This window comes from Ruditapes philippinarum, unplaced genomic scaffold, assembly GCF_026571515.1.
Source record: "Ruditapes philippinarum isolate M1 unplaced genomic scaffold, ASM2657151v2 ctg969_1_1_1_1, whole genome shotgun sequence".
In the NCBI taxonomy this organism is placed as follows: Eukaryota; Metazoa; Mollusca; class Bivalvia; order Venerida; family Veneridae; genus Ruditapes; species Ruditapes philippinarum.
Genome location: NW_026856978.1, coordinates 87,560 through 159,648, shown reverse-complemented (window position 1 = coordinate 159,648; position 72,089 = coordinate 87,560). Strand labels below are relative to the sequence as shown.

At 32.4% G+C, this 72,089-nt stretch overlaps 4 protein-coding genes across 4 annotated transcripts; 2 read left to right on the top strand and 2 right to left on the bottom strand.

Moving 5' to 3' along the window:
* The first annotated feature begins 12,575 nt into the window (after nt 1-12,575).
* LOC132748333 (complement C1q-like protein 3) lies at nt 12,576-17,590 on the top strand. Its single transcript, XM_060737916.1, has 4 exons — nt 12,576-12,758; nt 14,589-14,702; nt 15,385-15,587; nt 16,995-17,590. Exons 1-4 carry the CDS (start codon nt 12,680-12,682, stop codon nt 17,202-17,204), a joined length of 606 nt encoding a protein of 201 aa, XP_060593899.1. The 5' UTR covers nt 12,576-12,679; the 3' UTR covers nt 17,205-17,590.
* A 150-nt stretch (nt 17,591-17,740) lies between these two features.
* On the bottom strand, nt 17,741-19,688 carry LOC132748334 (uncharacterized). The gene is made up of 3 exons (XM_060737917.1): nt 19,549-19,688; nt 18,526-18,756; nt 17,741-18,166 (listed from the first exon to the last, which is right to left on the bottom strand). The coding sequence occupies exons 1-3, from the start codon at nt 19,628-19,630 to the stop codon at nt 17,919-17,921; spliced, it is 561 nt and encodes a 186-aa protein (XP_060593900.1). The 5' UTR covers nt 19,631-19,688; the 3' UTR covers nt 17,741-17,918.
* A 9,901-nt stretch (nt 19,689-29,589) lies between these two features.
* Nucleotides 29,590-42,591, bottom strand: LOC132748329 (tyramine beta-hydroxylase-like). Its single transcript, XM_060737911.1, has 11 exons — nt 42,530-42,591; nt 41,830-42,028; nt 40,740-40,872; nt 39,878-39,976; nt 38,741-38,923; nt 38,101-38,264; nt 36,297-36,540; nt 32,891-32,987; nt 32,469-32,614; nt 30,315-30,545; nt 29,590-29,837 (listed from the first exon to the last, which is right to left on the bottom strand). Exons 1-11 carry the CDS (start codon nt 42,589-42,591, stop codon nt 29,590-29,592), a joined length of 1,806 nt encoding a protein of 601 aa, XP_060593894.1.
* An 8,143-nt stretch (nt 42,592-50,734) lies between these two features.
* LOC132748328 (calcium channel flower-like) lies at nt 50,735-58,326 on the top strand. The gene is made up of 4 exons (XM_060737909.1): nt 50,735-50,923; nt 54,529-54,601; nt 56,938-57,045; nt 58,142-58,326. The coding sequence occupies exons 1-4, from the start codon at nt 50,827-50,829 to the stop codon at nt 58,260-58,262; spliced, it is 399 nt and encodes a 132-aa protein (XP_060593892.1). The 5' UTR covers nt 50,735-50,826; the 3' UTR covers nt 58,263-58,326.
* The last annotated feature ends 13,763 nt before the right edge of the window (nt 58,327-72,089 follow it).

Sequence of the window (72,089 nt, the reverse complement as noted above, 5' to 3'; positions counted from 1 at the left end):
GGACCCATGTGAAATTTAAAAGGACTGCATTAAAAAATGAAACAACATTATACAATAATTATACCCATTCTCCATACCTATCCGGTGGATGTATCACACGTCTAGGGCGTGGGATAGGGCGTGAAGATAAAACGGGCGTATGTACTGGAATGACTGGAATAGTCACTGGAGTACTTGGTCTACTCACTGGATTAACTGGTACATTTACTGGAGTAACTGGAACACTTACTGGAGTAACTGGAACACTTACCGGAGTAACTGGGATAGTTACTGGAGTAACTGGAACACTTACTGGAGTAACTGGAACACTTACTGGAGTAACTGGTACACTCACTGGAGTAACTGGGACATTGTCTGGGGAATACGTCGCAGGATTGGGGTGAATCCTGGGAACAAATGAAGGGATAGAAATAGAAGGAGCATCAGAAGAATGTCCATAATCAACACGAGTATTGCGACTGCGAGTAACTGGAAATCTCCTCTGTGGTATGATGTATACACCAGATGATGATTCAGAAGAGCTAGAATCAGCATCATATTCTTTCTGTATAGGAACACGTCTAGGTTTTGGTTTAGGCTTAGTTTCAACAGGTAAATCTGTATCTTCTTCAGGGATAGAAATAAATGGAAGAAGCATATTTCTGTGAAGGGTTCTGACAGGACCTTTTCGAGACTCAAGTTGTACTTTATATACAGGTTGGTCAGGAAATGGTATGTCAATGATAACAAAAGGGTCCTTCTCCCACTTATCTGCCAGCTTCTGTCGCCCTTGAAGATTGACTTTTCGGACCAAAACAATATCGCCTACAACCAATTTGTTCTCGCGAACTCTACGGTCATATTGCTTCTTGTTTTTGATCAGCCCGCTTCTTGGCAACATCACCAGCTAACCGATAAGCATATTGAAGGCGTTCCTTCAAACGAGAAACATAAGTAGTAGGAGAAAGATGTTCAGAGTTAGAAGGAAAAGTACCAAAGATAGGCATCAACAGAAAGACGGGGATGCCATCCAAACATAAGAAAGTGAGGAGAAAAACCTGTAGAAGAGTTCTTGGTGGCGTTATAAGCCTGAACAAGAGAAGGAACAAAATCTGCCCACTTAGATTTGTGATCTTCTGCCAGAGTACCTAACAGTCTGAGAAGGGTCCGATTAAATCGTTCAGCTGATGGATTTCCCATAGGGTGGAAAGGAGTGGTTCTTGTCTTTCGAACATTTGCAATCTTGCAAAGTTCCTTGATGACTCGACTTTCAAAATTCCGCCCCTGGTCAGAATGCAGCTGCTCTGGAAAAGAATAGTGGACAATAAAATGTTCATATAAGGCACGAGCAGTGGTAGTCGCCTTTTGATTACGGCAAGGAATAGCCTTGGCGTATCTGGTAAAATGGTCGGTAATGACCAAGACGTCCTCATACCCTCCTTTGGACTTCTCCAGCTTCAAGAAATCCATACACACAAGTTGCATGGGTCTTGAAGTCTGGATTGGAACCAATTCTGCAGCAGGTACTACCGGTGTCTTTCTGCAAATACAACTTTTGCAACCTGAAATGCGACTATTAAAATCTGCCTCCATGCCGGGCCAATAAAAACGTTGACGAGCTAACCATAGAGATTTATCACGTCCGGGATGGCTTACATTGTCATGAACACCATTAAAAGCTATATTCCTATGAGAATAAGGAATAACAAGTTGTTGTACTTCTTCTCCATCCAGAGTGGCGGTACGATAAAGAACACCATCTTTGATAGAAAGACGAGAGAAGTCACGAAGAAGAGATTTGACGTCTTTCGACATCTCCTCCCCCCTCGGACGAGAACCAGAACGTAGGATGGAAAGAACAGAAGATATATCAGTGTCTTTAGACTGTTCTACCGCCCAATCCACTGGTCTGACTGCAGCTTCAGAAGGAAAAGATTCCTCATTGGCCATATGAGGGACCTCATCTCCTGAGCAACATTCAGCAGAAGAAAGAGAAACAGAAGCAGCAAAGCACACTGCCTTGACAGCATCGCTGAAAAGTTGTGGTCGGCGAGATAGCCCATCACAATCTTGATTCTGTTTACCTGACTTATATATGATTTCAAAATCATAGGCAGACAAAGCAGCAATCCAACGATGACCTGTCGCGTCCAACTTAGCAGAGGACAGGACATAAGTTAAAGGGTTGTTGTCAGTAGAAACAAGAAATTGGTTGCCATAAAGATAGTCGTGAAACTTATCACAGACAGCCCATTTCAAAGCTAAAAATTCAAGTTTATGAGCAGGGTAATTACGTTCACTACGTCTTAAACCTCTGCTGGCATAAGCTATGACAAGAGCAGATAAATCTGGCTCTGACATGCTCTTGAAGTAACACGGCCCCTAATCCAGACCCACTCGCGTCGATATGGACTTTAAAGGGTTTACTGAAGTCAGCAAAAGCAAGAACAGGAGGAGAAGTAAGTTTTTCCTTAAGAATATCAAAAGAAGATTGCTGGGTATCACCCCATACCCATGTAGCAGTCTTTCTAGAACGTTTGGACTTAGATTTGGGAGAATTACCATGACCCTCAAGTAAGTCATTAAGGGGTTTGGGCCAACTTGGAATAATCCTTAATAAAATCTCCTGTAAAAAACCTGCAGTTCCAAAAAATGTCCTTAATTCAGCAATGTTCTTAGGGACTGGCCAAGAAAGAAATAGCAGAAGTTTTTCTCAGGATCAGTAGAAATACCATTCTCAGAGATAACATGCCCTAGATAAGAAACGGACGTTTTGAAAAAATTCACACTTAGAGCCTTTAAGTTTAAGACCATGAGAAGATAAACGTTGAAAAACATTTTCAAGCCTAACAATATGCTCCTCAAAAGTTTCAGAAAAGACCAAAATGTCATCAACAAAAACAAGACATTCACGCAAAAGAAGGTCACCCATGGGCACGTTCCATGACTCTCTGAAAAGTAGCACCTGAATTAACTAATCCAAAGGCAAGCCTATTGAATTCATAAAATCCAAGATTACCAACAGAAAAAGCAGTATAGGGCTTTGAATCTTCCTCCATCTGCAACTTGCCAGTATCCACTGCGTAAGTCAAGTTTAGAGAAAAATTTAGAACCCACTAAAAGGTCTACAGTGTCGTCAAAACGAGGAAGCATATAGGCATCTTTCTTGTTCTAGAGAGTTAAGCATTCTAAAATCAATACAGAACCTTAGTGAACCATCCTTTTTCCGAACAAGAACAACATTAGAAGAGAAAGGAGAGTCACTAGGCCTGATGGCACCGCAATCAAGCATATCCTTAAGGTGCTGCCTCACCTCTTCATACATTCCAGGGGGAATTTTCCTGTAAGGCTGCTTGAAAGGGGTGTCATCATTTAAAACAATCCTATGGCGTGTGAGATCAGTACAACCAATATCAGTTGATCCCTTGGAAAATACATGATTCCAATTGCCTAAAACTTGGCGAACACGCAGAAGTTGCTGAGGGGACAGATTCTCAGTATCAATATTCAAACCAAGAGCAGATAAATCTGGCTGTGAAGTGGTAGAGTTCACACCATTAGAAACAGAATGAGAAGAAGCAAGGTTGTCTAGCACTGTAACTTCATTAACCACACAAATGTTAGATTTCGGCTTAATAGTCAATGTCCTCGCAGTCAGATTACAGATGCGTACAGGCACCTTTGCATAACCGCTTTCATTGGACACTGAAACTATTTGGGCCGAACAAATATAAAACATCTGCATCAGGGTTTCAGTCACAAGTTTAGTATCACTAGAGACACCTCTAACAAGACCATTAACAGAAATAGACTCATACGGTGCAACTGTGATAGGATGGTCATTGGTAGATTTGACTGTGTGAGGTTTACAAACTAAACTGTCAAAATGCTGATGCCAAACTTGAGACAAATTTGAATCAGTAGATGAAAGTTTACAGAGCCGGATAACATTGGGGTACCCAATATCACAGGACAAGATATTGTGTTATGTGTATCAGGGAACAACTAATACAGGCACAGGCAACTGAAGGTTTAAATTCCGGTATAGCAATCGAACTTCAATGTACCCTAAAATATCTAAAGATTGCCCATTTGCAAACTGAAATGTCTAAATTGATATTGAAATCTGTCAAATTCAACAGTGGCGGTCTATTTGACAATAACAAATAAAATGAGTTTGATACTGTTGAAACCAATGAGCCAGTATCAACTAGAGCTATGGCTGAAACACCATTAAATACAATATTGGCCTTATTGGAACATCCAATAATCCTACTAGCAAGTGATTGCTTCTCAATAACCGCCTCTGATTGGCCAACAACAGAGGCGGACCCTAGTTTGGGTGAACCGCAGAAGATCCCTGTTGCGCAGCAACATGGCCCTGCTGATTCATACCCTTACCACGGCCACGCCAACTGCGATTGGTATTGTTAGATATGTGATGAGATGCTTGAGGTGGTGTTTGATGTTTGAATGTATCAACTGGTGGTGGTGGTGGTGGGGGTGGTGTATAAAAACACTGAGAAAGAGGATCTGGTTGTGGAGAAAATGATAGGGAATCCACCTTTTGTAAAATGATATTCAATCTCCTATCGATACCAGACTGTAAACCTCGTAGCTGTTCAGAGAAACGCTGTTCAATACCCTTAAGTGAACTTTGAACATAAGAGATAGATGCTATCTTCTTAAGAGAAATGTCATATTTAGGGGATAAAAAGGCTATCATTTCTTCTTCTGAAAATAAGTACTTCTCACTGGACTCCATGGTTGAAAAAAAATATTAAAAAATGAATGGAGAGAAAAATATAGACCCTGGGATTGAGTGGACAGATGACAATAAAGTCAAAAAATAAAATAAACAGAAAATAAAAAAATAAAATAAATAAGTGTTCAAAGAATAGGACACTGAAGCGGAAATATGGGGTAAAATAGACCAGGGAAATACACCTAACTTATGGCGAAAAACCAATAAGTTTATTTTAAATGACACTCAATAATCAAATTTATTGATGCATTCACAAACAATATGAAAAGCAAGTATAAATGCTTTTGTTTACCTGATAACTCTTACCAGAATTGTTTTTACATCAATACACCTTTAAAAAAATGATAAAAGGTAACTATGTATTTTACCCAGTACTAACTGTACTATACCTATGAGATGAAAGAATGACGATCTCTTCTACTGCTGGGCTGACAGCCGCGGATAGGGAAGTATCCAGCTGCTTGGCCTGGTCTGTTCTGCCACGGTAAGCGCTGCTCTCCCCCTCTGCCAGAAACAGCTCGCCTGGTTTGCTTCCTGTTCCCCGTCGGGGAGCCAATTTGTAGTGGGGGGTTTCTTCAATAATAAACACTTTGATGATGTTTATATATTTATTCAGGTGTAGAAGAAACCAGGCTTTAAATAGATGAGATCTTCAAAATAATAATTGTATGAATAATGATAAACTTATCAATATTTCTATAAAGAAATAGTAGATCTTTAGAATGTCAGAGATGTTATTGCCTTGAATGCAATGAAAGGAGTGGTCAGTTACCAAGAAATATTAGCTATCCCAGAACCAAATCATCTAAAAATAACTTGCATACCAAAACCAATCATCCATCACTAAACTTGCAAAACCAGTTCAATCACTCATAACAAAAGGTACAAAGACAAACATGAACACATAACACCACAATAGATTTGGTTTGGCCTTTAAGGGAAATAACTACCGTATTTATTATAAAAAGTGAACTTGGCTTAATTTAACCTTATCTACATGTGCTTTCAATTCTAATTCGACCCGTAATTCGGGCGTCAGTGCCCGAGTGGTTAAGGTCGTTGACTTCAAACCACTTGCCCCTCACCGCTGTGGTTTCGAATCCCGACAGGGACTTTGGATTCTTACATGTGAGGAAGCTATCCAACTGGCTTACGGAACGTCGGTGGTTCTACTCATGTGCCCGTTCGTGCCTGAAATAATGCACAGAAGGGCACCTGAGTTCTTCCTCCACCAGTAAAGCTGGAACGTCGCGATATGACCTATACTGTGTCGATGAGACGTAAAACCCAAAACAAAAACAACAAAAAAATAATTCTCAAGAAGCGTTATAAATAAGTCTATTACTTATTCATTAAGAAAGAGAAAAGACCAGAAAGTACCTCGGAAATAAGTATTAATATTTAGTGTATGGTGTTGAATAAATCTGGAAAAAGGCGATTACTCGGAAGCATTAAAATCAGCAAAGTTAAATGAAAATTGGAGACTATGTTTAATTGAGTCTGTATGGCTGAGATCTATAATCGTTCGATATGCAAGAGCGTTTAATTACAAAACATTTGAACAATAAACCGTGCATTATTTGAATTTATAAAATAATACAGGAAAAAATTAATTTTCATTCCCATTCCAACATGCAAATAGGGAATTTATTGAAATATGATGAACTATATATTTTATGTAGAAGTAATTTTCCTTTTGATGTAATATGACATATAACCACCATTCGCTTTTATGCTGTGCATATATAGTGCTAATTATGCACTTGATCGCCAGAACAGTTTTATAGGGACATAGTGTGTGAAACATGTTAGAATTTAATTACATGAATATACCAAGTGATCTTGAACAATTTGCATATACAAAAAGAAATTTATTGTGAAAGAAATCAAAATATGTTATACATTTACAAGCAGCCGCATTTTTTAATATCACTGAAAAATTTCCAGTGCACATAGTTTTCATATCAAATCATATAAATGCTTGATTTTACTTGTGATCTATAATCACTGGTATCAAAAGACGTAGATGAAATCTAAGTGTCATCAATTTCATCAAAGACTGATCTCTGCGCCTTTTTCTTTTGCAATAATTATTTCCAAAAAAAAACATATTTGACCACTGTGGACAAAATGATGTCACATTTTGTCTTTGATCTGTTGATATATATATATATATATATATATATATATATATATAGTATATATATATATATATATATTATATATATATATATATAAAGTCTATAATCAGTATAAATAAGATCACAACCAGGTAAACGACTACTAGGTACCTATTTCTAAAAAAATGTACTTATATTAAAAAGAGCGTAATGAATTTGTACTTAATTAGTAAACAACACTTTTTAGTGGCTCTATTATTGCCATTCACATTCATTTAAAATACGTTTGTAATGAAATTAAGTGATAATTTACGTGGGATGAAAATATGGATACTGTTTATTAGTTTACTACTGGTGCTGAAATTATGTCGGTAGTCAAGGGCAAGGGTCGTACACACCTTTCAGGTTTTCGTTGTTAAATAGTGATTAAAGGGTCCAACTTTATACTTTTAAACTATACTAGTATATTAATAACCATCAGTGAATTCTTTAATAACTGTATGCAAAAAGATTACTATCATCTTCGCGATATAGCGGTTTTGTATATGCGTTTACACGTACAGTCTCCTGGGGTGTACAAATAAGTTTGAAAGAAAAAAACGTCATAATTTCACTTTTACATTTAAGCGAAAGTGTAACAGACACTTTAATTTAGTAGTTTTCTTTCTATTTATAATATTTTAAGGACTATTCATTGTTTATAACAACAAATGATCATGTAAGTGAAAATATCCATAGTATTGAGACTACGTTGTTTTCTTGCGATAATCAAAATGGCGAAGAAACTATAATGACCCAAATTAAATGTTTAGTCGCTGCGTAGATATTGATATATTTTTTTTTTCAAAAATAAAAAAAATATATATCAATATCTCGCAAAACAGTTCATGACTTTATTTACATTCATGTCTTTTATTTTAAATTTCCCGATAAAGTAGTTTAGTATTAGGGTTAATATATATCCGAACTATTTATCGCCGATATAATTATGACCAAATACTGGGAATTTGGGTACCCCATATTAGATTTCTTAAATAACGATTATCTTGTAATTTATCAAGTTAAACTGATTTTTATTTGCATGTTTTTATAAACACGCATCATTCCAGATACAGAGAAGATCTTATGAATTATAGAGAAAAAACTATGAATAAACATTGACCTCTCCCAAGGTGGGCTGTACTGTAACTGAAGTACTACTGCAAGTTATGCCCACATCATCTCTCAATATGATATGACTGGATTCTTTAACGAGCTGATGACTACTTTATGCAGTTGGCCTATAATAATATAGTTGATATTTTATTGCACATTAAAATACATTTCAGTGGTGTGTCCAACATGCAGAGCATGTCTAGCAGGCTATTAACAAGGGAGTCAAAACATTATAATTTTAAATTAAAATATTGTGTTCTGTCAAATTTGTTCCGGAATGTTATTTTTAAAATTTCCAGGGCTGGGAATCAAAACTGCGTCGTATCCTACAAAATGTAAACAAACGCCGCCATCTTGGAGTGAAAAATGTATGTTTTTGTTTATAACTCTTTTTGTTGGAAATGACTGAAAACAAGATATATGTATTAACACGCTACACTATTTTCCGCTTCGTTCGGTATATGTTGCTTGCACAACTATTTTGTAAAACAAAAGTTATAGCGAACTTGCAACTCGAAGCGGGGCAGAATTTTTATGAAAATGTGTGGATACGACGCAGTTCATATTGCTTTATCTATCGTTTTTTCCTTCAAATCAATTATATACCCGTTTTTAGAGTTCAACATAAACTTCAAAACATAATTTTGCATCATTTACTAAAATTTCATTTAAAAGAGATGTTTATTTTCCAAGAAAATAATGATTTTTACGAAATGATACGACGCAGTTGAAAATAAAATATGATACGACGCAGTTGTATTTTCATTGCAGGCTGAATATTGGTTAAACTATCTAAATTATGTGCTAGGTATTGTAATAACGTCCAACAACATTTCTTGTTTACAACTTAAGTCAAAAGCAGAGGTCACTCATTGGTTTCATTAAAATGGAAATGTAATACAATTCTATTAAGGCTGCATTTTTCGGTCGCATTTTAGTACTAATCATAAGCATCTACAGATTCTGAAAAGCTGTATCAAATGCAATATACATTGAAACACGTGATCGCACAACCATATAACAACGTGTTCTAGTGTTGCCTTAGCATGCTTATAAACTTGTTCCCTGAGTTCGAAATTGAAGTGATTACTATTTTTGATACAAAATTCAATATTCCAGTGTAACCTCTCCTGGACCCTGTATTAATCAGGAATGGCCTTTTTTTAAAAAAAAAAGAGAAAGAATTACAAATTTTGAAAAGGTCCCTCGCTATGGGGAATGCGCAAATTGCATGCCTACCTTTGTTACTTGAAATTAGCAATAATTTCCGTCAATTCCTTTATTACTTAATATGTCTTTTACGTGCCGATTTTATTGTATTCGTTTTCTTAATAATCGATGAGAACAGATGAGCTTTATTATTTGAAACTGAACATTAAATTTTTAAAATTATATTATAAATGGTTAAGCTACAATATATTTTTGCAAGTAGGTTATGCGTTCCGTTTAGTCATTTTATGTTCAGCGCCGCGGAACTTTACCCCCGATTTTGTCGTATTGCGTTTCTTTATCGCCGATGAGGAAAGGTCTACGGAATGTATTTTCTATATTTGCACTTAAGAATCATACTTCTCCATCATTTTCAAAATGGAGTTACATATGATACAACTACAAATTATTTTGTAAAAAGTGTCCGTTTTGCAAAGGTGTTTTACGCTATGCACCGATAAATTTGATACAGATATATAATAGGCAGACATGATCTTTCAACAGTATTGAAGAATTATTAAGTTTTCACAATATTGAACAGAAAATTTAGGTCAGATTATCGTATCGAATTTTCAACAGACTAGAGACATGACATCTTAACATACCTTCATACTAAAGTGTGATTTTTATTTGATAATGAATAGCCTGAAAACTTAAACAAAAGTTTTCAGAAAATGACTTCACAGAGGATTACCCCCTGTTTACATTGAAAATTTCTCTGCTAGTCATACCGAAATAAGAAATTTAAATTTTATTCTCTTCATAATTAATTCAAATACATGTATTTATAATCTTAAAACTTCAGGCCAGGAGTTAATAAAAAGCTGCTTATTTGTACAGCTGACGTTAACAAATTTTGTTGAAAAAACAAATCAGACAGGTGTGTCCGACCGAGGCCGAGCTGTTTATGTTTACTGAATTCAAATCACTTGAACTGAACTGCTATGAATTCGAAAACCACCAGGGACTTTTTATTCTTTCGTGTGGAAAACCTATCAAGCTAGTTTCAAAATGTCGATGGTTCTCTGCAGGTACAACATTTTGCCTGAAATAATGCACAAAGGCGCGCCTGAGGTCCTCGCCCCTAGTAAAGCTAAGTAGAGTGAAAGTTTGAAAAGAAACCACAAAAAAGCAGTCATTACCCAGAACATGCAGAACCACAGTTAACTTAGAGCGTAGCTAGCCAAAATGATTTCAAGTTAATAGATTTCTACATTTTTTTTTGCGAAAAAAAAATAGGGATAATATTGAACATACAGGAAAATATAAGAAATTATTTCAGATATTATGATCAATAAGGTAACATGTTCATGTTTAACTGAAAGTAGCTTCCGCAATGTAAACTTTCAAATTAAATGTTATATTGGACATGACACATTGTATTCTAAATAATCAAAAGCAACAGAACATTGCTATACACCGCAAATGATCTGGGGGGTTTTATCTAGCGCAAGTGATTATTCCATAAAATAGAAGTATATTGCCAAAATTATCCCTGTTGAAAAGACTGCCAAAAATACAACTGCGTCGTATCATATTTTATTTTCAACTGCGTCGTATCATTTCGTAAAAATCATTATTTTCTTAGAAAATAAACATCTCTTTTTAATGAAATTTTAGTAAATGATGCAAAATTAAATTTCGAAGTTTATGGTGAACTCTGAAACAAATATATAATAGATTTGAAGGAAAAAAACGATAGATAAAGCAATATGAACTGCGTCGTATCCACACATTTTCATAAAAATTCTGCCCCGCTTCGAGTTGCAAGTTCGCTATAACTTTTGTTTTACAAAATAGTTGTGCAAGCAACATATACCGAACGAAGCGGAAAATAGTGTAGCGTGTTAATACATATATCTTGTTTTCAGTCATTTCCAACAAAAAGAGTTATAAACAAAAACATACGTTTTTGTTCCAAGATGGCGGCGTTTGTTTACATTTTGTAGGATACGACGCAGTTTTGATTCCCAGCCCTGATTTCGAAAAAGAATGACCCTCGGCAAAAATAATCACAACAAAACTACTTGAAAAGTTAGGCTCGGTTTGATTGAGTCTCTACATTTCGGATAATGAAAATGTACATCATCTCACTCTAGCACCGCCTTGTGCGGTAATAAATTTGCAACTGGAATCTTTTACTGGAATCAATTATCTCGAAGGACCACACTGAAGTGAAGTAAGGGGCAACTTTTAACAACTGCCATTCGGCACTTGACACCTAACTATTAATAGGTAAAAGAATCTTGAAGATTTATTGCTCGATAACGAACGTTTAATCTTTACAATTGTGACACAAAAAAATTATACATTGACATTTAACGTCTGTTCCTAAAACATTTGTTATAAACATATCAAACAGACATCATAATGGCCAGTTAAGATTGCTCTATAGTATTTTTCAGTGTAACATTTGTCAGGAAATGTTTAAGATCTTTCATTTGCTCCTTTGTATTGCATATTTTTTAAAGGACCTGGACATTGTGATGATAATTGTTTGAAAAAGGGCTGATCATTCATTAGAATAAGAACTTCTAGTATTTCATCAAGAATTATTGTCACGTTGGTTGCATTTGCTTGTTTGCCGAAGTTTCTGTGTACTGTAATATTTTACTTTGTTATAACTTTATAATTACAATACGTACAATATGTTAAATCGCCTTTCTAATGCTCGAATAGAGTGAAACAGAATCCATTAGAAAACCAAAGACGACAAACTTGAAAATGTTGCAGACTCGGTATGATTGAGCCTGAACATGTACGGTACAGGAAAGTGCAAGTTACGGTCCATGCTCATAGCACCGACTTAAGAAAAATACAACATTTTAATATGGTGATGGTGTAATTTGCAATTTAGAAACATCCACAGATGTATTCATACGGCGATTATCATGGAACCTTCAATGAGACATATGAGTGTCGTTCCATGAAAAGTGGCGTATGGCCCCCAAGTAAACAAATGTGTATGCCTTAAACGAGAAAACAATAGGCGAAACTAAATAAGATGAAATTTTGAGAGGTGATCGGAGGTAATGGAGCCTGTATATCACAGAAACGCTGTCAAAAGACAAATTTAAACAGCAAGCCACATATCCTATGGGTGATTATACAGTAACCAAATAAGAAATACTGGAGAAAGAGCCAAATATATCATCTCTGACTGTATGTACGGGGCGACGTTTAACGGCCTCCACACGGCACAAACAACCCTGATGTGGAGATAAAATAGAGTGAAAAAGAATCCTAAAAGAAAGCCGAAACTTGTTTTGGTTTGTCATTATCATTCAACTGTTATAACGTGTCTACGTTGTTTTGGATTTGATCGTGTGAACGTTTGTCCCTTTATCTTTGGGCTTTATTTTTCATATCTCTGAATGATAATTCATTCGGCGCTCTTTATGATATAAAGCCTGTTGGCCGCGTTTCAAGTTTGAACTATGAGAATACCTTGATGCAGATGTTGTTGGAAGTGAAGACTGAAGTGGCATTACTGACGAAAGAAATAAAGGAACTAAAGGAGACTAAACAGGGTAAGCACAAAATCATTTCATGCGCTATTTTTTGTGTGAACCCACAAAGGCATTACTTCTGTTGATTTTATTCTAAATCACAAGTCCCATTCTTTGTTAAGAGAAGGAAATGCCCATCTGAATCAGACAACTAAAATAAGTTTAACTGCTATCATACTTTTCCATACAAACATGCTTTGGCAGTAAATTGTATATAAAAGGTTATCATATTGTCACACAGATAAACAGAGTACTGTGGGAAGTGAATAGTTTGAAAGATTAAAAATGTCTTTAGACTGTCAATCATTTCATGTAAGGAGTGAAAATAGATCTTGAAATTTTACATGAAATAAATAAGATGCACAAATGTTTATAATTATAACGTGTGGTCTTAGTAATTAAATAGAGGATATTTGTGAGTTTTGCATGTAAAATTGAAATATGATTTCACTGAGTGAACACCAAATGCAAATATTTTCACGAGTGGCGTAGCCACAAGTGAAAATATAATAGCTGGTGTTCACGAATGAAATATATTTCAATCTTATATGTAAAACAAATAAACTTTTTTTTATTTCATGCTTTTTAAGTGATTTTAAGTATTTTTTTACTGATTTTGCCGCGTAACGTCGCGCATTCTCCTTTGTGACGTCATCACATCATGACGTCACATCATTAATTTTGAAATATAGTTCTGTTAAATTTCTCTAATTTTGTTACATTTTTAACATAATGTATGGTGACTTCGACTTTCTTTTCCTAAAGAAGCAAAATTTACGCATGACAGCATTTATTTCTGCCTGTTATTCCATTTAGTTATGATTTTCTTTTCATCCACATTCAGATATAGTCCAGCTACAGTGGAAATTATATTTTATAAATTTCACTAGTGGTTTATCAGAATATAATCATCTGATATATTACAATAAAACACTGGAAAGCATGACATAAAAACACATATTTTCAATTAAGCAAACATGTTTATTCGTTTCCGTCATGGAAATTACATTTCAATTGTGTTTTAAGCTAATAAACATTTAAATTTGCCTTTCCTTTTTATTTCACTTTTTTAAAGAAAGTGCAACTACTTCAATAACTATGACTCTTACAAGTGTCCCATTTCAATTCGGAATTCCCAATCTTGATAATGTTTTGAGGAATTTGCTTCAGACTTGAAATACTTATACATGTAAAACCATTTATGTATTATTAAATAAAAGTGCTCGAGGCAATAAATTTTGTGTAATTGTTCACTATATTCGACACAGATTTTTTGGGAATTCTTTTTGCCTGGGTCAATGTTTTTTTCAAAATGTATCAAGGGAATTCCCTTCAGATGTGTACTTTTCAGTTAATTACTTATCAATCATCAAAATCATACCCCGTTTGAAAAAAGTGAATAACATTACTGCAATGCACCCTTTAACAAATAACAAACATTTACAAAGCTTTAGGTTTCATTAAAGTCGATAAGATGATGCGAATGAAACGACTGCTTTGTTACTTGGAAGGTCAACACATTTTAATTTTAAACCCAAACTAAAGCCAAAACATATTTTTTCCGCCACCTGTCAAATATTTCTCATATTTTCCACCTTCACGACTACACAATGTAGTTGTTTTGGGCCAAATGCTGCTGTATCGAAACCTTTGTTGAAATATGCCTTATAAATTAAATTAAATTAAATAAAAACTGAAAAATTAATTCCCCCCAATGAATTACCGGTGTATAAAATTTTAATTTAAAACGTAGTTATACATTTGTAACTAAATAATTGTTCTTTATTGCTTTGCTTTAAAAATTCCTTAATTCCCATTATTTGAATGTATCTTATTTTCCATTTTTGTTAGATGGAATCAGAACTAATTACAGCATTTCTACAACGAACATGGAGAAGACTTTGCTTGAATTGAAGAGTGATGTTGCTGCACAGGCCACAGAAATTGATGAACTAAAACAAAGCGGTATTTAAACCTCAAAATTATGATTAATGGAACATAACAAACAATGATGAGACAAAATCAAATCTAAATTCTAACAGTCGATATGTAATATAAACGGCATCTTATTTACATGTACTTGAATACTATTTACAATATAATGTCCTGAATATATATAATGATACACTAAACTTGTCATTATGAAAATTCGATTTTTTTTAGATTTTGAGGCTGTATCAATTAGGTTGATACATCAAAACAACCCTGACACTTCAGAAGACATTGCTACGTGTGATTCACAAATACTTGAATTTTGTGCTATTTCCTTATACATAAATAAATGACTGGACAAATATTCTATAGATGAAAGTCGTAAAATAAAAATTAATATCAAAAAGAGACAAAAATTCATATTAAAATGAGAAATGTGTTTTCTCATTGCTTTCCTTGCTTTGATTCTTTTTCGTTCGAACTATGCGCCGATTTTAACAAAATAGCATGAATGTGTCGCATTGAAGGTTTCTTGATAACCGTTGGATATTTCTAAATTCAAAATTTCACCTTTTGTTTAAATGTCAAATCATTTAAAAGCTGTGTAAATTGTCGATTTAACATTTTGAAACATTTATAAATGTTGAATTTACATTGGTGTTTTAATCATTTTATAACAATGAAAAGAAAAAATAGTGTAGAATGCTTATTTCAGACCATCAATCAGTAGCATTTATGGCACAGCTATCTAAAATTCTGGTAAATCCACCACAACACACGGTCGTGATATTTGATTCGGTTTTGACAAATGTTGGAGGCGCTTACAAACCGAGTTCTGGAATGTTCCTTGCACCTGTTAACGGAACATACACGATACATCTTGTTGCAAGTTCAACACCAAAGACAACATCTGAATATGTAAGTTCTATTTATATTTATTAAAATCGCATGACAGACAAACCTATGCACAATATAATATAACATACTACATGTATTATATACACTGCGGCCTAGTTTTTCATATACATTTAACGTTTACTGTATGCTTACCTCAATTTTACTGCTTTTACTGAGCGTCCAGGCCGCAATTTAATGAGCCCATTGTACGATTTTGGTCACGTGATCATCCGCAGTGATATAATCGTTCAGCACATTATTGGCTTGAAGCCATCTGTTTTGGAAAAGTTGTTCCGGTAAGGTGGTTTCCTGCTTACATTTGTTAGTGCATGATTGAACGGGAAACCAGCTGCAATCATGCCAATCGCAACTTTTCGGCCCTTTCCGTCACTTTTCGGATTAATGATAATAGCCGATGTAGTTCCGATTGCAATCGTGACAATTCGGGTTATTCGGTCATACTGCGGAATCAGACGAAGTAATATTACGGAAATCTAAGCTATTTTAGTTAATTCGGTTATATAAATAGGATTTCTATTTTTACTTGATTTTATCGGTTTAAACCGTAATAAATTATAAACGAAATTGTTCCGTTTCAATTCTTTTTCAAGACGCAAAAGTTAGTTTCTTTTATAATTGTTTTTTGTTTGTATTAGTTTTATACAATAGAGACTGGTTACTGTAGTAGTATTCCGTCTCCAAAGGGTGGTCCTGCTTACCAAATCACACAGAACATTAGTGCATGATCGAGTTATATTTAGATCTACTGAACGCGGTGAGGTAATCTAAAAATAGCCCATGCATATCATAAACCTTACCACGTGCTGATCTACAGATATCGCATCGTATCTGTGATCGTGTAACATAGTTGATACATGCTTATTAATTGGTACCACGTAACGAAGTATTTTATTGCATTTACTTGTCTATAAAGCTGCTATATAAATGAAATTAGCAACTGCCAAACGAATGATTTCTCTGCGAAAAAAGTGGAACACTTGTTTCCCGTCAGTATGATAGATAGATCTCCACGTTAGTATTTTTACGATTGATTAGTTTCTTTATTAGTTTATACAATAGAGAATAGATTTCAAATCGTTTTGACAAAAAAATATTCGTTTTTACAAAATAAAAACTAAATAAACAAATACCGTAATTCAAAAAAATTGTGATAATAAATTGAAACAAAAAAACAATTTTAAAGGGTTGGGATGAAGGCACAACTGAGCAAGCCTTTCCTTTTAAAAGGAAACTTTATTTGTAATTTATTTTTTCCATCGATATTGTTATAGATAGTGGGTGTAGTCCAAATTTTTAATGAGTTGTATTAACAAAATGTTTTAAACTTCGATCCGTGCTTTTTTGTTCTTCTCTACATATTTCGGATAATACGTATATCGTTCAATATTTTACGCTATCTTCTTTCAGCTTCATTTGTATATCATGCACAACATGCTGAAAGTTGGTTACATTTTCTTGGACCAAAATTCTGATCGCTGGCTTATGCGATCCACAGCTATTGTCGTCCAACTACGTGCCGGTAACACCGTATTTGTTAAAATTGGAAACACAAACCCGAAAGGAACGCTCGCGGGTTCTGACTTTCATACAGTCTTCAGTGGTTTTCTGATCAAATGAATTTGCTTTAAAAAAACGGATATTGTCAAATTGAAATTCATCAACATTCCCTTCCATTCTACTTTACATCTCTATAATGAAACTGTATTTTCACGATCTAATTATGTTTAGGTATCTTTTGCACATTATGAATAAGCGCAATAATATCCCAGTGACACCAGATAATAAAATAACTTAGTTTTCTGCTTTATTAAAAACAGGTTTGGAAGCAACTTTGCTATAATTGTGAAGTAATTCTGATTATACATTACTTGCTTTATCTTTTATTTCAAGATTACACTATACATAAAATACATAATCTACAACTATCTACAGAAAATCTATAAAGCTTCTAAAAGAATACATGTATATCATAATGAACAACCCGAATAAAGGCTGGAAAGGGATATTGTCTTATGTTGTTTTTAACTTCCGCATATAAAATGATATTTGCCATTGAAACCCATGCAAATTAGGGCTGTAACTGCTGTAACTAATAACTTTAACTTTTGTGAGGTTTAAATGAGAAAGTATAGAACCTATGTTGAACCTATGCTCGTGTAGTATTCATATATACATGTATGTAAATGTGAATAAAACAAATTATGTTGATGAATGACGAAGTGTAAAGCTGATGTATATAAAGCTGGTGGAGATGTACGTAAAATGTATTGCATTTGTCAAAATTTATGTAACACTCAGTTAAGTAATCAGAGTGTGGATATTAATAACATTTTATAAACGTTTATACCATTGTAAGACACACACAGCTAAAATTAATAGTACAATGTTTGAAAGTAATCGCTTTGACCCGTTGACATTTTCAGATTCAATCTTTATCACGGTAGGACATTCTTCCGGTGCATTTTCTTCAAGAATAAGTTCTTTATCACAAGAATCAAGTGCAGCATAAAATTTCATTATAGCGAGCACATCTGGTGATTCCTTTTCAATGTTTAATCTAGCCCAGTCGTCAACAGTGCCTAAAATGAGCAAAGTGAGCAAAGAACAATTGAAATCACATACCATACATATCCTTTACAGCCATTAATGTAATAGAAACTTCTTTATTTTCAAAGTCTTATATAGAATTACTTTGTGTTTATGTTTTTCAATGGGAAGATAATTCAAACAAGGCAGAAAATGTATGTCAGAAAACAAGTCAAGTTAAAGATGGTAGGCAAAATGCATTGTAATCACTGCTTGAAAGAATTAAAAAACCTTATTCATTTCCATTTTTTTTCCTTTGAAGTTCTAAATAATATGGAAACTTTTTAAATTTCAGAAAAGTTTCAGATCAAATTCCAATACAAACATGCTCATCCTATAAAGGGACACCTACCTTTTCTATAGCAGGAAGACTGTTTAAGCCTTCTAGCCACAGGCAGACATTCTTTCCTGCATCCAATATGCGGTGAACAATTTTCCATCACGAGGTCATACGTTGCTTTCATGCTTGGCTTGCTTAAATCGTGTAGGTCATTAAAATAACAGCCATGTATGACGTCACTGATATTGAACGCGCAAAGTGTGACATCTTTCCATGCCGTGCATGATGGATCAGGAATATTTTCTACATTTAAAAATACAAAGATTATGATTGAACTATAAATGTTTAATGAATAACAAAAACAGTTATCAAATTTATAAAAAAAAAAAACGTTTTAAGTCTATATCAATAATACAGACCAACGCCTTACATCAAGAAGATAAAAATCATATCGCTATATACTCGTATTTCATCTTTTAAGGTTATTTTATTCACTCCAGCCACAGTACGGATGAGAAACGTAATAGATTGAATTGGGTTAAAGCTATAAAACTTGACAGCATGTAATAAGTCAATACAAAATGTGTTCTGTAAAGGGGCCTAAATTATATTTATTCACCGGCTTCTGAAGTTCATTTCTAGTGTCACGCCGTTCCGTTTTGTCACGTCAAACTAGGGTTTACTATTCAATTAATATGTGTGATGATTCTGCAGACCTTTATTTGTAGATATACAATAACACAAGAATCTTTTGCATGTTTAACTTTTAGGCTTTTACTCCTCAAAGTAGACTATTATATTATATATTAATACAATGGTTGCTGTTGTTTCAACGTGTCTTTTACACCATTTTTCTTTAACAGAACGTTTGAAACGCAACACACCAGACATCGTGATAAAATGCGAAAAAACTACGTACAACCTAATTGGTGACAAAATATGGCCAATATCCCACAAAGCAATACGTTTTGGGCAAAAGGGTTGCTGTGTCAGTCGGGGACAAAGTGTTTACGTACAATTGTTCGAGTTACAGCTAGTTAAAAGTTGTGTTGTATATATGTCTGCATTAAGGAAAGGCCCATGAATAAAAAATACCTTTAGGGTAATAGGTTATAAACCCGTAGCACATTTCGTCGTAAGTACCATCGCCCCAAAATGTTGTTGTTGTTCTCGACATAGAGTTAAAGTTACATTCCGTCTTTAGCTCATCGCCAGGCTTCAGGATTAATGGCGTTTCGTATCTGTTAATATTTATACCATCCTTATTATATATTTAATCTTTTGAATGCATTCTCGAAGTTTCATTTTCATACATTTGATCTATTACAAAATGTTAAAATTAAGTGCCTAACAAGAAAGAAAAGTACAAACAATTTGCCTCTACAGCCAATGATCTTGCAAATAAAAGGTAACCAAAAATATCTATGATTTACAAAAATATCCTCAACTATCATTGAGAACAATCTCTCGTCGATTCCCTACAGGGGAGAGAAAAACAATAACATTTGGAATACTCACTATGTAATTCGGGAGTGTTGTAGTCATATTTCGGATCATATGTAATATCTTGTATTTTCCTACCATCACGTATAAGTTCTACCTTTTGAGATACACCTTTAAGTATATAAAATCAAACTGCCTATGTAAGTTATACTTTAAGCATTGTTATATATTAAGTTTACTTTTCATACATTCAAAATGATTAAAATTGTTTCTTTATTAATAAATAAACTATGCTCAAAATTGTTATCAGGAAATATTGATAAATGTAATTGCTTCATAGTCTATACATATAAAATAAATGTGTTTTGACTTTACACACAGTCTATATGTTATGTTTAAAACATACTATGGATATGAATATAAAGTGTCATTAAAAAAACTGGCAGGACTTTTAAGAAAGGGCCAATTTTACCTGACCTTTGATAAGGAACGCAGCTTCCCATACGTAGCTTATTCATTTTTATACAAATAAGACATTTTCTGTAAGAATTTCATAGATTTCAATAAATTTCTGATTATACTTTTCTGGATGATGATCATAGTATATTGTACATCTTTAATTACAGAAATGTGCAATTTTTTTGTACATTTTGTCAGCAGAAGAAGTGTGTCTTGGATATATATCGTGGTTCTAAAAGACGAACTCGTGGTGTGTAAGCTAAGAGTACAATGGCCTTGTACTGGTACTTTTACATGTGGTTTACTTTCCATGGGTTATAAATTTCAACTCTTTTTATGTAAAACCAATTTGACCTAAATGACAGTAAAATCAGACATTTTGTAGGATTTTTTAAATCGAAGAGAGACTCTTATGTAATTTTAAATTCACACAGTCTTAAATTTGCGCAAAAGTGATAAAAACCTTGTTTGAAAATCTGGTCACGGTGTGATCCCTCGGAAATATTAATCGTAACAAAGTTTTATGAAAGTTGCAATCGGTTTGATTGGGTCAGTGCATGAGGGATAATAAAGAGGTTCAATATCCCTCAGAATCCTTAGCACCGGCTTAAGCGGTACTCTAAATTTGATATTTAAAAATGGTGCTTTGTCTTGGAAAAAATCTTTGATTTTTGTACACAAGAGCTGTCACAAACTATGGTTCTTTCTATTCCATTAGGCTGTTTGTTTCTTGCCATTTGCGAGGAAATGTTTAAGATCTTTCATTTGTTCTTTTGTATAGCATGTTATTGAAAGTGACTTTGTGATGAATACATAGGAATGAACATTAGTTAGACAATTACCTTTTAATATTTCTTCAAGAACTGTTGGCACGTTGAATGCATTTGCTTTGTTTGCCGATATTGATATTTCTGTGTACTATAATATTTTACTTTCTTATAACTTTAAAATCACGAGCACAATCTATCTATTGAATCTTCTTTCGAAAACTTGTTTTGGTTTGTCATCATCATACAACTGTTAAAGCTTGTCCATGATCTTTGGAGTTTTTTCCTTTGAACGTGGTGTCCTTTCCGTGCATTACCATGTGGGTGAGATTCAATGGTATTCATACACTGCATAGAAAGTTTATGAAAGGAAAAGAAAGTTGGTTTGCATTTATCATTCCATTTAGATATATTAGCAGTACCATAAGGTTAATTACTTGTTTAACTTCAATGGCATGTGTAAAATTACTCTTGCCAGAAGGGCAATAATTCAATGTGTACTTGTTAAATAGAAAGCTCGCGTAATTACTTCCCATAAATGATAAAAATCAAGACAGGGCAATATATAGGCTTAACAAGTTTAAGCATTTCCAAAAATGATAGGACTTGCCGTTCAGCCTAGTATTCAAGCCTACATACTGCGTAAGAGCTTCGTACATAGATATCATAGTATATAAAGATAGTATTTGATCCATAACCAAATGCGGACCATACAAATTTTGACAACTAAAATGTGACGTAATCTGATGTAATGTTACGCTACACTAAAATATGCACCCATGTGATTTATGGTATCACAGCCAAGTGCCTATTGTATATAACACATATGCACCCTGCTAATTAATTTTTACGACCCGGTGGCGCTTATATATACACATCTATTTATTTTTCGTTCTTTCAGGCATATTTATAAAATTTTATCATTCACTGGTTCTTTGAAACAAAAAATTTCATGGCATAAAAAGAATCAGTAGGTGATGACAGAATGCATTCTGCGATTGTTCTATTAAAGCTTAAAAAGCTAACAATTATAAAAAAAACGTTGGCAATCCTGTTATCATGTCTTTCACAAATACGCCGGAATTTTCTAAATGACAGAAAGTAACCACACAGAAAACTAGAAAATATTCATTTAAATTTATATTAGGTAATTTCAGTGTGTACGGGTGTTTATAAAATATTAAAATTTGATTTAGTGTCAGTAGCTTTTTTCATGGCAGTAGAGAAAATCTAATAAATATATTCTCTTTGAATTTCCGCTGTTTACCCCGTAGCGAGAATTAATCTCAATTTATGTTTTTGTAATTTTTCTTGTGATTTTGCTTAATATTGAACTAATGTATGTATAAGTGATGTTTTTCATGTTATAATCATAATTGTACGATCAGTATTTACGCATTTTACTTTTCAATAAGCTTACAATTCTACGCGGTCTGAATAGTATAATTCCCACATTTACATAACATCCGGTGAGGTAAGTAATTTTTCCCTGACTTTTATTGCTTATATGAAAGGGTCTATGCAGCGACAACAACAAAAATCAATTTCAATCACTGTATTAACATGAACATGGGGTACATGTTATGCTCGTATTTAAATTATCTTATGATAATTAGAACGACCGATTCTTTTTTAATTATTGCTTATATAATAATTAAAACATTAAGCAATAGTTAGTAGATGTGTATGGTTAAAATGGAAAAAAATCCTTCTTATTGATTAATGACAAGCACTTTTGACAGGGTACGAAAATTTGTCCCATACAAATATTATTTCACAAAAGGCTGTAGATGTTAATGTATATTCGAATGTAAAATTTACATATTTTAGTTCTACTATATTATCTTTTTACAAATAACGAAATATGTAATATCAGAATTTTGTTTTATTTTTTCCTTGTTTTCTACACATGTCTAAAGAATAACCTTGGTCATGACACAGCATATCTGAAAGATAAATTCAGACCAAAGATGAGTATCATCACATGTCTTTCTTTACAGCAACTGTATCAATTGTCCACATCTATCTTTCAAAAACAGTTTTTCTTCCATGTCGATTGTTTTTCAAGACAAATATCTCAAAAGGATTACATAGTTTATAACAGCTTAAGGTACTCCATCTATTTTTGCAAACACATTTAGTTTGAAAACTTGCAAAATATCACTTTTGGTATTAATACATTTCAGGAACAATCACTTATAAATGAAACTAGGAGTAGATACATGACAAATTGAAATTGGCATCATTATTTTGTTATTATCTTGAAATTAATTAAAACTGTATTTTATTGTTTTTAACATATAAAAAGACAACATGAATGTTCATTAACATTTGGTGTAAGTAAGTAATGTAGAGTAATAATTCTTTGACACTGCACTTCCTGCCACAAATTTCTGAAATTATGTGAATTCCCTTAACCCAAAGGATCAAAGTTAAAAGATCTTCGGAAGTATGTTTCTTTAAAATATGAAAAACATCGGTAAATGGATGAATGTTTTAAATGTTAAGCAAAAATGTAACAAGAGTTATACAAGTCATTCTTTGACATTGCACTTCCTGTCACAAATCCCTGAAAGTTTCAATGATGTATAAGTTATACTCCGGACAAGCATTATTTTTATAGTTATAAGTATCATAAACGTAGATAATTCAAAACTTTAAGGTAGAAAATAAGGTAGAGTTATGGTCCTTTGTCACTGTATGTTCTCTTTATAATGTGTAGTTTCAATGTGATACCATTAATTGTTAAGAAGTCATTCTCCGGACAAGTATTTTTAACTGAAGAGATGTAATGAAAGTTAGCAAGGTATCATTATAAATTTTAAGCACTAAAATTTCTCTCAATGGTCGCTGTCACTGTTTGAAGTTGAAATTCAATTTCTTTAATACTTTCCCGGATAGACGAGTGTGACAGACGAACGGAATGACGGACGGACAAGGTGAAGACTATATGCTCTCCCGTCGGGAAGTATAAAATGCAATCATGCAGACTTTGTTGGAACACAAGATCGATGTTGGTTCAATGGCTAAAGAAAGAAGCGAACTACTAGAAAAAGGTCATTACGGATATAATTGTCTAAACATTTACATGTATATACAATTCGTATCTTTGCGACATTTGCTTTTGTTTGCAAAACGTTTGGTTTTGAATAATTGTATTGTAAACTGTTTTACAAAGGTGGTCATTTCAAAATAATATCTTATTGTATATCAAATCATTGGTGAAGCAAATAGATAAATATTGTATACGCAAAATACTATGCTTGTGTTTTATTTAAATGATATACTTTTGATATATTTGTTTCATATTTACCCAATTGAAATGTAAAATACGATCAAAGTTAAAAAGTAGAGATTGGCCCAATATATATACCTCGCCACGCAAAGTAATTTTATGTAATATTTAATCTATATTATATAATATATTATTAGTTATAAAGATGTATGACAACGATATAAACGTTTGTTTTCCACACGAGCCCTTAGTTGAGGGTTATATTGCATATAAACAATCCTTATTAAAAGCAGCTCCTAAATAAAAATACGTTTCGTTATGATTACAAAAAGATTCTTAAGTAAATATTTTGGTGGAAAAAACTGTTAAAAATTTCATGAAAGGAACAAAACAACATATTAACCACGTTAAACAAAGTCATAAGCCTAAAAAATGTTTAAAACTTCCTTTTTGTATTCATGTTAACATCCAATTTCTACAGTTTTATCTAGATCAAGATATTTTAAAACTCAAAAATAATAAATGAATTTAGACTGAAGATCAGTATCATCAGTTGCCTTTCTTTTAAGCAATTGTATGAATAGTTCAAAATATTCTTTCAACAGTAGTATATCTTCCTTTGTGTATTGTCTTTACTGACAATTTTCATCAAAAGAAGACGCAGATTAAAAACTTCTTAAGGTATTTCCTTCCATATTCAATTAAAGAAAACAAAAGATCGCCCAAAACAACAAAATTGTAATGTTGCAGGCTCGCTCCGATTGAGCGTTGTTCATGGACGGCACAAGTCTGAAAACTTTAAATGAATGTACAATATTAAAGGATTAATACTATTTAGTTGTTATGAAAGAAAATATCTGCACAAATTATTAATTGTAACCCAATTAGATAAATTGAAATTGACAAACTATCAGTTGTGCTTGCGCTCTACAAAACCTCTTGCAAACTAACTTGCATGTTTTAGATCTTTAACAAAAAAAAACGTTATTTAATATTCAAATAAATTATCTGAATCGTACCAAAGTATGCAGGAAAAGTTGAATACTTCTAACTTTTAATATGTCGAATTCCAAGAAACTTTCGCGATACAAAATGTCTCGTTTTCGCGGTGTGAGACTTTTACGCAACAATAGCAACCGCGAATTTTGCAAATATTCAGTCGTCTTAATAAAGATTATTATAAAGTAAATTCTATACTCGTGAGAAACCAGTATAACATACGATACTGACAAAAGTGTTCTGTAAACATTAAGTACGTCCAAGGTTTGACATTTATTTAGATTGTACCTATCAACAGTGAATGTTTTATAATGTTTGACATAATTTATACATACGGGAAATATAAAAGTATATAGGCAGCATGTGTGAATATACAACAATCATTAGTCTTTGAAAATATCACCAGTTTAAGTTAACAATCTTAACTATGAAGCAAGCTCTAAACAAATACTAAAACCCAAGATTTTCATTGAACATTACAATACTTTACGTTAAAAAAGAAATATTACATAAAGGCGCTTCCATACTAAAGTATATATCTATCTTATATTCATTTTAAGACAAGGTTAACATTATATAACCAAAGAGTGTGCAAGGAAAGGTTAAACATTATTAAATTTTCTTTTGTTTTTACATATACGAATTCAGTTCCAAAAATAATGTTTTCATTAAGAATTGTTCAAGGATTTAATCTTTGGGCTTTATTTCTCATTTCTCTGAATGATAATTCATTCGGCGCTCTTTATGATATCAAGCCTGTTGGTCGCGTTTCAAGTTTGGACTACGAGAATACCTTGATGCAGCTTTTGTTGGAAGTGAAGACTGAAGTGTCATAACTGACAAAAGAAATAAAGGAATTGAAGGAGACTAAACAGGGTAAGTACAAACTCATTTCATGTGCTACTTTTAGTGTGAACCCACAAACGCATAACTTCTGTTAATTTTATTTAAACCTAATTACAAGTCCAAGTTTTGTTAAGACAAGGAAAATCCCATCGAGAATCAGACAACTGGAATATGTTTAACTGCAATCATACTTTGCAATAATGCGATACAAACATGCTTTGGCAGAAAATTGTAAAAAAAGGCTCTCATATTGACACACAGATAAACAGAGTACTGTGTGAAGTGAATACTGTAGTTTAAAAGATTAAATATGTCTTTAGACTTTCAATCATTTCATGTAAAGAGTGAAAAATAGATCTTGAAATATTACATGAAATAAATCATATGCTCAAATTTTTATAACTATAACGTGTGGTCTTAGCTATTAAAAACACATATTTTCAATTGAGCAAACATTTTTATTCGTTTGCGTCATGGTATTTACATAACAATTGTGTTTTAAGCTTTTGCCTTTTTATTTCACTTGTTTAAAAGAAAGTGCAACTACTTCAATGACTTTGACTCTTGCTATGCCATAACCATAATGTTAACAAAAGCATCCAATTTCAATTCGGAATTCCCAATCTTTGTAATGTTTTGAGGATTTTTTTGTATAGGTAAATAGTCGATAAGGGATTTAAAGTCGGTAAGATGATGCGAAGGGCGCGATTGCTTTGTTACTTTGAAGGTCAATATATTTTAATTTCGAACCCAAACTAAAGCCAAAGCATATTTTCCCACCACCTGTAAAATATTTCTAATATTTTCCACCTTCACAACTACAAAATGTAGTTGTTTTGAGCCAAGTGCTGCTGTATTGAAACCTTTGTTTAAACATGCCTTATAAATTAAATTAAAAAAAAAACTGAAAAATTAATTCCCCCGGTGAATAAAGTTCTAATTTAAAAAGTCGTTATACATTTGTTACTAAATATTTATTCTTTATTGCTTTGCTATAAAAATTCCTTAATTCCAATTATTTGAATGAATCTTATTTTTAATTTTTGTTAGATGGAATCAGAACCAATTACAGCATTTCTACAACGAACATTGACAAGACTTTGCTTGAATTGAAGAGCGATGTGGCTACACAGGCCACAGAAATTGATAAACTAAAACAAAGCGGTATTTAAACCTCAAAATTATTATTAATCGAACATAACAAACAGTGATGAGACAAAATCAAATCTAAATTTTAAGAGTCGATATGTAATGTAAACGGAATCTTGTTTACATGTACTTGAATACTATTTGCAATATAATGTCCTAAATATATTGATACACTAAACCTGTCATTATGAAAATTCGTATTTTTTATAGATTTTGAGGCTGTATCAATTAGAATGATACATTAAAACAACCCTGACACTTCAAAAGACTTTGCTACATGTGATTCACAAATACTTGAATTTTGTGCTATTTTCTTATTCATAAATAAATGACTAAAAAAATGTCATATAGATGAAAGTCGTAAAATAAAAATAAATATCAAGAACAGACAAGAAATTCATATTGAAACGAGCAATGTGTTTTCTCATTGCTTTCCTTGCTTTGATTGTTTAGAGGACACGCATTCCTTTTCGTTCGAACTATGCGCCGATTTTAATAAAATAGCATGGATGTGTCACATTGAAGGTTTCTTGATAACTGTTGTATGTTTCTTAATTCAAAATTACACCTTTTGTTTAAATGTCAAATTCTTTAAAAGCTGTGTAAACTGTCGATTTAATATTTTGAAACGTTTATAATTGTTGAATGCTTATGTAAAATGTGCTTTGGAATTTTAATAATTTTGTTAAGGAGTAAAAAGGTATAATACTGTAGAATGCTTATTTCAGACCATCAAACGGTAGCATTTATGGCACAGCTATCTAAAGATCTGGTGAATCCACCACAACACACGGTCGTGGTATTTGATTCGGTTTTGACATTATATTGGGGGTGCTTACAAACCGAGTTCTGGAGTGTTCCTCGCACCTGTTAACGGAACATACACGATACATCTTGTTGCAAGTTCAACACCAAAGACAACATCTGAATATGTAAGTTCTATTCATATTTATTAAAATCTCATGACAGACAAACATATGTACAATATAATATAACGTACTACATGTATAATATACACTGTGGCCTAGTTTTACATATAGATTTACCGTTAACTGTATGCTTACCTCAATTTTACTGCTTTTACTGAGCGTCCAGGCCGCCATTTAATGAGCCCATTGTACGATTTTGGTCACGTGATCATCCGTAGTGATATACTAGTAATCGTTCAGCACAATATTTGTAATTTATTTTTTCCATCAATATTGTAATAGATAGTGGGTGTAGTCCAGGTTTTTAATGTATTGTATTAACAAACTGTTGTGCTTTTTTGTTCTTTTCTACATATTTCGGATAATACGTATACCGTTCAATATTTTACGCTATCTTCTTTCAGCTTCATTTGTACATCATGCACAACATGCTGAAAGTTGGTTACATTTTCTTGGACCAAAATTCTGATCGCTGGATTATGCAATCCGCGGCTATTGTCGTCCAACTACGTGCCGGTGACACCGTATTTGTTAAAATTTGAAACACAAACCCGAAAGGAACGCTCGCGGGTTCTAACTTTCAAACAGTCTTCAGTGGTTTTCTGATCAAATGAATGTGCTTTGAAAATAAACTGTCTACGGATATTGTCAAATTGAAATTCATCACATTCCCTCTCATTCTACGTTACATCTCTATAATGAAACTGTATTTTCACGATCTAATTATGTTTAGGTATCTTTTCCACATTATGAATAAGCGTAATGATATCCCAGTGACACTAGATAGTAAAATAAGTTTTCTGCTTTATTAAAAACAGGTTTGGAAGCAACTTTGCTAAAATTTTGAAGTAATTCTGATAATACATTACTTGCTTTATCTTTTATTTCAAGATTACACTATACATAAAATACATAATCTACAACTATCTACAGAAAATCTATAAAACTTCTAAAAGAATACATGTATATCATAATGAACAACCCGAATAAAGGCTGGAAAGGGATATTGTCTTATGTTGTTTATAACTTCCGCTTATAAAATGATATTTGCCATTGAAACCCATGCAAATTAGGACTGTAACTAATAACTTGAACTTTTGTGAGGTTTAGAACCTATGTGGAACCTTTGCTCGTGTAGTATTCATATATACATGTATGTAAATGTGAATAAAACAAATTATGTTGATGAATGACGAAGTGTAAAGCTGATTTATATAAAGTTGGTGGAGATGTACGTAAAATGTATTACATTTGTAAAAATTTATGTAACACTCAGTTAAGTAATCAAAGTGTGGATATTAATAACATTTTATAAACGTTTTAACCATTGTAAGACACACACAGCTAAAATAAATAGTGCAATGTTTGGAAGTAATCGCTTTGACCCGTTGACATTTTCAGATTCAATCTTTATCACTGTAGGACATTCCTCCGGCGCATTTTCTTCAAGAATAAGTTCTTTATCACAAGAATCGAGTGCAGCATAAAATTTCATAATAGCGAGCACATCTGGTGATTCCTTTTCAATATTTAATCGAGCCCAGTCGTCAACTGTGCCTAAAAACGCAATGAACATTTGATATCACATATATATCTAAATTACTTTCAAAGTCATTAAAGTGAAAGAAACGTGTTCATTTTCAAAGTCTTGAATAAAAGTGTTTTATGTTCATGTCTTTTTCAATAGACAGATGATTTAAACAAGGCAGAAAACGGATGTCAGGAAACAAACAAGTCATGTTAATGATGGTAGTCAAACTGCATTGTAATCCCTGCTTGAAAGAATTTAAAAACCTTATTTATTTTTCATTTTTTCTTTTGAAAATCGCTACACATGCATTACTTTAGCAACGTAATTTGGAATATAGATTGTAATATAATATAAATATCTATTTTATTTGTTTAGTAGATTTATATTTCATTTGTTTTTGGTTTTACATAAAAATTCTGAAAATATGGAAACTTTTTGAATTTCAGAAAAGTTTCAGATCAAATTCCAATACAAAAATGTCCATCGTATTAAGGGACACCTACCTTTTCTATAGCAGGAAGACTGTTTAAGTCTTCTAGCCACAGGCAGACATTCTTTCCTGCATCCGATATGCGGTGAACAATTTTCCATCACGAGGTCATACGTTGCTTTCATGCTTGGCTTGCTTATATCGTGTAGGTCATTAAAATGACAGCCATGTATAACGTCGCTGATATTGAACGCACAAAGTGTGACATCTTTCCATGCCGTGCATGATGGATCAGGAATATTTTCTACAATTAAAAATACACAGGAAGCAAAGATAATAAATGAAATATAATGTTTAACCAATGACAAAAGTTATGAAAATGTCTTACGTCTATATCATTAAAACAGACAAACGCCTTACATCCAGAAGACATAGAGGATATTTGTTTGTTTGTGTGTAAGATGAAATTTTATTTCATCGAGTGAGCTTTAAAAACAGTATTCTCACGAGTGGCGTAGCCACAAGTGAGAATACTGTTTTTAAAGTTCACGAGATGAAATAAAATTAAATCTTACACAACAAACAGACAAATTTTCTTTTTATTTTATGCTTTAAAACAAGTTAAAACGAAATTTCCACAATTTTTACGTTAATATTAAAATCTGTTTCCCCCATTGAGAGCCCCATTTAGACAGAATTTCTCATTTAAAACAAGAAGTCTTGAGCTGAAAATAAGTCCGCCAATCAAGGTTAAATGACGGTGATATTTATTCATTTTATTAAAAAAATATGAATGATCGCTTGTTTTAATAATAAAAACAAACAATTCTTGCAGGAGAAAATTCCAACCATCCATCCATATTTCTGTTACTTACTGCGAATTTATATTATACCTGGCTTTCTAAAATGTAAACGGCAGCCATTTTTTAAAGTTGTGTATTTCATGGGAGGAAAATAATTGTATAAGATTCAGAAGGATATAATTTAGATTTGTTAGTCATACACCTTTTTAAAGAAAGAAAACTTATTTTGGGATTGTAACAGACAAAAAATTGGTGTTGACAGAAGTGAAAACATTCAGAAAAGGAGCTAGGAAAATGGAAAACTTAGAAGCTTGCTGAAGGAACGTTGGGTTGTTTTACTTATTTTAGGAGTGATGGCTGTCAATGCTTTTCAATTTTTCATAAAGCATACGGCAGTTATTGCTCGTAGGATACTTAAATATGCCCAAATGTCATCAAGAGCAGTTTTGCATGGGGAAGGAATGTATTTTTCAGACTGTAAAAACGAAACAAAAAAATTTAGAGACGAAATTTGGTGATTGGAATAGAAGTTAGTTTTCCCTCTGCGTTACTTTTGACATTTAAGTTATTTATCTATTTCAGCTTAGCTATTTCTTTTAACAGCCTGACATTGTCAGAATTGTCCGTACAAATAAAATTGAGGTACCACATGGGGAAAATCTTAAAAAAGTAGTTTCGTCATTGAAAAAAGTGAAATTATATTTTGATAATTTTCACTGTGAAATTATCAAATATAATTTTCACGGATAAATCAGTAATCCACTGAAAAGCATAAAATAAAAAAAAATATATGGCTTTATACTCGTATTTCATCATTTTAGGTTATTTTATTCACTCCAGCCACGATACGGATGAGAAAACTTGACAGGACGTATTAAGCCAATACAAATTTGTAAGGTAAAAGGGCCTGAATTATATTTATTCTCTGGCTTATGAAGTTCATTACAAGTTTTGTCGCGCCGTTTCGTTTTGTCACGTCAAACTATGGTTGACGATTCAATTAATAATTATGTGTGGCGATTCTGCAGACATTTAATTACAAATTTACAATAACACAAGCAAGAAACTTCTGCATGTTTAACTTTAATGTTTTTACTCCTCGTAATAGACTTTTATATTCTATATCAATTCATTGGTTGATGTTGTTTCAATGTGTCTTTTACACCATTTTTCTTTGACAGAACGTGAAAAACGCAACACACCCGCAATCGTGATAAAATGCGAGATAACTAAACACATAACTTAACATAACCTAAATGGTGAAAAAACATGGCCAATATCCCACAAAGCAATACGTTCTAGGCAAACTATTGCTGTGGCAGACGGGGACAAAGTGTTAACGTACAATTGTTACAGCTACAGGTAGTAAAAAGTTGTGTTGTATATAAGGAAAAACCCATGAATGCATATGTACATCCACCTACCTTTAGGGTAATAGGTTATAAACCCGTAGCACATTTCGTCGTAAGTACCATCGCCCCAAAATGTTGTTGTTGTTCTCGACATAGAGTTAAAGTTACATTCCGTCTTTAGCTCATCGCCAGGCTTCAGGATTAATGGTGTTTCGTATCTGTTAACATTATAATACATTTTTAATCTTCTGAATTCATCCTCGGATTATCATTTTCATACTTTTGATCTATTACAAAATGTTAAAATTAAGTGCCTTACAAGAAAAAAATTACCAACAATTTGCCTCTACAGCCAAAGATCTTGCAAATAAAAGATGACCAAAACGTAAAAAACTATGATTTACAAAAATTATCCTAAACTATCATGGAACATAATCTATCGTCGATTCCCTAGGTGGATGTGGGAGATAAACAATTACATTTGGAATACTCACATATGTAATTCAGGAGTGTTGTAGTCATATTTAGGATCATATGTAATATCTTGTATTTTCCTACCTTCACGTATAAGTTCTACCTTTTGAGATACACCTTAAAGTATACAAAAAGCAAAAATGCCAATGTAAATAACATTTAAACATTGTTATATATTGAGTTAACTTTTTATACATTCACAATGATTAAAACTGTTTCTTTATAAAACGATAAACTATGCTCAAAATTGATATTAGGTAATATTAAACAATTATTGACTAGTGAGCCATTGAATATGATGTGATATTTACCGGCAGATGACATATTGACCGAGGCGATAGCCGAGGTCAATATGACTTTCTGCCGGTGAATATCACATCATATTCAATGGCTCACTAGTCAATAATTGTTTTATTATATGAATATGCTAAGAAATTTTTAAAAAATCACAAATGTACAACATTATATACATGTACAAATTTTACCTCGTTGAAGCGCGGGAAAAAGGACGCACGTGTTAGGCGTGCAACGACTAGTACGCGAACGCTGCGCATACAAAAATAATTCAAGTTTATACTCATCATTGCGGTGTAGCCTTTAAGTATAATAGTCAAGTAATGATACTTTAATTGAGAAATATGCCATAAAGAACAAAAAGCGACACTTATTTCTTTTAATTAACTGTGTAATTAACAGTCTACGTTGTATGATCATTGAATATGAGTCTCAATCTATTTTTAGACTGGGAAAATCCAATTCAGCCAGTGAATATGATACTACACCCAGTGAATATGAGTTTATAAAAAGATCTGTTGACTACGGTTTGGACCAATGAGATTGCAGCTATATTTAGATCATATAATAATGATTATTGATACACAGTCTCTTTATAAATATAAAATAAATAGGTTTTGACTTAATACAAAGCATATATGTTATGTTTAAAATCTACACAGTATGAGTAGACACAATGAACATGAATATATAGACCTTATTACAATACGATTTTTCCATAGCAACCAATGTTGAATTTCGCGCATGCGCATTCTGCGTAGGGCAAAAGCGCAATAATTTTGACAACAGTGCATGATACTTTAAGACTCCAATAGTCGTGATTCCATGTCATATCAACTAGAAAACAGTATTTTTGGGATGACTTAAAGCAGTAAGTACTTAAAACGTCAATTGATATCTATAATATATATAATAAATATACAGGACTAATAATCCAATGGTCAAAAGGCGCATCCAAAAGACGTCTGTTTAAGGTATCATTAGACGTCTTTTTCATCCGTAATTTAAATTTAAACAGCAGGGTGTTAAAGAATAAATTTTATTACCCCTGTATTACATAATATATTGTACACTTCCTTTGGATTGACCGGACGGTAAGTGTCAAACAGATTGACACGCGACCGTGATTGTTTGTTTCCAGCTAGACATTCAACGGGACGTTTTAAAACAATGACATAGTCAATCACGTACAATTATGAAAATCGTAATTTAAGCAACTTTTATATATACCAATCTCATCAATGTTTATTGTTTTGTGAAGTGACAATTAGTGTAGCTTGCATCAAAAAATGTGAACATGTGTTAAGAGGAACCGGATAAAATGAGTGTTATTTCGCTTTCCTTGAAGATTTTGAAAAAAATCTTTGTAAAATATATTTATGTGACTTTAAAATTATCTGTTTTGCATCACAGGCAAATAAAGGATATATCAGGTAAACTTAACACTAAACATGCATTATCACCGGGCCTGTTCAGACTATTTTAAGAATGTTTATTAACCTCGATTACATATGTTAAAAAAAATCTTATATCTTTTAACAAGTGAGTTATCTCCATTTAAACAAAAGATATAACTCCACATTATCTTAAAAAAAACTCACTGCCAGGTCCGTGACCATAAGCGGGCACACCGTCAGGGGCAATTCTTACACAATTTCATTGTACATGCTTTTTATGGAAATCTTGGCAACAAAGCTATAAAGGAATCTTTTCTATTTTTGTTTAAAGCTATTTTATATAATTTTCTACCTTTTACCTTAAACTAACTCGGAATTATCTATGAACTTTTTTTTCTATGTTTTTTTTTTTTTTTTTTATTTTTTTTTTATTTTTTATTTTTTTTTTTTTTTTTTGGTTTTCCCCTGCGCAGATTGCGCTTGTTCGGGGAAATACTACTTCTGGTCGATTTTTCATAGCAACGGACCGCGTCGTAAAAAGTTCTTTATAGTGCCATTAGAACAAAATTTGGCAGTTCATTTAAGAAAGGGCCAATTTTAGTTGACTTTTAAAAGGGAAAACAGCTTCCAATACATAGCTTATTCATTTTTATGCAAATAAAGACATTTTCTGTAAGAATTTCAAAGATTTCAATAAATTTCCGTGATTAAAATATTTTTCATCATGATGAGCATAGTACATCTTTAATTATAGAGACGTTGAATTTATTTTTGTATAATTTTGTCAGCAGTAGAAATGTTTCTTAGTATCTTGTTTCTTAAAGATGTACCCGTGTTTTGTAAGCTAACAGTACAATGGCCTTTTACCGGTACTTTTACATGTGGTTAAGTTAAATGCTCAATATTTTTCCCTTCTTTAGAACTGACAAACAAGAGTCTTACATTAAATAATGGTTTTAGAGCATGTTAGATGCTTATCACCTGAAGAAATTATAACGGAATGTAAATATTGTGTCATAAAGTAGTGAAATGTCGCAGCTCAAACGAAACAAAGGGATCGTTGACTCTGCTGTGAGTTCTGGACCTGGTGTAGAGGGGTCTGTAAAAAGACAAGTATGCGCTACTCAAAATATTTATTCTTCCCTACAACAAAACCGTGACCTGCGCCAACAATTTCTCAATTCAAGTGCGCAAGCGTTGTGCAGATTAGCGGGGAAATTGAAATATTAGCGAGAAAAGTTAATCGAAGATATTGAAAAGGTTATAAAGTACTATTATGTATAGGTAACGGCTATTGGATATGAGATATGAGCTATGCTATATGAATTAAAGAAATAACTACGGAAAACAATAAGGGACATGGAAATTAACATATAAATATACAGAGACAAGCATGGTCACGAACAGACTAAAAATATACAGCACTTGACAAGACGGACAATGTATACTTGACCCTGCGACAGAAATATAAACAAAAGGGTGTTTTGACTTCCATACAAAACAATTAATGAAAATGAATGTACTATTTGCCAAAAGCAATAGAAGAGGAAGACAGGTCAGGTAATGGACCATTTAGTAATTTGTTTGAAACTATCTTAGAATACAAAAAAAGAGAAGATTTTGAAATAAATAAAAATGAAAGCACTTTCACACACCTTTTTATGCCTCATAAATTTAGCATTATGTATGTTCTAGATGTTTTAAAGATGGCTTTATGTTTTGAAAAATATCATACCTAGACCATGCATATGGTTGAAAGCCACCGGAACTTTGACCTCATTCTTGATAAGTGAATTTGTACATTCAGATGAGCAGACCCCATTAAATTTTACGAGTTCCTCCCCTGGTGGTATTACGATATGATCTTGCCCTACGACAAATATTCCAGCGTCGTGCGGTCGTAATTTCTTCGTTAGATGTACAATCATACCGGAACTGTCCGTGTAGTCGGAGCGTCGTTCCGGGTTATTCCAGTGAAGCTATAAATAGAACAAGTTTGCTTCTTTAAAAAGAAGCATGCGAGAGGTCTTTTTGCTGCTGTGGAAAATTTGTTTAATTCGAAAATATTTGGGGATATTTTTGCATAACAGACACAATGAATGTTTATAAATTACAATTATTAAACAAAATAGAATTCATTATATAAATTATATTGCAATGAAAGTTTGTTTTACATTTCATCTTTTTTAATGTTTTAAAAGATTATATGCCGGAGAAATGGACTTTTTTCTTGGCGCATTAGGGATACTTTTTCTACAAAAAAATGTAAAATTACTTAATGTAAATTAAATGATATATATCATTTATATTTGTATTTTAAATTCAGTTCCCTTTGTAGAAAAATTATATATATATTAAAAGTATTTTCAAAATAAAAGTTTCTTGTAAAGTTCAATAAGCAAATTTTCTGTCACTGTTTTGTTAAATATAAGGAAGCATTTCCTCTACATTTTCCAAAACGAGTATAAAGTATGTTAATCAAACAAGTTTACATAAAAAATGTTGATATCATTTGATTGGAATAAACAGTAAATACTGTTATATACTGTTATACTGTAAACAGTATATAAAGCTGCATGCCTCCAACCACAATATTAGAAGAAAATCAAACTTGAGATAACATTTGTGCCATTTGCGCCAAAAAATCTCCCTTTGCGTTATTTAGATATACCGGTTCAATACACGGTTCAATCGGTCATATAATGTTTGTTTGTTTCATTGTGCGCCTTTTTCCAACAGTATTTTAGTCATATAGGCGGGTAGTTTCCTAACCATCGTTCCTGGAGAGTTTCACCAGTACTAGACAACCTTCCTCCGCGCTGAACTAACAAAAAAGCATCTCCCGGGGATCGAACTCACGCCAGAGATTTACTGGATTATAAGTCATCGACTCTAACCCCTCGACCACGGAGGCGGCATAGATAGTGCCTGGTGATATTGTAAGTACAATGTTCACTGTAACTATTTATCAGACCATGAAATAGTAAAACGTTATTCAGAAAACAATACTGTAATCGATTTATACAGTTACGGAATGAAGCATCCATGCACGTAGTGTTAAGTAACGTAAATGATATTTTCCGATTTTTCTATGTACCGATTTGTTCACTTCGATGTTAATTTTTCGTTTAAGTTGAGCCGTGTTTTGAAACGGGGCATGCGCAAAACAATTTTTGTAAAATGCTCGTAATGATTTTAGGCTTAAAATGAGATTCATTCACTGCAATCAGATACGCAAAAATGGATGCCGCCAGCAATCAGTCTGAACATTATGGAGAGGTCTGATGACCTCTCCAATGATTTTCTGTCAATACAACCGGAAAATATTCGATATTTCAATATTTTGAGCACGAAATAGGCTAAATTATGTTTGTCTGTGTTTTTCTGACTTACCCTTTCGACTTTATAATAAACTATTCAGGAGGTTTAAAGCTTTTATATTTGAATAATAATTTTTAAATAACAGGTACATCTCTTTTGTGTTTCAACTTAACTGCTGTAACCATGTATATTTGAACAAATACTTATTGAAAACTTACCTGAATTACTCCGCGTTTATAACCGTTTCTTCCTATACGGAACCCCATATCCTTGTGTGCACACTCTCCGAGCATACCAAAGCTCCATATTCCTATGATTTGTACACAGTTTTTGTCCACTTCCATTGCACAATCATAAGGAACCCCGGGCGGATGTTCAGTATCTGATTCAATTATACAGAATATTTCAGTTATTTCTTACAAAAAATGTGGACAAATACCTTGTAAAAGGGTTAAATTAATCGTATGTCGTATGTATTTAATCAGAAGGAATTGTTCATATACCCCTGAAGAGTACTGACATTATTTATCTTAAAATTTAAACGGTGCGATCTGTTGATTCGTTATGATAAATGAGTGATAATGAGAAAGATGCAATATCTTTAATGCCCCATAGCACTAACTTTATTAAGTCTTAATACTTAGGGAACTGGAATCTATGATCCCGTAGGAAGATAATTATAAGCACTGAGTTGAAATACGGAAAAACTTTTTAACAGCTGTCGCCTGCTGATGTCAGTATCAATGGAATCGGGAGGTTCTTTGGGACAAATAAAAACAAAGCTTGGAGATCCGAACTGCCAAATGCTTGTAACAAGTCATAACTTCATGTAAAATGTTTCAATATATTTGTATTTACCTGTTCCATCACATCCAATCAGTAGAATATGGTGCATTATATTAAGATTGTCAAGAACTGGTTCGTTAGCAATCATGTGATAATCGCCATCTTGCGGGTAATCAAATACCATGCACTTGTAAATGGTTTCCCGCGAGTCTACCGGTGTTTCCGCCGGAAGTCGGAATGTCACATTTGTGGTACCTAAAATAATTGTATTTATTTCATCCATAATACATGTAATTATGTGTAATGAATAAGTAACAAATTGATGTACAGGTATATATTATTATGAAAACTGTTGTTTCAAAAATGTTAAGACCTTTTTACAGTACGATTTTTCCATAGCAACATATGTTGCATTTCGCGCATGAGCATTCTGCGTAGGGCAAAAGCGCAATAACGATAGCATACATTTAGCACACTTTAAGTCTTTAAAAGGCGTCAGTTATGTCACCCAGAAAAAAAGAAATTTTGGGATGAATTAAAGCGGTGAGCACTTAAAACAAGAATTGATATTTATGACAGATATACAAAATTAGCGGAATGGAACTACAGTGACACATTTAAGGTTCCGTGATAACCGCCGTATGAACACATCTGTGGATGTTTCAAAATTTAAAATTTCACCATTTCATGTTTAAATGTTGAATTCTGCTAAATCCGGTGCTAGGGGACGTGGACGGTAACTTGCACTTTCCAGTACCGTCCATGGACAGGAGCCTGCAACATAGTACAATTTTGCCATGTTGGGCTTTCTTTAGGGATTCTGCAATACTCTATTTTATTTTTTTTTATTGATATTTGAAGCGACAAATAGTGTACGTGACGTGTATTTCCATGTGATACACGGAACCGGATAAAATGTGTGTTATTCCACCACCCCTCTTAACTTCACAAGAGTTTAAAAAATTATTTCAATATAAATTGTGACTTATTAAAATCTGTTTGGCATCTCAGTCAAGCTAGGTAAAGGATAAAATTAGCTAAACTGAAAACTAAAAATGCATTATATCATGTGTTCCGACTTTTTTTCAGAATGATGTTTAACCTCGATTTAAAATTTATATAAAAATGTTTTATATTATATGTAATAAAAATATCAAAAATATGTGGACGTTTTCAACAACAATTTAATTACTAGTAAGTTCTACTTACCTTCCTCATGGATAGCTGGACATTGTAATCTGTTTGAGCCACATGTGACAAATGTTGTCTTTTCTTTACATTCTGGACTATTCCATGGGTTACAGATGCCTAATTATTAAGACAATTATAGTTTATCACTTAAGCGTTTCAACCAAAGACAGTTCTATTATAGACAACACATATTAGTGGGACTACAAATACTAAAACCCGAGCGTTAAGACCGTCATCGTGTCACTGTGTCACAAGTAGGATTGAAAGAATTATCTTGCTGTACCCTTTTATATTCTGATCCTCGAGACATTAAAGTTATACCTGTGACAAATGATTTGAATAGTGCCTATCTTTCCTCGCATGAAAAAGAGAGATATACAAGACATTTCAAATTTTGCCCTTTAGAAGCCCAAAAGGGCTCTAAAGGGGTTTTCGAATTTTGAAAATCGTTATGCTTTTGTTTTTAAAACCCCCCAAAAAAAATTTTTTTAATTTTTTTTCCCCAAAATAAATATATTTGTTTGTTTGATTCAAAGTCGTAGAGAATTCAATTTTGAGATATCAGAGGTACGTGTATGTAGGTTTACCAGGCTTTATGCCTGTGACTGCTCAACTTTTGTATCTTGCTATTTAATTTCCTCCAACTTTGACTCATCTGTTCACAACGAACAATTTAGCAGTAGAGCGTTGAATTGAAAATCGGGTGGCCCTTGTCCGATTTCGGACAGTGCATGTTACATCATGAAATCATTTCTACGGTCATTCGCACTATAATTCTGCTGCTGCCATATACAGAAGTTATCAGTTCCGTGCTAATGTTTGTTTACTTGGCATTGAACTAAATGAGTGATATTTTTTAAGATTCTGGTGCTTATTCTACCTGGGTGGGAAAGTTCCGTTTTTCTGGCAGGTTCCTTCCCAACCTCCCAAACACAATCAGGGTCCCCTAGCTCCTGTCCGTTCGACAGTCCATCTCCATCGCTATCCTTCAAACACAGAGTTCTATCCCATTTCTGAAACAAAGTTATCACTGAAGTAAAATTACATATGTAATTTTGTGACGAAAACATCTTATGACATGAACCTTTTAATATTCGTTATTATATGATCAAAAATGTCGCAAACAAGGGAAAGATTGTTTTAGTTTAACCAATTTACACAATTTCTTAAACTACAATGACATATGGTAACGAAACATGACCCCTGGAATATAATTATGCATTTTCGTCTTGATATGAAGAGAAGCGATTTTTTTTCTATATATCGCGATTTTAATTCTATTTCTTGATAACTATTGATAATTGATAACAACATTAAAATTTTCCGTGTACAATATAACGAAAAGTGAAAAGAAATTTGATATACAACCAATCTCAACGTAATGACGATCCAATCATATATTGTAGACTGTTCATTCGTTAAATTATATAGCAGAACCAAACAGTACTTAGCATCATTTTTAATCAGATTGATAGGGAAATCTTTTACTAATAAATAACAGGAATATACTTTTGGGCGTCATTTACCAAGTTTTCATCTTTGTAAAGAAATTTTATCAATATCAATAATTTTTCGAGCATTTAGAAACAAGAGATAAGATTTAAGTGTATAAAGAGCTATATCTTATGAAATCGATTTATAAAATTTGAAAAGGGTATCTATGTTGTCTCCATAATATTGTTGTTGATTCGCAAAAGAGTATTACATAGATTGTTTACATAGACTGTTACACGTGAAAAGTGGCGCGTGAACAAAATAAAAAAATTCGAAAAAAAAGTATGCCACTGCTTCATCTGATTAGCAATGATTTCGTGCACGCGGCATTCGCACAAATATAAAAAATACGACAATGTATTTCTTTCATACAAGCAGTTTGGAATTACTCTTTTTTTTAATTAAACCGATTGATCTAATAGCAAGCATCAGATATAGCTGTATAAAAGCACTGCATGTATGACTCAAATAACTACCTTCCCGTTTGCATGAAAATCTAGACCAAATACATTTCTCACACCTCCACCCTGTTCATTCTCATGTCCAACACCGTTCCAGACATCACCTTCTCTACAAGGATGGGGAACAATAGCACCATTCGGTATTTTGTCCTGGAAAAACCGGTAACCATGGCAATACGTTACTAACAGCAACACGCAGATGATATCACGTAATCTGTGAAAGGAACGAAATATTTTCTAAACACATGTGTAGGCTTCATAATGTTTCCTCGTATTTATCTAAAAAAAAATGTAATCAAATAAAGTGTTCTTTTTTTAATACGCATGATCTTGAGCCATCGTCTGAATTGGTTTATACGTCCGAAAAAATTTCGGCGTATACTGTTATGCACCTGGTCATCCGTCCGACCGTCTGTTTTCGTGTACCGTCTGTTTTTTCTAAACAGGTACTCGGCAGGAAACAATTATGAAACAATGAGCAGGTCAAAAGTCAAAGTCATGGTCACAATTGGTCATTTTGTATCAATTTCAAAATTTCTTGTCCGCTCTGTATGTTTTGAACATAAAAAGATATAAAAACTGTTTTGCAGATATATAACTTATAATGAGACGATGTGCCGAGCATAGGTTTTGGGCTTCCTGGAACCAAAAATATACGGTGTTCTTGTTTAAAGTTACTAAATAGATTAGTACTAGAGATTCATTTAAGAAGTACGTGATGTTCTCATTAAGAATAATTTCATAATTATCAGCATCATCATCATAATCGTATACCATTAACAATAATAATAATTATCATTATCATAAGATAAGATAATCATTATCAAAATAATTATATCAAATGACATTATTATTTTTTATTTATTTATAAATATAGTCCCCTTGCTACCGGTTTCATAATAATAATAACAAAGATGATGATGATCATAATAATAATGATGATGATGAAAGTGATGACGATGATGGTGATGATGATAAGAAATAATAATAATGATAATAATAATGATTATAATGAAAATAATAATAATAATAAAAATAATAATAATGATAATGGTTATAAAAATGGTAACGATTAATGATAATGATAATAATAATGGTTATAAAAATGATAACTATAAATTATAATGATAATAATAATGGTTATAAAAATGATAACAATAAATGATAATGATAATAATAATGGTTATAAAAATGATAACTATAAATGATAATGATAATAATCATGGTTATAAAAATGATAACGATAAATTATAATGATAATAATAATGGTTATAAAAATGATAACGATAAATGATAATGATAATGATAATGGTTATAAAAATGATAACGATAAATGATAATGATAATAATAATGGTTATAAAATGATAACGATAAATGATAATGATAATAATAATGGTTATAAAAATGATAACCATAAATGATAATGATAATAATAATGGTTATAAAAATGATAACGATAAATGATAATGATAATAATAATGGTTATAAAAATGATAACGATAAATGATAATGATAATAATAATGGTTATAAAAATGAAAACGATAATAAGGATGATGATGACGAAGACGACGAAATGATAATGATGAAGATAATAATATGTATACGAATTAAAATAAATAAGATTTTCAAGATTGATACAAATAATAATCTGTACATCTTTCCAAGATGACCAAAGAAAATAGACAACAGGGAAAATGTACAAGCATGAAAAGATATACATGTGATATTTACCTAACTGATACATATCATTATTTTGTATCAAATCTGAGTTTCTAGGTCAGATGATACAAAGATAATAAATTTGGCGACTGATGTGACCAGCCAGTGGCAGAAGAAAATTAAACATTTTTATATATATTTATTCATCTGTGTAATCAGGTTATGTTGTCCTATCTATTGACGAAAAACTAAAAAAAAAGACTTGACCGCTTAACTATAGTGTAAAAAATGTAACTAGGCTGTTTTTGTTTTATGGTCGAAATTTGCGTTTAAACGATTAAAAATTATAAATGAATATTAAACACACAATGCGTGAATATTAAAAAAAAACATTGACATTGATTGATGATATCAAGTGGGTGTATCGCTGAGTGAAATATGGAATACATGTTCACGAAACAATCATGATAAAATTCCATGTATCTTCACGAGTCGGAACGGCAAGTGAAATATATTGAATTTCATCATCTTAACCATGTTTTACGATAAAACGAAAAAACATATATTTTTTATTTAATTTAACCTTCAAGAAAAAAGCAATAAAAGTTGAATACATGTATATGTATATTCATATTTGAAACACAGTTGCAATAATTGCACAGCGCGCAATTAACATCGACTATTTAAAGTTGCGTGAAACAGTTCAATACACAGTTTATTTCACAGCCATCTTGAACAGTTTACTGTCTTAAGAAAACAAATATAACCAGATCATTTCTGATAACGAAATGAATATCTGAAGCTTATGTCTGCAACACAGATTATCATCTGAGAAAATCGTCCCAAAAGACCCTGCTTCATTAACTGATTGACTGTTATTTTATTACACGTTTAAAAAATTTATCAAGCCTGGGACATAAGATAACATTTTAAGACCCGGGTTAATCAAGTATGCCACTTTGACCGTCAAGTTATTGAAGCATGTTTACTAAATTTTTGGCAAGGCCCAAGGCATGAGATAAACAACCGGGTCACAACAACTATGAAAACTCTGGATAAAGAAATACACTATAAAGCCAGTGACGTACAGAACTGGCATGAATATATTCCTGCCCAGCTAGTACACGTATTTTAGGTTGAGCTGGGAGAGGGGTGCTGCAGCCCCGAAGCCCTGTCCAGAAGCTGCAATTATAATTTATTTGGTGCAACTTTCTACTATTCAATTAAATTTAAGTTCAAAAAAATATAACTAGCCTTTGAAATATGTACCCCAAAAAGACAATCATGACTTAAAAACAAATATATAGATAACAAATAATCAAAGCATTTTAAGTAATAGTTGGACTATACAGCTAAAAGTTATAAGGAAGGAGCAGGCGATTTAAAACGTGTCTATCTTTTTATTTTGTTACCTGTTTGTCAGCAATAGAGTTCAGAACAACAATAACATGCAAATTGCCTGTCAGCGTGAATTTTACATAAACGCACAAGGGTTATCGAAATTACGGGGAACAAACTTCAAATGGTGCATCGAGAGGTGCATTGGTTAGAACGATATGATGGTTTCCGGTTAAACATGACTATGATGGTTTAACTCCCATATGAGGACGCCATACTCAAGAAATTGAGCGGCAAGATTTAAAATTTGAGTTATTTTTGTTATATATGAACAACTATTGTAAAACAATCAAAATGTTATTCGGTCCTTATAAAGTTCCTTTATAATAACCCAATATCATGTATTGTCATTTGATTCTTTCAGAGAGTTTTTTGTTGTCGTGGGTTTAGGTGTAAACATGCATAACAGAACAGAACAGAACGTATTTTTATTCCGCCCGAGCATTTTTCAATACAATATGGGGAATATAACAGCTGAAAATGTTTATAAAGCTGAAAATTTATGGTGTCGGTACAAGATAACTTGAGGATAAATCAAATGATTGGAATTAAGCTCAAAAGACTATAAAATCACACAAAGTTGACAAGTTATGATGTTACATAACCAAACAAACCATTGTCCGGACAATTGTTTGGAAATCAGCAACAAAAGAAGATAACTATGGCCAAAACTCACACTGTGATCCATATGTGGATATGAGATCCATATTCAAACATAAATAGACGCTGTAATATTGACAATCGCTTCTAAATACAAAATGCATTGATAATTCAAAGCATTATAAAAGAAAAAATGAAAGTTTGACATTTTTAAAAATTGACATCTATATTAATCAACTGCTTTTTCTTTGGTTTTTCGTATATAATCAGCTTTAGTATCACTTTACTTTATTAATCTATTGACATTTGATGTAAAATGAATGCGCAAGTATATCTGGACAAAAACATTATCATTTATCTGGTACATAACTTAATACTGGGCAATAGTAGGAGATTAAAAGGAATAACATTTGTGAAAAGACAATATCATTGTTAAAAATGCACTAAAGAAGGGCCGACTAGCATTTCAATATTCTTTTCATGATAGTAATTATTAAAAAAAAACTCACAATTTTAAAAACTTAACGGTAAATATAGTCGACATGCATATTGGAGTTTTACCGTCATATCTTTAACCAGAAACCATAATATCTTTTAAACCGGTGTACATTTCGGTGAACCGTAAGTTGGAAATATTGGCGACCTATAACTAGACCGTCTGAACTTTCATATTAAGACGGAAAAGTATGGTAAAGACTAAACAATTTAAATAGTTAACAAGAGATGGCGACAGAACGACAAACATACTGGCTTAGTGAATGAAGGAATGAATGTAATGTAATGAAATGAAATGAAATGAAATGAAATGAAATGAAATGAAATGAAATGAAATGAAATGAAATGAATGAATGAAGAACGAACGAACGAACGAACGAACGAATGAATGAATGCTGTTGACGGAATAGTCAGAAACAAATTTGAAGGTAGGGCAAATTCTTAAACGCTGTCCATCACACAATTAAATGCGCTTAACTGTAAGGTACAGAAGGTCAATGTTGATATATGCTAAAATGTTTTTAGACAGGTGATGTTAAACACTATTTGTGTCTCATCGATGACAAGATGTAGGTCAATCAAATAAAACCACGAATAGATGGCAAGGTGACGCTGTCATCATAAATGACAATGTTATTATTTGTTGTTTTTGTGATAATCATAAGTATTTTGCTTTTTGGGCTAATATTTTTTAGTATATGTTATTTTCCTTATTTTTACATGTAGGCGTAAGGACATTATCCAGCATTTCCAATGACTGTGCAGTTTCTTTTGATGTCCGATTCTATTAAGGTAGAAAAAAAGACTTGTATAAAGTAAATTAAATGAAATATAAATTTACAAGTAGCTTATGGTGATGTTTTTTGACCAAATATAAAAGTATCTTATTTATTCATTCTAAACATCTGTCTCTTTCTAATATAATGTTATGGGTTTTTATTATTATAATCCCTTTGTAAAAAACAATGCTATTGTTATCGCTAAATTAACTGAACAATTGTCCATATTTACACATTTGAGCCGCGTCACGACAAAACCAACATAATGGGTTTGCGACCAGCATGGATCCAGACCAGCCTGCGCATCCGCGCAGTCTCGTCAGGATCCATGGTGTTCGCTTACAAACCTTATAACAAGTAGAGACACTGATAGCGAACAGCATGGATCCTGATCAGACTGCGCAGGCTGGTCTGGATCCATGCTGGTCGCAAACCCATTATGTTGGTTTTGTCGTGACGCGGCTCATATCATTTTAAACAAGAATTAGTATATCAATATGATACAATCCTCTTGATCTTTCATGATGAGTAGGTGTATGTAGCTTTAACAAAACTCTCAAACTGAATAGTATTAACGCTCGGATGGCAATAGCAGCTGTTCGACAATTCTGTAATATAATTAAGGGCTTTTTGTTTGCCAATTATTTAAAGCAATAAAGATGTTTATCTGACATCATGAGCGTAGAAACGTACTCTTTTTTCAGAAATAATACTGACTGTAAATATATGGCCCTAAATACATAGATAAAAAAAAAATTTTTCGAAAATAACTTATTGCGTAATTTAACAGACACAGTACTGATTATATATTTTACAGAGAGAAATCTATTTCTAACAAAGTAAGCTGTGTCTTTTCCTTCAACTCTCAGTTGACTTATTTTCTTAATATGTTGACTGTTTGAAGGGCACTGTTTCTATATAAATGCAGCTATGATATATTTCAGATTATTAAACATTAAACACGTCTTCGCTTCTTATAGATACTTATTTTCCCAACTAGTTATGTCACTTTTTTTTCTCTCTTTTTTTACTACCCGATAAATAAAAGTTGATTTTTATTCACTTTTGAATTATAATTTTATCTTCCGCATATAATCAGAGTGTATTATAGATCTCCTTAAAAAATTACTGATTATTCGTTATTATGTGCGTAGTTTAAATCATTTTTCCCTGTTTTCGACATAAATATTAAATTTTGTTAGGAAAATAAAAAAAGACACACTTGTTAGGAACAATTAATAAAAAACGACATTATCACATTTATGCTAAAACGATACTTATCTGAAGAATACAAATGTTATTTTGCAGTTTTCAGTGAAATACTTTTTAACGCTATACATCAATGTAGATTTAAATGGTATAAAGCTATATCTAATGAATTTTAATTAAAAATTTAAACAGTAAAAATTGCGTTGCTTCTGTAATATTATGACCGATGCATGAGTTGGTGTACATAGAAAGAATGCCCCTGCTATTTTACGCACATGGATATTGTATGTAAACAGAATAAAATGTTCACCGGAACAAAATAGAATGCTGCTTTTTTAAGAAGGGTTTTAACTGTTTTGCAATGGTTTCGTGCATTTGCCATTTGCTGTTCAGAAAATATATATAAACAATTTCCTTTATGCTGGTATTTAATAAGTTTTCTTTTTCAAAATTTAAAGAACAATTTTGCAGCAGATATAAAGCTTGATAACTTTAAGTTACAAACATAGCAATTATTTGCGGAAAATAATTGAGCTGTTGCCATTTGTATCATTCAAAAATAAGGGATATAGTAATTTTAACATATTATATATACATTCTGTTTCAAAGCTGTTTTCGATAAAATGTTCGAAATAAACAGTTTGAAATGAACAAGTTCCATTTCTCTATGTTTTTAACAATTTTAGAGTCAATAAAAATATGAATAATATTTTCAGGAAAAAGATATCAAAATATAAAATTTATCCGTGAAGACGGGTTCGTATCGAAAATTAAGCATTAATAGATAATACGTCAAACAAAAAGGTAAATATTGACAAATAAATAAATAAATAAATGAAAATAAATAAAAACATTAAATGGATTAAATAGAATAATGAGAAAACAATGCGCGTTTCAACCAAAAGATTAGTTCATGAAAATGATATAAATGCGTAAATGGAATAAATAAACAAATAAATTAATGACTAAATAAATAAAATGTTAAAATGGTAAAACAAAGAAAATATTTCTAACCGTTCCATAACAGTGTGCACTCCAGCAAAAGGTATCTCGATTGACAATGGTCAAGGGTTAATAGGAAATTGGTTGACCAAATACTACAGGCTATAAATTAAAGGTAAACTGACCAGCATAATAAGTAGTATAGTAACCTAATTGGTGGTCCTGCAGTTAATATCAAAATGATACGTACCGATAAACATGTCATGTCATAGGTCACGTCTTATATTGTGGGTATACTTTAATGACGTATATTTAACTAAATAATATAAGGACATTCCTTACCAAACGTTCGTGTTCTTTTTCCTTTCATTTTTTTACTAATAATTATATTACTAATTGTATTTAATACGTATGATTCACATATTGCACAATTGCTGGTCTCTTAGATATGGTCAACTTAACAAAAATATTCATTTGACAATCTTATTCACAAGATGTTTTGGGCAAAGAAATACACCTGAAAAATATCATTATTCACTTTTGTATCCTATTAATTTGTGCTGCGTATGTTTATGTAAATGAAGTCTGTGCGTATTGATTTATCCTTTGAAAAATTTTTTCTATATTTTCGTGTTTAGGAAGGAAGCCGATATAGGTCCGAGATCAATTGTCATGTAGAAATTCGCCTCATGGAAGGGTGATTAGGGTAGTCTAACAATCGGTTCCGGTCCATTCCGATCGGTTTCACATTTGACGGTGTCTGGGGCCGCCAGCTGCAATACTCGAGCTGCGTGCAATTTAAGTGAAAGCGTTGCAGGACTTGTAATGTTTGGTCATTTTGCACAACAAAATGATGTTTCTTGAAAAATGATTTGCACATAAGCATGGAATCTATTTTTGTTCAATCTGTCATTCACATCGAAAATCAATCTGTAAGCCCTTAATTGTGACCATTCAATTTATACCAGACAACAAGACCTTCGTTATTTCATTTATCATCAAGATAAATATCAAAATAAGATTTATCATCATCATCATAACAATGTTCATTTATTTTTTTCGTTGAGAACAAAGCTAGAACAATCAAGTCAACAGTTGGGGCGGATGGCGAGAAGCAGACGGCATAAGCGATTACAACAAATACAAGAATTTCTGGCACAGATAAAGCAGCAGAAGAATGGATCAGTGCAATGTGTGAACTGTCTAGACATGAATGACTTTTGCTATTTTTATCATGAACTTTGTGCTGAATGTTACCTGAAAATCTGTGTTATTTTGTTGTATGGTTATCGAGTAAATAAACTATAGAGCATTTTCTTCCTTCCGTATGTAATTTACAATGTTTCATGTACAAGAACACATCATCAATAGATAAATAAACGGCAATATATGGTCAAACAAAAACAACAGTAATTGATGTTAAATACTGGGCGTCACTTCTTGCCATAACAGGAACAAGCAGCTAGATAAAAAAAAAACTTAATTAACTTTACAAAACGCAACATTCTAACAAAACATAAAAAATTAGGGTGTTTGCCTACAAAATTAATTATTATTATTATTATTATTATTATTATTATTATTATTATTATTATTATTATTATTATTTCATATTTTTTATTTAGATCTAAAGATCTTTACTGTTATTTTTTCCATTATATAGTATATGTTCATATATTGACGTAAATATTATTATCGTCGTTAAAAAACTGCTTTTTGGTCGATTAATTATTACATGTCGCTTTGTAAAATAAACTACTAATCGACGGTCTCCGTACTCCAGTCACCGGTCTTTGAGGACCGGTTGAGACCGGCTATTAGCCCAACTTTTCCCCGCAATAATTTCAGAACGAGGCATGTAAACATCCACGTCAAACTCAGATGATCATGATTTTATAACATTTGTTTAAATTTTTATCCGAAACAAAATGCAAAGTGGAAATAATCAACCAGTTCAAAATGACGACCAGGTATCCTGGTGGTTCAAACTTCTGACGAGAGGTGTTGGAACCGTCGGTGGAGTTGGTAAATTACTTAGTTATGAGTTTTCGCGACTAGAATAAATTATCGACCGATATTTCCCTGTTAGTCTTGTTGGCACATTTATTCATTTTTTAACGAATGAAGTTAATTATTTCCTGACAATATATTACATTATCATAGCTTCTTCTTTAATTTGATTCTATATCACCATTAAAGGTATAATGTCAGGAGGACCTAGAAAAAAAAGAGGACATGAAAATTCAAGCCCTCAAAATGATATTAAGGTCCTTCACATCACAATAAGTAACCAACAACAAGTATATTCTCCATGGGCCAAGGTTTAATATAGTTCCCATCTGAAAATATCTTGTCCTGATCTATCAACAGTTTTCTGGTGAAGTACACACAATTTTAAATGAAAATAAAACAGCTACATGTAGCTTGTAAATTTCTAGTCAAACTCCAGTTTAAGTGTATGCTTCCACAATTTTGAACCCATACAGACAATCAAAGATCAAAAAAATAGAAATGGTTCAAAGCTTAGTGATTAACTGGATGAAACATTATTGTCAACAGAAACATTCCTGCAGGAAGATCTTTGCTGCCAGTCTCTTATGCCACAGTCACAAATGGCCACCAGGTGGTGTTTGTTTCTAAAAAAACGCAATATTGGGTCGCCTTTGGCTTCAGTGACAATCTGATGGCAGCAGCTGAAAAATTTGCTCATCGGGCGAGCGAAGCTTAGTCCGGATGATAATTTCCATGGTCGTTGAGTTCTAAAATCAGCGGGCAGACAAAGTCTGTCAAAGGGCGATGCCCAGATGATGTTTTGGATTAGGCAACTGTTTTTGATACAAAAGACACCAGTTGGCGAGGAATTATCACTAAGTACCTGGACAAATCAGGCACTGGGGGGTCATCGTTTTGCCGTCCAGTGACCAGGCGGCTTGAGCTTGTTGTAATTGTGGCTTCACCTCAATTGTGTTTGTGCATTGAAAACCAAACAAAATAAACAAATGAAGAAAATGTTCAGAGTAAGTTACAGTACATAGCATTAGCCAACTTTTTCAAACAAAACAAAAAAAAGTATCTTTAAGGAACCCAGACTGAACTTGACATTTGCTCATTAATGACCTTAACGTTCAAAGTCCATTTTTTAAAGTTTGCATGATTATAAGCTCACCTGTCACAAAGTGACAAGGTGAGCTTTTGTGATCACAATTCTTCTGTTGTCCGGCCATTGTCAGTCCGTCCTTAAAATTTTACTTTAAACAACATCTCCTCATAAATCACTAAGCCAATTTCATCCAAACTTCACAGGAATGTTCCTTTGGTGGTCACCTTTAAAAAAAATTCAAAAGATTTAATTACATGCAAAACTCTGGTAGCAATGACAACAAAAAGAAAAATCTTATGTAGTAAAAACTTTTAAAAATCTTCTTTTAAAAAACCCAAAAGGGCTAGAGCTTAGATATTTGGCATAAAATATCTTCTAGTGAGTGTCTACCAAGTTTGTTCAAATAAAAGTCATTGGGTCAAAATTGGTCCCGCCCCAAGGGGTCATTGATTTTCCTGATATGTATATAGGAAAAACTTTAAAAAATCTTCCTGTAGAAGAAAAAAAATAGCTAGAGCTTAGATATTAAGAATGAAACATCTTCTGTTGAGTGTCTACCAAGTTTGCTCACTTAAAAGCTCTGAAGTCAAAATTGGCCGCACACTGGGGGTCATTGATTTTCGTTTTATTTATATAGCCCATTTCACCAGCACTTCGTAATTTATCAGAAACATTCGTAGACACGCATCACATGGGAGGTAATGTGCTAATATGTTTGACCAATGAAATACTGGTTCTCGAGTGTACATGTATTGTTTATATTTACGATATTCAGCGGCTGACGAGCGAGTGTTTATTGAATTAAAAAATGCTTATTCTTCTGGAAAACCCCTACAAACACTTTCATTTTGGTGTACGGACATAATCCCCTTCAGTCAAAATCCCTACTTTCATTTTTTAAACTACTTTCTGATGTCAAAATTAAACATTTCATTATCAGAATCCAATGGATTATCCTCCGCATCGGTCTCAAATGTAAGCTCAAATACTGACGATTTCTGATTGGCTAATATTTAAATATTCTCGGGGAATACCTTGAAAACAACCAATGATTTACGACGCTACAACGTGGCGACCGGGAAGTAAACAGGACAGGTGTAAAGTTGATATCGACTCGTTATCGTGGCGTTAGGTATAGGAGAGAAGTTAAAACTGATGCATTATCGTCAATGAGTTAACTATGCAGTATAACGGCATATTTTTTCTCGAAATATTTCACTTTTGTGATAAGAATCCGCCATGTAAATTTCCTTTGTTTACTTTTATGTTACTATTATTAGTAATAGATTGTACATGCATCCACCAGCATTTGATTGGTCAGTTGATTATATGCTCGGAATCTGATCGTAGCACTTCGCTAATTTACGTGAGAAATCATAGTGAAATGGGCTATAGTATAAACTTAAAAAATCTTCTTTTAAAAATGCAAATAGGTAAAAACTTAGATATTAAACATGAAATATCTTCTAGTGTGTGTCTACAAAGTTTGTTCAGGTAAAAGCCCTGGGGTCAAAATTGGCCCCGTCCCAGAGGGTCATTGATTCCCTACATGTATAAAGTAAAAACTAAAAAAATCTTCTTTTAAAAAAACCCAAAGAGCTAGAGCTAAGATATTAAACATGAAAACTCTTCTAATTGGTGCCTACCAAGTTTGTTCAAATTAAAGCTCTTGAGTCAAAATTGCCCCCGTCCCAGACAGTCATTGACTTTCCTTATATGCATATAGTAAAAACAAAAAAGGGCTTCTTTTAAAAAAGCTTAGATATTTAGCACAAAACATCTAGTGAGTGTCTAACAAGTTTGTTAAAATAAAGCCCTTCGTCTAAATTGGATCTGCCCTGTGGAGTCATTGATTTTAGTTAAATGTGCACATCTTGTGGAAGTGATGTTTTAAATATGAACTTTGTGATATCAATTTAAGAATATGATTTTATATCTGCGTTTTTTATAGTTTACAATATTACTTGTTCCTTGTCATGGAGAGTTTCTATATTCAGGTGAGCGATTTCAGGGCCATCATGGCCCTCTTGATCTTTTAAATGGCTATGACACTGCCCAGTGAGGTATGTAAAAATCATAGGGCATTTAGCACAGATTTTACCATTTTACAGTTGGACCGAAGTTACATTCGAATTGTCTGGTGCATTATAATAATAAACTAACAAGACAGTGAATACATTGTATGCAAGTCCTATATGATTAACTGTTTAAAACACATGTATGCATACATGGTTAGGTATTATGTCAGACTTAGATATGGAAGAAATATTTTGACTAACAATTGATGAAAAATTGAAGAAGGATGAATGTGAAAATGTAGTGTAATATGAGATGCCATTAATCAGATATTATATCTTAGTAAATGCTGTTTGAGTTAATCCTGAGAGCTTATTATAAATAGATATAAAGGTTGCTTTATTGATTAATGTACCAGAGTGTCAGGTAAATGTTCACCAGAGGATATACATGTATTAGCTTTATTATATAGATTGTAGTTTATCCAATAATGTTCTTGTTTCCATTATTTCAGTTGCAATGATCTTGGGAGTTGTAAGATGTCTAACATTTACACCAAGCTGTCTGGTTGGAGGTATTATGGAAGTGTGAGTATACCTGTTGGCAGAATTCTTTTAATGTCACCATTGTTGAAATAGAATGATTTATCTGTTTTATCATGAAGCAACAAACATTGTTGTTGTTGTTTTCAGGGAATAATAGCAAGTTAACTTATTTCTAGTAACAGGTAAAAAGCTGCTATTATATATATATGTTTTTTTGTTTGGTTACCTGCTTTGCTCCTCTGTCCTTATGACTGAGGGGTTGCCTCTTTGAATTGAGGCATCAGAATTGCAGCCACCATTTATCCCTGCATGATCGCAAGAAATGAATAAATGGGTTTGAATTACTGGAGTCTATGCATTTATAAGCTCCAGCAGGTGAGTTGGTTTTGAGCCCTGGTGTTGCTTTAAGTTTGTGACACCCCAGGCTAATCAAAAAATCATCTTTCCTGTCCGGCACCATATGAGCTAATGTGTGTTTGTGGGACATAAATCAAATAAAACATATCCACTCTATAAAATTGAAGGTATGGAGTTTTGTCAACTCTATAAAATTTTGAGGTGTGGGGTTTTGTCAATTTTAACCATAATAGTCTTCAGTGATAAAAACTGAGTTTCTAAAAATAGCAACCTATTGATGTTGTTTATTGTTCCTATGAGTTACGCAAGTTTATATATATAGAGAAAATAGAGTATATCAAGCTATCTTAGCACCTTAAGGCTTATTTACCTCCAGTCACATTCTTAATTTAAGCCCTCAAAGTTTTCTTATTTGAAATAGTGTTTAGTTTATTTGACCCTAAAGTAGCACCTATTTTTGCTTAGTGGTTTCATTAAGGGCAGTATGTCTGCTGAAACTCCTCACCTCTTCTCTTGGATGTGTATGATTATATGTGGGAAACTTTGCAATAATATGAAGAAAAATTCTTACTATGGAACCTTGCATGTTTTTTTCTAAAATTGCTTGTCGATATAAAACTGATGTGTTCTTATTGAAAACAAAGACTCAATAAAAAGTAAGTAAGTACCAACTTTAATTAGTTGTGCAAGCCCGGTCTTCCCTGTGAGCCTCAACAATGTAAAGTAAGTTAGTAACAACTTTATATGAGGCACACAAATTTTAAATACTGAAGACTAACTGGTGGCTTGATTTGGACAAAATGTCATTAAAATGGGAACTGTACAAAAAGGGAAAATATGCTTTGGCTTTAATTTTTTCCCCAAAATAGTGTAAAAATTCAATTTCTTTTTTTAAAAACTTTTAAATTTTTCTCATATCTGTTTTAAATAAAAACTGTTTAAACTTAAAAAGGTGAATTATTTTTTTAAAAATTCCTGAGGGTTTTTATATTGCATTATTAGTTGGGAAATTTTACAAAAACCATCAAAATTCTGTATGTAAAAACTTTTTAAAAAGTGTTTAAATATTTTTGCCCAATGTTTCCTTTTTCTTTGCCCAAGTTTTTGGGTTTTTGGTACTGTTGATTAGAGGCCCTGCGCGGGCCCCTTTTTCTTAGATTTTCTTTAGACAAAATTGGGAAAATTTTTCCGAGACCCCGGCCTTTTGGGAAAAAAGCAGTTTTTATATACATTGTATGTTTTCCAATTTTCCCCTTTTTTTGGGTTAGATAAAAAACTGTAATAAAATAATACAAAATTCCCTTTTATGAATTGAAAACAACCCCCATCCCAAAAAACCTTTTGTTTAATAACCCTTAATAGTTAAAATCAATATGTGTTTTAATTGTTCTTCGAATGTTGATAATATTTCTTAAATTTCAATTCAGAAATTTCATTTATTTCAAACAGTGTGATATGACTTATATCTCATTGATAATCATATAATATAATCATATTGTGATCACCTATAGCGTTTAAAGTTCAAAACATAACATTAATGTATCTACTTTGTGTGAAGTCAAAACATGTTTATTTTATATTGATGAAAGGACCATGTAGCAATTTTCAATATTTTCTAATATCAAATTTGAGCACAGTATATTTTTAATGTAATCTATTTTAAAGACTTTATTTACCATCATCAATGAGATATAAGTCATATCACACTGTTTGAAACTGAGTGAAATATAGAATTTTGATTTACATTCTATACATTTAAAGATATTACTTAATAGAATGCAAAAATGCTTTATAATACTACATTAAGATCATCATGACATTATAAAAATATTTGGTGCCATTTATTGTAAAGTTTGACGGGTTTAAATGCAAAAAATTTTAAATACAACATAACAAATACAAACAAAGTTGATAATGAAAATATTTCTCCACAAAGTGAGAATTTCCTTATATTCTGACTAGCACTTAGCTTTTTAAAATGTTCAAAAATTGATTTAACAAGATAAATTTTTTGTTTTCAGAATTGCAATAGTTCCAATATTGATATGTTTTTCTGCAACAACTGTGTTAGGCAGTGCGTTAGTGTTTGGAACTGGTGTTTTATATGGAATGATGGCTTTAGGGAAAAAGTAAGTCTTCCATAATTTAAACAGCCAGAATTGTCACTCTCTAATTTTAGATCAGTTGCTGTAAATTGTTAAATTTATGAGGCATTCATGAATAATTTATGCTCAAGTTTCATTCTTTACTGCTGTATTTATAACATGGCTTTAATCTAATTAGAGGGTTTCAAGAGCTGAGTTGTTTGATAATTGGTCTAATATTGATTTCTAATATGTTATCACTCACCCTAATCACTTCTGTAAGTTTGAATTATGCCTTGAAAATGAAAGCGTCTACTAGCGTATGTTGTTAAGATAATTATGAATGTTAGCACTCTTAAACACATGACGTCTATTGCTATTATATGTTACATTATATTCTCATTTCTGGTTAAAAATATTAGACATCACCATTGTATAAAAAAGGCGCTAACAAACATATCAAAAAATGTAAAGGAACCTATTGATTTTCATCAAAGTGGCTGTATGTTGCCTTTGATCTAGTCAGCCTAATGTTATTATGGAATTGAGATATTACTCCACAATATGAAATTTTGTTTGGGGAAATATTGCTTCTTAACAGTATCTCACAATTACTTTAGCACATCAAAATATTTGACTGGGTCTTGGGAATCCCGCCTTTTAAAACAAAGTGATAACGGCAAAGGGGTTCTTGCTGTTACCTTAAATTACTATGTTTAAAATATAATTTAAAATACACCCATACACCCGAATGGTCGGTCCCCCATATCTAGTGCCTGTTACATGTTTTTACCACATAAAAAGATGAAAAGTTGCTATGTTACCCATTACAGTATAGATATATTTTGCTGGATTTTGTGGTCCAGTAAAAACTGATATATACTAGAAAGTAACCCTTTATACATGATAACTGTATAAGCTATCAAAAGGTTTTTTATATCTGCACGATTGTTATCTTTGATAAAAATGAATGTGCACAGTTTTGTAAAAGCTGTATATATATATCATATAAATTTATTGGTAGTCCAATTAATTTTTATGTTAACAAAAGTGCAGTGTTATAAATCATTAACATAAAACTAAACAAAAGAAACTGAAAAATGATATTTTATCAATAAGAAATTAACTACTTGTATTTTAGAGCTAGCCGAGAAGAAATGCTTGTCAAAGCAAGTACTCCAAATGATGATGTGGAGATGAAGGCGGGGCTAATAGGTCACGAGGAGGTCAACCTGCATGTACCAGACTCACCAGCAAAATGATCGTGTCATCACCTTGTCATTATCAACATTAGCGTACATGTAGATCTGAAATATATTATCTGTAGGGAGAAAAACAATGGATTTGCAACAGGATTTGAATGTATGATTCAAATATAGGATTTGAATATAGGATATGAGTATAAGATTTGAACACAGCATTTGAGTACAGGATTTGAGTACAAAAATGATATTAATACCAAGCTTATTTTTTTTGCTCATTTTTAGCTCGACTATACGAAGTATATGGAGAGCTGTCATACTCGCCCCGGCGTCCGCGTCAGGTCCAGATTGTAGATTAAAGTTTTGGTGCAGTAAAATATTTTTCACTATAACTTTGTCTTTCCTTAAGTTCCAACTTCAAACTCAAATAATATGTTTCCTTAATCATCAACCACATCTTATGTTGACAAGGTTCATAACTCTACACAATATTTTCAGAATTTATCTCCCCTTGAACTTAGAATTTTCCTTAAAAAATACTATTTTTTACTGATACTTCTTTATTTCTTAAGGGATCAACCTCATACTTCAAATATATACATTATCATCATCCCATCTTATGTGACAAGGTTCATAACTCTAGCACCATATTTTCAGATTTATCTCCCCTTGAACTTAGAATTTCCTCAAAAAATACTATTTCTTACTGTTCTTCTTTATTTCTTAAGGATCAACCTCATACTTCAAATATATTTACGTTATCATCATCCCCATCTTATGTGACAAGGTTCATAACTCTAGCACCAATATTTTCAGATTTATCTCCCCCCTTGAACTTAGAATTTTCCTCAAAAATATACTTTTCTCTACTGTTTCTTCTTTATTTCTTAAGGGATCAACCTTCATACTTCAAATATATTTACATTATCATCATCCCATCTCTATGTGAAAAGGTTCATAACTCTAGCACCAATATTTTTCAGATTTATTCTCCCTTTGAACTTAGAAATTTCCATAAAAAATATTAATTTTTGACTGTAACTTATTTATTTCTAAAGGAATAACTTCATACTTCAAATGTATTTACGTTATCATAATCCACATCTTATGTGACAAGGTTCATAACTCTAGCACCAATATTGGCAAGAATTATCTCCCCATAAACTTAGATTTATTTTACTAGAAAAATGTTATTTTTTTATTTTAACTTTTTATTTTTAAAGGTATCTACTTCAAACTTCAAATACTTATTCCTTATCATCAATTACATTTTATGTGACAATGTTCATAACTCTTGAAGCAATATTTACAGATTTATCTCTCTTTGAACTTAGGTTTTCTTTAAGAAATATAATAACTTCTTTATTTTTTAAGGTATCTACTTCAAACTTCAAATATATATTTCTTATCATTACACAAATGTTGTGTGGTAAGGTCCATAACTCTAGCATGACTATTTATAGAATTATTCCCCTTGATCTTGGAATTAATGTTAACAAATGTTATTTTTTTACTATAACTTAATACATAATTATACATAATTGATTTTTCTTTCATAGTTTTGTCCTCCTTACTGCGTCCAGTATTTTATTAGTTGAGCTTCGCTGTCTCCTGTGACAGCTCTTGTTTTAAACTGTTAGTGAAAGCTTACTTGCTAATTTTTTGAAAATTTGAAAAGACTTGTCAAATTTTCATGTAGATACAGCCTGTTAACAATTTTTAAAGATATTTTGATTGATAAAAAATTTATGGTCATATTGAAAGATTTAATGGCAACTAGCAGGTTAAGCAGTAAATATAAACATCCAACTTTCACACACTGCTTTACATGATCATTTAACAAGATAATAAAAATTCATGACCAATTTTTTGAGTTTAAAATTTTTCAAACCATCTCCTTTAAGTTTTACTACAGTTTTAATCTGAAGTATTGTTAAAATACAGTCCTTGCACAGTATTATTGAAGACTGTATTAATAACATTTGTTGCTATATAGAACATTTCTTAAATGCAATAGAAATGATTATTTTCAAAGTGGATTTAACCGGAACTAAATGTGAAATTGAGCAATCATTGTAGATTTACATCAGAATTGAGAAAAAAATTTTAAGTCAAAATTTCATTAATTTACCCATTGAAAATAACTTTTTAAATCAGAGTTGTCCGTGAACTAGAAAGAAGAAAGTTGCTGTATTATTGTAATGAATTGCAAATTTACTTTTTGTTGAAAAATTATAAGATGTTTAATGTATAAGTAAGATATATGTGCAGGGCCAAACCATATCATTCTGTCATTACATTGAAATATACATTCCTTTGAAAAGGACCATTTGTGTCCAGTTTCATTAGTAAAACTTTTTGTTAAAATGTTGTTGTTTTTTCCCATTTCAAAAATAGCTCATTATAGACTGCCAGTGTACTCACGTAATGCACCCCCTTCCATAAATTTCTCTCTCTCCCATACATAATCACATACACCCTCTCACTCCCTGGTCATCATTCTTAATAGAGGAGGGGCTTTTGTGTTACTGGAGATGGGTGGGGTTAGGGGAGGAGCTTATTAGTTTATGATTATCTCATTACTTTACATTATTTGAATTTCATCAAGCATCATCTTGCATCTATTTCTTGTTATGTTAAATAATCAGTGTAAACTATTTCATTTAAATTGGTTCATTTTATTTTGTATGTTTTTCTTTTGTTTATTTAAGATTCATATGATTATGTTATTGAGCCGTGTCATGACAAAACCAACATAATGGGTTTGCGACCAGCATGGATCCAGACCAGCCTGCGCAGTCTGATCAGGATCCATGCTGTTCGCTTACAGACCCTATAACAAGTAAAGAATCTGATAGCAAACAGCATGGATCCTGATCAGACAGTGCAGGCTGGTCTGGATCCATGCTGGTCGCAAACCCATTATGTTGGTTTTATCATGACACGGCTCAATTGTTTCTTGGACATGATATAACAGGACAAGCAAGATTCGCATAGATTAGCTGTTTTATGATGGCATTTGATTGACAGCTGTTAGAATTGGTAAGGGGAGTGTTAAAATCATAAAAAAAATCTCACTATTATAAGAAATTACATTGAAGAATTTCATAGCATCATGCTAAGAACATTGACAAAAAAATGACTATTAAAATCGTATGCCCATTGAATTATAAAACTATTATTTACATCATTTACTTAAACAGAACAAAAATAATTCTTTTACAGTGATCATAATGATAAACAAGTGGTGCCATATGAATAAACCAAAATATTCCTCAGCCCTAATTTCCTTCTCCTGTTATAATATGTTCCAGATTATTTTAAAAGTATAATTTCACAATATTTAGACAGGCAAACTTGTATGATTGAAATGTTTCTATTGGCATTAGAATTGTTCACAATATTTTGATGCAAGCTGCTCTTTGTTGTTATGGTGAACATTTTGCATTTATTAATAGTTATCCAATTTAGTAGATGAACAAAATATATTATTCTTTAAACTACTGTTTACTACGCAATTTTATATCTGCCATTTACAAAAACTAATTAACTTATTTTATATTTATTAAGTTGTGTTTTTTTCTGCTTGCAAGAAAATTTGAATTCATTTCTTATTGTTATTATTTTTGTAATTTATTCTTATAAGTAAGAATTCCAGCATGTAATCCTATATGACTGTAAATTATAGTAAATTATTGCTTTGGAGATGATGTGCAGGAGCCACAATATATGATAATTTGTTATTATTTCATTAAGACAAATAAGTAAAGCCAAACAAAAATGTGTTATGCAGAAGGTACATTTTTAGATATTATCAAAACAAGAGCTTCTTAAATATAAGTAAGATAATAGTCCTGTTTTAGTCTTTCTCCTGGTGGTTGTGATGGGCATTTAAGCAGGGTATACTAAAAACAAGTCTGCTGTACATGCTATAGGTGGAGATTTTTTCATCTGGAGTAAGATTTTATTTGAATATGTTATATAACATTTTCCTACACACAGGCACTGATTTTAATTTTTGGAAAAGATGTGCCATTCTTTGTACAAATGCATTAATTTAAAAGCAATTATCATTTTTGGCTGAAAGTCACTTTGTTAATTGTGTGATTAGTGGACATAAATTATAGTGCATCATTACTTAATGTTCAATTTTTAAGGCATATTAAAATTATTTGATTAATGAAATGAGTTGTTGAAGGGATGTGGGGGGGGGACAAATGTGATCAACTTCAAAAGTAATTGGTATTGGTACAAATGTTTGCCCTTCTAAAATAGACAATTTGGCAAATGTCCGCTTTAAGAAAAGGGGGATGTCAGAGGGGGCATTTGTTCATCGAGGTAGGTGGGTGGAATTGTGCACCGTAGATCAAAATTGAAAATAAAAACACAGTTGATTTATATCAACAACTTATTTCATTAAAATAATCTTGTAAATATGCAATGGTTATTGAAATTTAGGCAGAAATGCAAAAAGACGATTTTGCTTGAAATTTACAAAAACAGTCATAAAAATATGGACATTGAAAGTTGCTTATATTTGAAAAAATAAATGTGATACATGTACTTTCTAGAAGAGAATGAATGAAAGTACAGAAAAACTGTTAGGCGTCCATTATTTAAGGCCTGAGATCCTTGATAGGAACAATGTCTCCAGCCAGTAGATGATCTCTTATGAATTTTACATGTAGGTTGTTTGGTCAAAAGTCAAGGTCAAAAGTCAAGGTCACAGTGACATTTATAAAATCATTTTCCAATCAGTTACTTGCTGGAAAACCTTTTTAAAACTTGGTTAGTTCATTGACCAAGGCTAGTTCATGGCATTTATTGACTTGTGGCCATTAGGTCAAAGATCACAGCAACACTTTTATGGTCAATAACTTGAGAAAGTATCAGCCTAAAGTTGTTAAACATTGCAGGGATATTGCCCGTGGCCAGTATATGATACCAGATTATTTTGAGGATTGAGTGGCTGTTGTTTTTGTCTTGATTATAATAATGAAAATACAGTGTAACAGAATGTCAAAGAAAACAATTAATATACAATCTGTCACTGTCACTACTAATTTTGCCATTTCCCCACTATTTACCAGGATTTTGCTGTATATTCAACATATGTAATTCCATAGATACTGTAATAATGTTAGTTTTGATATTTTTTAGTATTGAAAGATTTTCTTGCCAAACCATTTTAAATGTAACTTGTGTTAGATGCTTGTATTCAGGTATGTTTCTTAACTGTGTGTTCTGGTTGTGCAATAAACTTTCACGGGGTCACTTCTGTAGATTCGTATCCCAACAAGATTTTACATTCTTTTATGCGAGGGATCTATCTAGATACTTAAATTTAAAGCTTATTTAACATTGGGGTAGGGTTATTATCAGGGTATGTCTTATTAACTTTTTTGGTATTACTCAAGTGCCCGCTCATGCCAGAAATTATGCATGGAGGGGCACCTGAGGTCTGTATCCACCACTAAGCTGGAAAGTCACCGTATAACCTTTACAGTATCGGTATGACTTAAAACTCTACAAAATAAATAAATAAAACATTGGTAAGTTTAAATCCTGCCTTTGAAATTAACCAGTTAGATGCTAAATAAGTCAGAGTGACTTAATATACCAATTTTGTCATTGTTTTTTATTAGTTATCATAGAATACTTGAATAATTTATAGGCGGTAACAAGGTATATGTATTTACGGTCTCGTTTGTTTATGCTTAATAATTATATTATTTATTTTACAGTTTTTAAGATTAATTTTTTCTTGTGTTAAGTTTATAAATTTTGTTAATCAGAATTTGTTTTAACCTTTTGATAAACATTTTTAGCTATATATATATATATGGAGAGCTGTCCTACTCGTCCCGGCATCGTCGTCCGCGTCCAGATTTCAGATTAAAGTTTTGGTGCAGTAAAATATTTTTCAGGCATATTATGTTATACCCCCTGTCTGTCCGTCCGTTAGCAATTTGGTTTCCGGAGCATAACTTAAGTTCCATTTGGCCCACAAGATTCAAACTTCATAGAATGATTGTCCATTTTGGATAGAAGACTCCTATTGATTATGGGGTCACAATGTCAAAGGTCAAGGTCACTATCACCTTAAAACTGAAAACAGTTTCCGGAGCATAACTTAAGTTCCGTTTGGCCCACAGTGTTCAAACTTCATAGGATGATTGTCCATATTGGGTAGAAGACCCCTATTGATTTTGGGGTCACAAGGTCAAAGGTCAAGGTCATTATTACTTTAAAACTGAAAACAGTTTCTGGGGCATAACTTAAGTCCATGTGGCCCACAATATTCAAACTTCATACCATAATTGTCCATATTGGGTAGAAGACCCCTATTGATTTTGGGGCTACAAGGTCAAAGGTCATGGTCAATATTACCTTAAAACTGAAAACAGTTTCTGGAGCATAACCTTAGTTCCATTTGGCCCACAGTGTTCAAACTTCTTAGGATGATTGTCCATATTGGGTAGAAGACCCCTATTGATTTTGGGGTCACAAGGTCAAAGGTCAAGGTTACTATTACTTTAAAACTGAAAACAGTTTCCGGAGCATAACTTAAGGTCTATTTGTCCAAGAATATTCAAACTTCATAGGATGATTGTCCATATTGGGTAGAAGACCCCTATTGATTTTCGGGTCACAAGGTCAAGGTCAATATTACCTTAAAACTGAAAACAGTTTCTGGAGCATAACTTTTGTTCCATGTGGCCCAAATTATTCAAACTTCATAGGATGATTGTCCATATTGGTTGAAGACCCCTATTGATTTTGGGGTCACAAGGTCAAGGTCACTATTACTTTAAAACTGAAAATAGTTTCTTTAATATAACTTAATTTCTATTTGGCCCATAGTGTTCAAATTACATAAGAAGATTGTCCATATTGGGAAGAACACCCCTATTGATTTTGGGGTCACAAGGTCAAAGTTCAAGGTCGCTGTTGCTTCAAAAAGAGGAAATAAGAATCCCTAAAGAAAGTTCAACACAACATAATTGAAAATGTTGCAGACTCGGTTTGATTGAGCCTGTTAGGCTTGACATAAAATATGTTTTCAAAACTGAAAACAGGTTCCAGAGCATAACTTAAGTTCCAGTTGGCCCACAATATTTAAACTTTATAGGAGGATTGCTATTTGAAGGAGGTAATACTTTAATTTATGTAATATCTTACAAATGCTTCATCCTTAAAAAAAACACTTTCGGGCATATAATGCTCCGCCTAGCGGTGCTCTTGTTCTTTCATAGTTTTGTCTTCCTTACAGCGTCCAGTATTTTATTAGTTGAGGTTTGCTGTCTCTTGTGACAACTCTTATTACTTATGCCCCTTGATGAGTGTAACGTAATAAAAGAACAGGCTACCATAATTGTATATTTTTCATTAAATGCTTTTGAGCTTCAAATGAGTCAAGAAAACTTGTCATGATATTTTTTGTAAAAAGGTATATTGTAGCTAGTAAATGCTTATAATAAATGCTAAATAAAATTACATATTATGCTTGATTTAAAAATGTCTGCAGATTGAAATACCATTATGAATGAATTCATGAACATACAAACCTTTATAAAAAGTAAAATTTATCAATTATGTTGGTTTGTTTGGTTGTTTTTACGAGGACACAATTAGTTAAAAATCGGCGTAGAAACAAGCCAAACTAACAAACATAATTGATAACTATCTTGTGTATAAATCTTGATATTATTATGTATTTTATGTCAATCTCAAACCGGAGTTGTCTCTTCTTTTATTCAACTTTTGTCAATGTCTTAAACTTAGCACTACTTCGTTGATTTTATAACAAAAATATTATACATTTGATCGTAAAATGGAATGTCTTTATATATATAATTTTTGGTGACCAAATGGTTAAGATCCTTCACATTGTATTTCTTGCCCCTTAGGGCTGTATGTTTGAATGCAAACATTGATTGGATATGTAATAGAAAGAGCACCGAAACACGAGGCTATCTGATTTGTACGAGGGGGCGTAGCCCCCGAGTATTAATCAGATTGCCGAGTGTTTTGGTGTTCTTTCTCTTTTGTATCATAGTCAAACATAAAAGCACGTTCCCTGTTGTCACAATATGAAACCCCGGCAAAAATGAACCAATGAACGAACATCTGAATATGACATTTCTGTCGCTTTCCCTTTCTCTGCCGTCACAATATGTAAACCCCAGCAAAAATGAGCCAATCAATGGGCAAGCTCTAGAGTGCGGGTAACTAATACTAGTACCCGCACTCCAGTTAACGCACTGTGCATGTATATGTATACGATTTAACCCTGACACATTTTCAACAGAAAGGTCTCCAAACTATGATACAATTTGATGTAATGAAACTATCCAGCCTGCTTACAGAAAGTTAATGGTTTTACTGGGGTGCTGCTTGTGCAGAGGATAATTAGGCGCGTCTAAGTTCTTCCTCCACCAGTGAAGCTTGATTAAACGACCTTCACTGGGTAGATGTGAAATAAAACCACAAAACAATGTAAATGTATGTATTTTACTAGAGTTGTTTGAGTTGTATAAAGTAAGTTACATTGGTATGAACTGCTTAAATGTTAAATTAGCAAGAGCATATTGGACATTTTTTGTAATGGCAGGTATTGAAATACGAAGTTTTTAAGCACGGTTTGTAAGACAAGTGTATAAAATAGCTTTTTCTGTCTATTTATGCAGCTTATGTCATATTTTTATGTAGAATACACATTATCATGAGTAAGTGTAAAACACATCACATCATTAATTTATATTGAGCATGTGAAATGTGTCGTGAATTTGTGCATATTATGTATCACACATCATTAATTTGTGTACTTCATGTGTTACACATTATGGATTTGTGTAATGCATATGTAACACATCGTTATTTATATTGAGAATGTCACGTCATGAATTTGTGTCGTTTATGCGCCACACATGAACTTTGTATAGTAGAGGTGTATGTCACATGTCATTAATGTATGTAAGATATTTTCATTTGTTAATTTAAGAATGATGCTATATTTCACGTGGTGCAATAAAGAAGGTATACAACTAAATTTAGTATAGTTATAACTAGTCCACTTAACATTGACATATTCAAAAGCGAGCCATCCTACCAGAAATGTCAAGTGAAAGTTGGCCAAGATTATTTAAATACTTTAAAATTCGTAACACGGGTTTGAGTTTCCAATTTCTAAAGCTCACTAAAACGTATTCACGAAGGTGACACATTTTGGCTTCCGTAGATTCAATATTTATGTCTCTCAAATTATATACATGGTATACTATAGGATGTCACGTGATCGAGGGCAAGGACGTCACTACAATTTGTCTAGTTAAAATCGTTTTTCCTTGCGAATGCGACAACAACGAGCAAAAGTTTGTCACTTGATTTTATGCAGTAAATATTCATGGTTGGGAGCAAAAACAAAAAAAAATACTAGTATAAATGCAGGAGACACCTTTACTGTGTGATTTACTTTTTTACCATCGCGACCTGGCATGACTAAGTTACATGTTCTAAGCGCACGTTTATGTCAAACAAAATCACATTTCATGAGGTTAAAAGAGCCCGTTTACTGCCTTTTGGGACTCGGAGAGCTTAAACACCCGGTAGTAGGGGAACTCTTTGATAAAGCTTACACAGTTTGTTTCATTTGGTTTTATGTCCTCAGGTGCCCTTCCGTGCATTATTTCAGGCACGAACGGGCATCTGAGTAGAACCACCGACGTTCCGTAAGCTAGCTTGATAGCTTTCTCACATGATAGAATCCAAAGTCCCTGTCAGGATTCGAATCAATGACGGTTAGGGGCTTGTGGTATCAGCGACCTTAACCACTCAGCCACGGACGCCATCGCTTGCAAAAGTAGTAATCATTTTAAGGATATAACGTTAATAGTGATAGTTGATTGAAAATTACCTTGGTAAAATCTGTGGTAATTAATTGGAAATGATTCATATCCAAGATTGTTGAAATAACTGTTTTGTCTCTTAAGTGGGACTTAAAATGAGATGAGTAAGTTCCAGCATATACAAATGTACATATCACGTTATTGGGTTAGGTTGGGTTATGTTTCCTTGCATGTAAAGGGGTCTTGTACATTTTATTGAGGGATACAGGGCCATCATGGTCCTCTTGTTACAGTACAGGACTAATTGGTCTTCTGGAAGCGGTAGAAAGTTATGCAAATAAATTTTAGGTAATAAGTTGCAAAAATAGCGTGGCATACAAAAAAAATGAACATTACATACCTACTGAAATTGCTGATGAGGATGATTCAATACAGTAATTCTTTTGATTTAATGATTTTGTGTCATCCGTTACTGAAAATATATCACATCACTTTTGGTAACATAATTTGGTTGCTTAATAACCTGCATAGTGGCAACTTGTTTCAAAACAGCATTTAATATAGGCGCATGGTTTTCAGTTTCGCGTTGTTAAAGTATAAATAGAAATTACACAACGGTAATATAGTAATCAGTTTTAAGTATATAAAGCTATATATCTGCTGCAAAAATAGTATTTGAATTTTAAAAAAGAATACTTCCAAAATGCATGCATGAAATATTTACATTGTATGTTCATATGCAATGTATTTCGTTCAAAGCGAGCATCTACATAATCATTACTTACGGTTTAAATCCTACTTAAAGCTGTATACCTCAAAATGAGCCAAATATTTCAAGAAAATCATCATTTAGAAAAATGTCCAAAGAGAAGTATAAATATTCATGCTAACTTGTGAGAGGCTAAAATTGGCCTCAGATCGATCAGAATGTAACGTGAAACCAACGCTGAAAAGCCTTTGTCTCGATCTCAATCCATTGAGAAGTTGCAGCACTTTGAAATCAGCTTGGATGGAAAAATCAACCCAAAATAGTGATTTTTTTGGCAATTTTGAGACGTCCCCTCGTTGCCATGGTAACAGGAAATCTAAGATTGAGCATGCCGTTACAAAGGCTATGATCGGACAACATTTGTGCCATGTTTAATGAATATTGAATAATCTTTTACAGTTTCATAGCAATTTGAACTTGTAACAGGAGGCTTTTCAATGGAAACGACCATTTTTTTACAAAATGCTCATGCAGTAATGGGTTAAAAGAATATACCAGTGGGTAAATTAATGAATTTTTGTTATGTTTCTTGAATTTTAAAGCTTTTTAAATATTTTCCTTCTTTGATTCTTTTGGAATATATAAATGAAAACAAAGATATCGCTCGCGTAAGCTTATCAAGGGGGGTGGTAGAACCATACAGAATAGAATAGAATAACTTTATTTCCAATCAAGGGTCGTGGCATATACAATGTAAATCACAATGATAATGAGATCAAATAAAGATATTAAAGAAAATAAAACTTGATTCGTATTATAGCAATAACAATGAACTGAAAAAATAACTTATAAACCAAATTTTGCAAACTAGACTTAACTATTAAATATCATATTTATAGTATATAATTATACTCAGTATGGCTAATATGACAGCAATATCGCTTGAATTGTTGCACATGTTGCATTTTATAATAATGCTTTTCTCTTGTGCACCACGAGAACAAACAATTTATTAAACAATAGAGAACATTCGTATTGTTCTATATTATATATTATATACAGCTCTTGACAAAGGTTTATCATCCAATGAAAACAAAATATTCAACCTTTAGTAAATTGATTCTTGCGTATATTTTCATAGTTAATAGTCTATTATATAACAGTTGCACGAACATTGTTGGTGTCACCACAGTGCTTTCGGCTGCCGTATTGATTCGTTTAAAACAGTTTTCAGTGAGGAAAATATAAGATAACTTTGGTTCGTTTAAAACTTTGGGGAATATATTGAATACTAGTATGGAAAAAAGCAAATTGTTTTGTAAAAATAATTTTATGTTTACAGCAACTTTTTTACTCGGATGTTTGATAGTATATCTTATTGCCATACAATTTGGTTGCAAATTACATTTTCTCCGAAAAGACGTTTCCGATTTATATGGATCACCTAGAACACAAAAAGCGGAAAGTATTGTAAAGGTAAATGTGGAAACTCGTCCGAATGATGATAGTATAAGAAATGATGCGCTTGAAGATCAAAATGTTAGGCCTCAAAAGTCTTCTAAACCTAACTATGAGAGCCATTGCCATAACAACTGGACTATTCTACTCACAGTTAACGACGCTTATTTTGACTTTTTTCAGAACTGGCATTTGGCTTACCGCAAATTAAATATTAATTACCCAATAATTATCGTAGCAGAAGATAAAACAGTTTATAAAAAATTAAGACCATTTCAGTCTGAATCAGTGACAATAGAAAAAAGTGGACATGAGGATGTTAACAAATCTGCAGCGTACGGAAGTAAGGAATTTAGCAAATTAGTTTCTCAAAGACCAACACATATTTTGAGGCATCTGACAAAAGGAGTAAATATACTTTACTCGGATATAGACATGGTTTGGCTACAAAATCCATTCCCATATTTCACAGGCGATTTTGATATGTGGATTGAACTTGACAGCATTAACAATTTTTGCACAGGTCTTATGGCAATAAAAAGCAATAGAAATTGTTTGAGATTTATTAAGACCTGGCAAAATTCTCTGCTGCTCAAGCAAGAAATAGATCAAACAGCATTTAATAGAGTAGTAAAAATCGCCACTATAAATATTTCCATTTTAGACAACCGTATATTTCCGACTGGTCGACAATATTTTGGCAAGTTTACGGACAAACAGAGGGCATTAGCTGTTGTCGTTCATAACAACTGGATAGTAGGAAAGCAAGCAAAGTTGAATCGTTTCAAAAAATATAAACTTTGGTTTGTTCCTGAATAACGAATGCGACTGGTATTTTCAACTAAAATATCTTTGCTTCTATATATACTGTACTGTCGAAACTGATTTATTATTCGCTTTATCATAATGATATAATTATGCTTATGTGTTTACAAAGGCATGGGATTAGTGTCAACATCTTTATAAAAATACTATAATTACGGATCTTTTCTTTAAGCAGATGATAGCTAATAGGTGAAATCTCTTCGGAAAAAACGATCCATCCATGATCATGATTTCTGTTTGATTCATAGCTGAAGTTATATGTTGTGGTTTGCTTGTTTTTGTTTGGTATTTATTGTTTTGTTTTTTGTTTTTTTGTTGGTGGCGGTGGTTTTTTTACAAAGGCATGGGATAAGTGTCAACATCTTTATAGAAATACTATAATTACGGTTATACATTGTTCAATATTTAGATGATAGTTAAATAGGTGAAATCTCTTCGGACAAATGAAATTTTAAATTCTAATTTAAGAAATTCTTGTTTTAGCATCTATGATCATGATTTCTGTTGGCTTGAAGGCTGAATTAATATGTTTGTTTGTTTATTTGTTGTTGTTGTTGTTGTTGTTGTTGTCTATTGTTTTGTTTTTTGTTGTTTTGTTTTTGTTGTTGGTCTCGGGGTTTTTTTTGTGTTGATTTTCTTTTTTTTTAGAGGATGAGGAGGTTTATGTAGGGGAGGGGTATGTGTTTTTGGGGGTTATTTTGGAGCGATATCGCAATCTTGTGCTATCGTTTCCAATTGCTTAATCTCAACAATATCCTTGCTTAGGTATCACGATATAGTTCAATAACATTATTTGAAACTAGAGGGTTGAGTGGCTGCTGTATTAGTCTTGATTACAATAATGAAAATAATGGAATATCAATAAAAAAATCAATATACAATCAGTCACTACTATTTTCATTTTCTTTTTTCATTTTCCAACATATTCCCATGTTGAAGCTGTAATCAATTCTTCCACAGAATATTCGTATAATGTTAGTTATGTTATTTATTAGTATTGAAAGATTTTCTTGCCAAACCATATAAGTGTATGTAACTTGTGTAAGA

What these genes read in the sequence shown, in the direction of transcription:
- LOC132748329 (XM_060737911.1), bottom strand. Translation starts at nt 42,591, where the DNA reads ATGGTATACGATTATGATGATGATGCTGATAATTATGAAATTATTCTT. An exon ending in ATTCTTAATGAGAACATCAC is followed by an intron (nt 42,029 to 42,529) that starts GTACTTCTTAAA and finishes TTCCTTTCACAG; the next exon opens with ATTACGTGATATCATCTGCG. An exon ending in CAACCATATGCATGGTCTAG is followed by an intron (nt 32,988 to 36,296) that starts GTATGATATTTT and finishes GTATACTTTAAG; the next exon opens with GTGTATCTCAAAAGGTAGAA.
- LOC132748334 (XM_060737917.1), bottom strand. Translation starts at nt 19,630, where the DNA reads ATGTCGAGAACAACAACAACATTTTGGGGCGATGGTACTTACGACGAA. An exon ending in TATAACCTATTACCCTAAAG is followed by an intron (nt 18,757 to 19,548) that starts GTATTTTTTATT and finishes TTTTAAATGTAG; the next exon opens with AAAATATTCCTGATCCATCA. An exon ending in GTCTTCCTGCTATAGAAAAG is followed by an intron (nt 18,167 to 18,525) that starts GTAGGTGTCCCT and finishes TGCTCATTTTAG; the next exon opens with GCACTGTTGACGACTGGGCT.
- LOC132748328 (XM_060737909.1), top strand. Translation starts at nt 50,827, where the DNA reads ATGCAAAGTGGAAATAATCAACCAGTTCAAAATGACGACCAGGTATCC. An exon ending in TGGAACCGTCGGTGGAGTTG is followed by an intron (nt 50,924 to 54,528) that starts GTAAATTACTTA and finishes CCATTATTTCAG; the next exon opens with TTGCAATGATCTTGGGAGTT. An exon ending in GTTGGAGGTATTATGGAAGT is followed by an intron (nt 54,602 to 56,937) that starts GTGAGTATACCT and finishes TTTTGTTTTCAG; the next exon opens with AATTGCAATAGTTCCAATAT.
- LOC132748333 (XM_060737916.1), top strand. Translation starts at nt 12,680, where the DNA reads ATGCAGATGTTGTTGGAAGTGAAGACTGAAGTGGCATTACTGACGAAA. An exon ending in ACTAAAGGAGACTAAACAGG is followed by an intron (nt 12,759 to 14,588) that starts GTAAGCACAAAA and finishes CATTTTTGTTAG; the next exon opens with ATGGAATCAGAACTAATTAC. An exon ending in CAAAGACAACATCTGAATAT is followed by an intron (nt 15,588 to 16,994) that starts GTAAGTTCTATT and finishes ATCTTCTTTCAG; the next exon opens with CTTCATTTGTATATCATGCA.